General features: G+C 42.5%; 2 protein-coding genes across 4 annotated transcripts; one reads left to right on the top strand and one right to left on the bottom strand.

The window, feature by feature from the left end:
- Positions 1 to 38,801: 38,801 nt before the first annotated feature.
- Positions 38,802 to 46,395, bottom strand: Alg1 (ALG1, chitobiosyldiphosphodolichol beta-mannosyltransferase). Of its 3 annotated transcripts, none has more exons than XM_071678597.1 (3): positions 46,242 to 46,395; positions 43,784 to 43,911; positions 38,802 to 40,389 (listed from the first exon to the last, which is right to left on the bottom strand). In XM_071678597.1, exon 3 carries the CDS (start codon positions 40,376 to 40,378, stop codon positions 39,038 to 39,040), a length of 1,341 nt encoding a protein of 446 aa, XP_071534698.1. In that variant the 5' UTR covers positions 40,379 to 40,389; positions 43,784 to 43,911; positions 46,242 to 46,395; the 3' UTR covers positions 38,802 to 39,037. The 3 variants fall into 3 exon arrangements, with proteins under 3 accessions (XP_071534698.1, XP_071534699.1, XP_071534701.1); XM_071678598.1 differs by lacking the exon at positions 46,242 to 46,395 and adding an exon at positions 44,565 to 44,673; XM_071678600.1 differs by lacking the exons at positions 43,784 to 43,911; positions 46,242 to 46,395 and adding an exon at positions 42,922 to 43,014.
- A 4,075-nt stretch (positions 46,396 to 50,470) lies between these two features.
- Positions 50,471 to 61,305, top strand: MAPk-Ak2 (MAP kinase-activated protein kinase 2). The gene is made up of 7 exons (XM_071678596.1): positions 50,471 to 50,823; positions 52,090 to 52,229; positions 53,237 to 53,409; positions 54,485 to 54,583; positions 55,579 to 55,654; positions 55,796 to 56,006; positions 59,397 to 61,305. The coding sequence occupies exons 1-7, from the start codon at positions 50,632 to 50,634 to the stop codon at positions 59,598 to 59,600; spliced, it is 1,095 nt and encodes a 364-aa protein (XP_071534697.1). The 5' UTR covers positions 50,471 to 50,631; the 3' UTR covers positions 59,601 to 61,305.
- Positions 61,306 to 72,089: the final 10,784 nt, after the last annotated feature.

Raw genomic sequence — 72,089 nt, 5'->3', positions numbered from 1 at the left:
TGGGGGTAGACACACACACACACACACACACACACACACACACAGGGTGGTGGGGAGAGCAGCACGGCCGGGGTGATCATGTCGTCAGCGGGGGGCAATCAGCATCGCCCTCACATTAATGTTGTGGCCCATTAATTTCGGATTGTGGTTACAATTACGGAAGACAGTTCATCGATTCCCACACCCAAGTGACGTGTATGCTTGTGTGTGTGTGTGTGTGTGGGTGTGTAGCGACGGCTTTTGATACGCGACATTTAGATATTGACATTAGACATTACCGGACATTTCCATTTTCCAAGTACTTTTCGCAAAGATGATCCTCAAGTTTTCTGCTTCGTCTTGTCAAGTTGTCAGGTTTATAGGGTTCGTGGAGAGTGTGGTGGTGAGGTGCGTCTGGATGACGAAGACGTGTTGGGTGGGTGAGGGTGGTATGTTTCGCCTCGTCCTCTTGGTGATGTGTTTTATCCAGTGGGTGGACGGTAGCATCAGTGGGTAGATGGGGTCGTGGCAGTATCAGTGGGTGGATAAGTGAGAGTATGAGTGGGTGGGTGGGATTGTGGCAGTATCAGTGAGTGGATAAGTGAGAGTATGTGTGGATGGGATCGTTCGTGGCAGTATCAGTGAGTGGATAAGTCAGAGTATGTGTGGGTGGGTGGGATCGTTCATGGCAGTATCAGTGAGTGGATAAGTGAGAGTATGTGTGGATGGGATCGTTCGTGGCAGTATCAGTGACTGGATAAGTGAGAGTATGAGTGGGTAGGTGGGATTGTGGCAGTATCAGTGAGTGGGATAAGTGAGAGTATGAGTGGGTAGGGTGTCACATGGGACTTGATGGGCCGATACAGTACGATAGTAGAGGACCTGCCGATGCCAAACACCAGCCAGACTCCTTAATGTCAGAATGAGGAGGTCGGACAGATGGGTCGGTCGGGTCTGTATGTGTCTCTTGTTAGCTTTTCCCTAACAATCTGGCTAGGACAATGGCCTCCACAGCCTCGGTTTTTGACAACTAAGAACAGGGCAGTCGATCTGGTAAGGCCCCCGTGCTAGGCACAGACCCACAGAACCATCTTAGAGCGGCAGTTGTCGGCCGGGGTGGTTGGAGAGGCGAGGGAACCAAACCCTGGTACTGTCTGCTGCTGTTTCTTGGCCGTCGTCTTCTGACACGTATCACAACAGTGGCTCCCCCCGTGACCCTGACCCCTGACCTCTTTATAATGCAAGCAGGATCCTTTGCCGGATGACCTTAGGTGACCCAACGCACAAGATTCACGTGTATTAATGACGTTTCCGAGTCTTGGTTCATGAACCAGCCTCTCTACAAAATATTCGCCGCCTCTCCCTCCCTCCGTGTCTTTGGTATCACAGATGGCCAGAGGTGGGTTGTGACCTGGGTTGACCTCCTCCCACGGCCCCTGAGGTCGCCAGCTGACCCCGCACTGACCTTAAATTATCTCTAGCCAACCAGGAAGTGCTTGGTGACCACTTACTGTTGGCAAGGGCCTCCTGTGGGGGCTTCTAAAAAGGACAGGAACTATCGTCAGAAGAACCATATCATTCACTAGTCATTTTCTTCTAACTACTTCTAGCTTTATCCTCCCCGGTCTTCTCTCCCCGTAGCGTGTCAATTAACTATTAATCATCATCCGCACAAGGCGTACAGAGATCCCTGACGTGGAATAAATATGTTGTGTACAGTATGAGATAATTGGCGCGGGCGACAACCCCGCCCCCTGGCCCCAGCCTCGCCCTGTGATTGGCTGCCGCCCATCCTCTTCCTCCGCAATCCGTTGCAAATCATATTTTTCCTCCGCTGGTTAAATCTATGTTTTCTACGGTAAGATTGCTAATCTATATTGCATTCGCCTTTGCCTTATTTGTTAAGGCAAAGGTTTAAAGCAGGTTGTAAGCTTGAACTGCATAAGAGAAAGCTTCAGCCGACACATGGGACAGCTTAATGAGTGCGTTTGTAGATTAGTCTGGTGTTGTCTTGAATCCAGGCTTCATAGTTACTGAGAATAATGAATTTGGTATTATTTTTATCGAAATCATAACATATAATGTTATAGTAAGTTGTAAAGACAGTGTTGTTGTGGATTTAACTATTGTTCCCGTGAGAATTATGTGTTGAAATACCTGTCTGGTCCTGGCTCGCTCCGAGCTTCACTGATGTAAGTTGATCTGTTTTTTAAGCATATATTGTTGAGTCTCCTCCCCAGGCCGTACTGAACCGCTTGAGGACGACTCTCCAACCGAGGAGACCAGTGCTACGACCCTGGAGCACGACCCAACGACCTTAGAAGACGACGTTACGACCCTGGAGCACGACGGAACGACCTTTGAGCACGACGTTACGACCCTGGAGCACGACGCAACGACCTTGGAAGACGACGTTACGACCCTGGAGCACGACGGAACGACCTTTGAGCACGACGTTACGACCCAACGACCTTGGAAGACGACGTTACTACCCTGGAGCACGACGGAACGAACGCGAAGCACGACGCAAACCCTCGAGAACGACGCTACGACCCTTAGGTCGCATCTTTGTGCTCAAGGGTCGTACCTTCGCGCTCAAGGGGTCGAACCAACAGTCAGTAATGCTGAGCACATTGTCAAAGTGGAAATTTCATCTGCAGGTGGATGTTTACGTGGTGGAATACTGATATCTTTAGAAAAGGTTGAACTGCAAGTGAGATTAAAACATGTAAACTGCCGCTGCTTCTTGGATTGTAAAATGCCACGCAACATACAGTGCTTATGATACTGTCTTCCTGAGGGTCTTGTACAGCTGATCAGTACTGAGGAGAAGGAAGTAAGAATAATGACCACGAGTGATAGATGGCGACTAAAAGGGGCGGGAGGTGAGGGGATGGGTCTGGAAATCTTGCCCCCCCCCCCCCCCCTCCCCCGTATTATCACTTACCAAAATACGGAGTCAAGCAAGGATTTGTTTGTTTTTTTTTCCATAGAGGCTCATTCGTCTCTTCCTGGCGCTAATATCTGAGTTCTGACCTCTCGTTAATCTCTTCAGCGTCCACAGTAGTTCTGAGAAGTGAACTGGAAACGGGAGAGAAGAATATTTACCAACCGTCCAGTTTTGTCAATAGTTTTAGATGGACAGTAAAGACGCAGTAGCCAGCGGAGCTGGACTCTTGGAAGTGCACACCACCGTGTTATTAACTAGAGTCATTCATGTTCGTCATAGCCTCTTAACCTCAACCCTTTGATGATGCAGGATAGTCCTGGGTTCTGCTGACACTAACCCACTGTTATATCTGAGGTTCTTGTTATCAGTACCAGTGTGTAGTGTTAGTGTAGCTGGGGTGAGATTACGTATATGATCTCATGGTTTGTTTTTTTTTTTTACCCGAGAGACCTACGTATGACACCAGTCTGTTGGCCACTCATTCGGCCCGACCAGTCAAGATAGACAGTCGGCCAAGCATGCCAGTTCGGCTGATCAGCTGGGCCAACCGACCTCCAGCCGGCCAAGGCGTCCGGCCTCATACTCCCTACCACACCACTGGTTGACCCGTCCATCCATGTCGCACCCATACCTGGCGCCCCCAGGTCACATATATCCTACACCAGCTCGCAAACAAGTGTCTGTGCCCTGCGTACACCTGACTGTGAGGGATACCTCCTCCGAAACAAGGCCACAGAGGGAACCGGCGCTGCTCATTTCTCTACCGGGCGACAAAAAAAGAAGAAAAAAAAAAGACGGCTGACCACAGCAGAGGGTGGCGTCGTGCAAGGTAATGTAAACACTGTTAATGAGGGTGATCATCGACGCCATCCGGGACCTGGTGATAATCCGAACCTGCTGCTCCACCACTTGGGAGTGGCATACCTAGGTTTACGTACGGTCGTTATGTATACTACATAAACCGTTAGTAAGTAGAATGTAAATACATCAGGCGTTTGGTGCCGGCTCGTTCGAGAACAGGGGTACCACGTGAGGCAAGCGTGGGGAGGAGGGGGTTGAGGGAGGGAGGGGGGTGAGGTCTAATCTGTCTTGCACAGGGGCTCCGACTGTTGACATGGATGACGTCATAGCCTCATGTTGACGACAGCTGGTGTTGATATCCGACGCCATCTACTGGTGTATGGACACCCGCCTGTTGTGCTGTGTGGCACTGTTCTGTGGTGTTGTGCGACACCCCTATTGGTAGTGTGCAACCCTATCTATTTTTTTTTATAGGTTAGTTGAGGAGAAGAAGAAGAGGTAGGATAGGGGAAGGGATAGTTTGAAATGGAAGAGAAGACTGAAGTGTGTTCAGGTGGAGGTGTAAGAATGTATATGCATGTGGGGGATTATCTGGAAGTTTGTTTTTGGTGCCACACACACACATATATATATATATATATATATATATATATATATATATATATATATATATATATATTATATACATATAAGGCGTACACCAGACACTTGTGTACAGGTGTACGCCAGACGCTCGTGTACAGGATTACGGCAGACGCTTGTGTACAGGTGTACGCAAGACGCTTGTGTACAGGTGTGCGCTCGACGCTCGTGTACAAGCGTACGCCAGACGCTTATACATTCGTGCACCAGACAACTACAGAAGATGTAGGTCTCCGGGAGCCGACGTCCGTAAGGCGCAGGTGGGTGGGTGTCGACCCAGCGACACCATCCTTGCTTGTCTTTCGTTATCTCCACAAGAGTCGTCAAGTCCAGTCACCTCGCGGAGGGGAATCTTATCTCTGTATAAAATGCATCTCAGAACGGAGCCTTTTGGGGTCAACGCATCCCACCTGCCGCCGTATTATATCTATTTGCGGACGCTGCCTCAGCGCTCTCTCGCCCCTCGGGTGGAGGTGGAGGGGGACTGGTTCATGGGACAGATTGCACTCGTCCATGTTGTGTCGTCTCACAACACCAGGCGACCGTTTGTATACATCCGGATCATATCTGCCCCACTGATGTAGGTTTCCCCTGCTCTATTTACCTTTCCTGAGGTGCGCTACGACGAGCACGGCCAGGACTTCCTGGAACCCCTGCGAGTGACTGTGGGTCGCCGCTGCTGCTGCCGGGAGATCTTTTGAAACCGCGATGGGATTACGGGTTTCTCTGCATCTTCGCCTCTGTTATTCTTCCGTCTCGTGACGGCTTTTGAACAAGCTCTCTATGACCCCTAGGATACTCTCTCTCTCTCTCTCTCTCTCTCTCTCTCTCTCTCTCTCTCTCTCTCTCTCTCTCTCTCTCTCTCTCTCCCCTCACTCACTTTATCTATTGTCCCTCCTCCCCACCCTCCTCACCAGCTTCCCTTCACGCACTAACGATTCAATTCTCTCTCCTCCTCCTCCTCCTCCGCGGGTTCGATTTTGTTATCGTTTCTACAGTTTGTAGCGCCCGGGGTCGCCCGCCCGCCCCTCCCTCGGCGTTGTTAAAAATCCTAAGCTGTTCCCTCGCTCCTTCGCTCACCCCTTGTTAGCAGCGTCCAGGCATCACCCCTCCCTCTCTACCCGCGCCAACCCGAATGTGTAACACGACTAAAAACTTTATCATTCGAGGTGAATGAAAGGGCTTTTCAGAGAGGGGTGGGGGAATGTATGTCTTCTGTATATTTAGCGTCAGGTGATGGGAGAGGCTGCCACTCGCGTGGGTGGTTGGGGTGGGGGGTGATGTTTGCGTGGACGTTAGCGAACGGGAAATGATGGAAAGATGTGGGATGAGGGGTTGGCTCGCCCGGCGTTTGGCCAGTAATGAGGGATTTTATGTCGGGCCCCTGATTGAATTGGTCAAGAAATGGCCCGGCCCGGCCGGCCAGTTCACTCATTCTCATTACACATTTGGCCGGTAATATTCCTTAAGGTTGTGTTCAGGGCTGGCCCCCCCCCTCCCCCCGTCTCTTGTCCAGCCGGCTTAGGGGATTATGGTAGTGGTGGAGGGTATTGGTGGCGATGGTGGAGGGTATTGGTGGCGATGGTGGAGGGTATTGGTGGCGATGGTGGAGGGTACTGGTGGCGATGGTGGAGGGTACTGGTGGCGATGGTAAATTGGTGGCGATGGTAAATTGGTGGCGATGGTGGAGGGTATTGGTGGCGATGGTAAATTGGTGGCGATGGTGGAGGGTATTGGTGGCGATGATGGAGGGTATTGGTGGCGATGATGGAGGGTATTGGTGGCGATGGTGGAGGGTGTTGGTGGCGATGGTATGGGATATTGGTGCGCATGATGGAGATGGTGCTGGAAATGGTGGTACCTGTGGTAGCGGATGTGGTTGTAATGATGGTTGTTGAGGCAGTAAGTGTGGTAGTGATAGTAATAGTAATTTTAGTAATACTTGTAGTAGTAGTAGTAGTAGTAATGGTAAATCCATGTGGGTAACTTATCACACACACACACACACACACACACACACACACACCTTGGCTTCCGTGTATAGTGGTTAGCGTTGCTGACCATGATTCACGCCCGGGTTCGAATCCTGGGTGCGGCAGTCAGCCGCATCTATGTCTACGTAACTCTCTCTCTCTCTCTCTCTCTCTCTCTCTCTCTCTCTCTCTCTCTCTCTCTCTCTCTCTCTCTCTCTCCCCACACACACACACACACACACACACACACTCATCTCCCCATGTCCAGCGGCAGGAGCCGGACTGGGGCAGTTCCTGTCCTAATAACATTAAGAAATTTATAGCTTATCGGCTCCCGGTTCCATATGGGTAATGAACTGGCCGCTGTATGATCCCTCGCCCCGCCCCGAACCCGCCCCGTCTACCCCGGCAATGCCACCCCTCCTCGCCCCGACTCTACCACTACAACCCGTCCCATTCCGTCCCGTCCCGTCACACCCGATGCTGCCTCCCTCGCCTCGTCTTCCGAGCTGTCTATATATATATATATATATATATATATATATATATATATATATATATATATATATATATATATGTGTGTGTGTGTGTGTGTGTGTATGTAGAGAGAGAGAGAGAGAGAGAGAGAGACTTTTGGCCAGGCTACATCACCTTCAGTTGAGGGGAGGGAGAGGAGTGAGTATAGTCTCGTCTAAAGAACTTCATCCTTCGAAACAGTCCACCCTTTCCTTTCTGCTAAGTGTAGCGCACGCTTGAAGCAGCAGGAGTCCCCCCCCCCCCGAATAAAGAGGCATATATATATATATATATATATATATATATATATATATATATATATATATATATATAAAGTTTTAAAACTGTGTGAGGATGTGAAATCTTTTCCCCGTGTCCACGGCAGGGGACTCCCCTCCTCCCTCCCCGTCACACACACCACCTCGCTCTTGAAATTGTGAAACGTGTTTAGCAGAGCGATATCGGAAACTGGTAATGCGTGTACCTCCAGCAGCGCGGGGCCGGGCGTGCACGGCAAGCGTGGGGCCGGGCGTGCACGAGAGGTGTTGAGTTGGACGTGCACGGCAGGCGTGGGGCCGGGCATGCGCGAGAGGTGTTGAGTTGGACGTGCACGGCAGGCGTGGGGCCGGGCGTGCGCGAGAGGTGTTGAGTTGGGCGTGCAAGGAAGGCTTAGGGCCGGGCGTGGGGCTGGGCGTGCACGGCAAGCGTGGGGCTGGGCATGCAGGGCAGGCGTGGGGCTGGGCGTGCACGAGAGGTGTTGAGTTGGACGTGCACGGCAGGCGTGGGGCCGGGCATGCGCGAGAGGTGTTGAGTTGGACGTGCACGGCAGGCGTGGGGCCGGGCGTGCGCGAGAGGTGTTGAGTTGGGCGTGCAAGGAAGGCTTAGGGCCGGGCGTGCACAGCAGGCGTGGGGCTGGGCGTGCACGGCAAGCGTGGGGCTGGGCATGCAGGGCAGGCGTGGGGCTGGGCGTGCACGGGAGGCTTAAATCCGTGCATGCACGGCGGGCGTGCACAGTATGTCCCCATCATCTCAGGATGTTGATAAAAAGAGAATTGAATATCTGCTGACAATCTGGGAACCATGTAGTGTGGTATTGTTGACGCGGAGTGGGTGAGTGACGTGCTCCTGACTTGACCAGAGGGTTGGCTGGTGGGAGCGCTGGACCAGGCCGAACCTGACCACCTCCTCCCCACCCTCACACTCCCACCCTACCGTACATGCACACCTCGACAGACTGCTCCCGCTGACACACTTCCTCCTCAGAAACATGCTGGGCCTCGCACACACACACACACACACACACACACACACACACACACCTCCGCCCTGCCTTATTTTGCCGGTGCCAGGCATAATAACCTGTGTGCCGAATCACTGTATATTTGCCTCCAGAAGTGACTGCACCCCCCAGACACAGCGTCCACAACACCACCACCTATTTCAACCATACGCTATCACCACACAACCACCTTCCTACTCTACCACTAACTAACCTTGCTACCACACCCTAACCGCCAAGTGCTACCACACACATCACCACCACAAGATCTCTACCACCTTTTATCACTACCACACATAAGAACGTTACCATCATACATCTCTTAATACACTCTGACACCACCACCACCACCACCACACATCTCTGCCACACACCACTGTACCGCACACCGCCACACTACACCCCTGCAGTATAAGATCATATACTGACTTGTAAGATTCCCGCCAGATATTTGCGGAATTTTACGGCGCTGTTCAATCGGCCATAAATAAGACAAGACCCACCCGCTGGCCAATTGTGTTGGGCTGGGGGTCGGGGTGTGGGGCGGAGCGGGGCGGGGAGGGCCACGGATGGGGCAGGGTGTTAGGCGAATGGTGGGGCAGGGTGTGGGGAGAGTGTAGCGAGGATAGTAGGGTGTGGGGACGGTAAGAGCCAGGATTCGGGCTGTGGGGGAAGATGGTGTGGGTGGGGTTCGGAGCTGGATGGGGTGTAGGAGAGGCGAAGTGTGTGAGGTGGGGTGTGGGGACGGTGACAGGACGGAGGGTGGTAGGGCGGGGTGTGGGGGAGTGTGTGGTGTACGGAACCTTCGCCTGCAGGTGCCTCCTGCAGGAAGGAAAGGTCGTGCGTAAATCTCGGAAGATTATGAAGAGCTTTGGGGATGTTGGCGTCGCTCGTCCTCCAGAAATGAGAACCTCGAGACACAGAGGATATATATATATATATATATATATATATATATATATATATATATATATATATATATATATATATATATATATATATATATATATATATATGCGGTTTGTAGCGTTAGCGAGAAAGCGGCAAGTACAGAGGAGGAAATGGGTTCATTCGCTCACATGCATTCTCCAGCCATCGTGTATAACGCACCGAAAACTCGTCCCATTATTTGACAGAACCGTAACATCCATGAGAGATTTCTCTGGATCTTTTTGCCACGGCTCCAGGCCCCAGCCACAGCCACAGCCCCAGCCCCAGCCTCAGCCCCAGCCCTAGCCATAGCCCCAGCCCCAGCCTCAGATCCCACTTTCGGCCCCAGGCTGCAACCCCAGCCCGGGCTCGAGCCCCGTCCTAGTCACCGTCCCCAGCCCGGGCCTGGTGGGGATCGGGGGTCTGGGGTCGGTGTACCGGCCACTATCTCAGACATCATCAGGAACAACGTTTATCTGGAACCTCATCTTTGCTCGACCAGGGGACAGAAACATTCCAGGGGTGGGGGCGGAGGCCATTCCAGGGGTTACGGTGGACCGTTCCCGGCGGGGTGTTGCGACTGTTCCAAGGATAAGAACGTTCCAGGGATGGGGGGGGGGGGGGAGCATGTGGCGACAGGTCCATGGATAAGGCCGTTCCAGGACTGGCGAACCAGTTCTGGAATGACGGTAAACATCGCTGTCATACCAGGGGCGGGAGCACACCGTTCCAGGAGTGAGGGCGATGTATTCCAGGTTATGTTGGGTGCATTCCAGAAATAGGGACAAAACTTTCCAGGGTTGTGAGGACCATGTTGGGGGTGGTGGTGGGTACCCTTCCAGGAGTGACAGTCCTTCAGGATCCAGAGGATCGCTCCAGCGGATAGAGAAATCCCTCTGCATGGAAATGGACCAATCCCAGAGGTGCTGGACCATCACTGGGGAGTAAGGTGGACAACTCCGCCTGTTTGGTGCTTCCATAGACCATTCTAGAATGAATCAGACCATTCCAAGAGTGGAACAGATCATTCTCAGGGTAGGAAGACAGTTCCAAGGGTGAAGACCATGCCAGAAGTTGGGGGGAGGAGACCATTCTTAAGATGAATCAGACAATTCCAGGGGGGGTGGCAGGGACCCATTCTAAGGGGTGAGGGGCCCGCGCGGGACCAGCGGTCTGAGAGGGGGATGGCTGGGATGGGGATGGGGGGGAGCATGAGGACACCATTATAATGGAGTTTCAATAGATCGACTCCATTACACCGCGGCTTCCCATGTTTGAACTCCCCATCAATTATCTAAACTGACTCGTGTGTGAGAGAGTTATGGGAAGGGGGTTGCGGAGGCGGAGCGGAGACGGGAGTAGCAGCAGGGAGGAAGGGGGGGGGGGGGGGGGGGGCAGGAGCTGTAGCGGTGCGAACAGAACGAGACGTGGACTTTCCATAAGGGCATTGTAGGGGTACTGGTACTGCTACTGTGGTGTGGCTTGTGTGGTAGAACAGTGGCACTGTGGTGGTCATGTGGTTAATAAAGTACGTGGGAAGGGCAGATAACAGGTGAGACCTGGTGGCTCATGCCGAGGTTATGTGTTGGAGGACAGTGGTATTCGTGTATAGAGTTCATAATCATCTTTGTGGTTGACACAGGATAGAAGAGTAGAAGGCACGTCCATCCTCACCCACCACTCCTTCCGGCTCAACAGATGGCAGGAGGGGAAAAATGATGAGAAGGAACGCTGTGTACTATGGCGAGACTCTACTGCCTTGGAAAGTCTTTAGGAAAGGTTTAACAGGTCGCTACTCAGACAGGAGAGAGAGAGAGAGGCTTAATGCTGACACAAAAAGATGACTTAGAATTTTCAAATGGTAAACTTAATTATATTTTTTCTCAGTGTGTTTTCTGTTGACAGATAATCCTCTGTGTTATTTCAATTCATTAAAAAAAAAAGGAGGTTTTATGATTCGTCTATGATTTGAATGAGTTGGCAGCACTTTCAGTTATTTTGTTTTTCAATAGTTTGCATTAATTTCACGTTTATGTAATTCATGATTTTCTTATATTTTATCAAATGCTTTATTGCAGTTCATATTGGATCATCTGGTATCTTTAAGTTTCTTCTGTCAAGCTAAAGTTCACATGAAAGTAATAAGAAATGATATCCAGAGTTCAGTTTACTTCTTGGATGAGAAAACATCCAGTAGTGTGGTCTCGTGGGTCGACGGGAATGATTTGTGTCAGTAAAGACGTGAGCGCTGGGCGATATACATCAACAATTGACTACCGCTAAATTTGATCTGGGAAAGCTACCTCAACACAAGTATAAGTCAGTGAAGTGAGTAAAATGTAATGGTCAAACATAGAGAGGCACAGAATACACGCAAGCCCTTCAGAACTGAATGAAACTTGATAGATATAGAGTGGTATAGAATACACGCAAGCTCTTCAGAATTTAAGAAAACTTAATGGTTAAACATGGAGAGGTATAGAATACACGCAAGCTCTTCAGAACTGAATAAAACTTAATGGTCAAACATGGAGAGGTATAGAAAACACGCAAGCTCTTCAGCAACCAACAAAATTAACAAGGATATATACCATGCAGTACTTGCGTCTCAGGGCCGAGACTACGTTATTTCGCGCTGCCAGAAGCAAAATAATCAATAATGGTTTCCGCTCATCTTTCAGATTCCCACGAACCCCATTGAAGACGGTTCTGCCCCCCTCCACCCTCCCAATCACCTCCATTATTTTAAGCCTTGTAGATATAATGGGACAGACGTGAATCTGTTTTACATGATGGAAATCGTTTATATTGGTCTATGAAAATAAAAAGGATTATTCATTCCGATCGTTAATTATTAGAATAAGTATTGGCAAACATGAGAATAAGATTTTCATTGATATTGTTTTAATATTTTTTTTTTCCCTTAGGAAATCTAATAAAGAATAAGATATCGCTCATCAGTACCAGGAATCTTCCACGTCATAAAATTGGCAGCGCACAATACGGCAATATCGCACCCGTCATTTGGATACTGTATTGGCAGCATCGGATTTATGATGCAAAGAGGATTCCATCTTGTTCGCTTGGCTACACGGAGGGATGCGATCCTTCGCCGTCTTTCAAGTCCTTTTCTTATTATGTTAAAGGGGGGGTCGGATGTCTCTTTCATTTGTGGGATCATTTTAAGGCGCGGCTTGGAAAGTTTAGGGCGGTTAACTCTCGTAGATCTTGTATTTTGTTAAACATTATATGATCCATATTGGTTTAGGGTTGGGCTGAATGGAAGAAAGATTGCTTTTTTTTTTTTAAGGAATTTGATGTTTTTGTGAGAGAATCGGTCTGTCTTTCATGGTGGCTGAAATATTAAGTTAAAAAAAAAAATTGAAAGAGAAAGGACAGGAATTGAGAGACAGACTGACTAGATAGACGGACAAATATAAACTTCTTACGAACACTTACGATATGACTTCGGTGACGACAGGGCTGGCGCGTGGCGCTCACCACAGGAAGATCTAGGGTTACGAAGAACGAGTCGCTTGAGTTAAGAAGAAAGACAAAGAGTACCAGAAAAAAAGGAGAGTTAAAAGAAGGCGAATGAATCTAGGAGTAGTAAAGAAAAGATATGTAGGTCGATAGCATGGGGAAAAAGAAAGAGAGAATAACAGAAAAATTGGAACAAGAACAGAAGGAGTATTCCTCAGTGGATGATAAGAGATTAGATTCTGAGGAGGAGACGAGATTAAAGCAGTTTAGAGAGTAGATAACTCAGTGTGTGTGTGTGTGTGTAGCACTGGTATATAAGACCTTATACTATAACCCTGGAGAATATGATTTTGTTTTTGATAGTCATAATTACAGGCACACTGAGGACTTGCCATCTCACTGTGTAAAGAGGACCGAGAGCTGCTCTGTATAGAATTAATTTGATTGGTAATACTTTATATGTCGTTTTTGTTTGGTAATACTTCACTTTTTTTTTTTTGCATGTTTCTTTGCTTGATTGATGTTTCTTTGTTTTACTGGTGTTTTCCTGTGACATCATCATCATCATCTATATCAGTAGTTTCGTTGTGGTCCGTTCCGTTCCGAGTTCCCACGTTAAGGTCCGCTCCGTTCCGAGTTCCCAGGTTAATGTGCTTAGGGTTTTGAGCTGGTGTTGAACGTGAGTAAATTGTTGCGGTGTGGTGGGGGTGTGGCGTTGTCCCTTATATGTTGATGGTGGGGTTGTGGTGGTACTCTTCCTCATATGTTGATGGTGGGGTTGTGGTGGTACTCTTCATCATATGTTGATGGTGGGGTTGTGGTGGTACTCTTCCTCATATGTTGATGGTGGGGTTGTGGTGGTACTCTTCCTCATATGTTGATGGTGGGGTTGTGGTGGAATTCTTCCTCATATGTTGATGGTGGGGTTTTGGTGGTACTCTCCCTCATAAGTTGATGGTGGGGTTGTGGTGGTACTCTTCCTCATATGTTGATGGTGGGGTTGTGGTGGTACTCTTCCTCATATGTTGATGGTGGGGTTGTGGTGGTACTCTTCCTCATATGTTGATGGTAGGGGTGTAATACTCTCCCTCCTCTTTTGATGGTGGGGATGTGTTTGTTCTCTCCCTCATATGTCGTGGGTGGGAAGAATGTGTTAAGGGTAAGTGAGTGTTACTCTCCCTCATATGTTGATGGTGAGGGTGTGTGACGGGGGGGGGATGTATGTGGCACCCTCAGCGTTCCGGGAGAGGCAGGAGGGAGGGAGAGGGAGGTGCAGGAGAGAGGGAGACACATTATAGATTACCAATACCTTACCCGGGAATAATAGAGTGAAATGTGACGGATGATTTTAAGGAAAAGTGACTCCTTTTTCCATCCGTTAAGGGCTCTCGGCGCGGCGTCTGTTGCGAATATTTTATATTTATTGAATGTCGGGGGATCGTCACATCTCGCTGCCATATTCTGAAGTTTTGTATATATGATTTGGTTGGTATAGAATCCAGGTCTTCACTTGGTAGGTATCCACGCTTGTATGTCTGTATTTCAGTCTATCTGTCTCATCGCTAATTATGTATTCATGTATCCAGATTTGTGTCTTTTTTTTGTCTGTTCGTCTTTCTGTGCGTCTGTCTATGTCTGTGCTCGGTCCCTCCGTGTCTGCCCGGAGGTTGGAGGGACTTTAGTGTTGGTGGAGGGTGCAGGTTGGAGGGGAGACGACAGTGATGGTGTTGGAGGTTAGTCATCCACCCCCCCCCACCCCCAGCGTCCACCACCGCCAGCCCCCATCGCCCCTGCTGACCCTGAGGTCAAAGGCGACGCGGCCGAGGTCACCTTGACGGTTTGACACTTGGGAGGGGAGGGAGAAGGGGAGGTGATGCATGCATAGTGATGGAGACGCATGACGGATGTGTGAGTATGATGCTGGTATACTGTGGTAGGTGAGGGACACATGGTAGAGGAGGAGCATACAGAGGAGTGTCTGGTGCTCAGGAGCCATGATGGGAGGGAGAGGATGCACGGAGAGGCATGGTAGTATGGCAGCATGTTAGGGAGGAGGAGGAGGAGGGGGTTTAGAGATACATGGTAGGGGGAGGAATATGTTGAGTGGGCAGATCCTGTAGGAAGGGGTCGTGGTAGAGTAGAACGTAGGGTGTACCCGGGACGCGATGGGCAAGGTGGGGGACATACATGGTAGGAGGGTCGGTGCATGGGAGAGCCAGAATACGAGAGAGTCAGTACATGGGAGGTGGTCCGCTCATGAGGAGTCACATGATTGCATAGTGCTCGTCATGCCGTCAAGTGACAGACGGCTGGGCTCTTGTCATCTTATCGAGTGATACACATAATAAGAATGGAATTCAAATGGAAATTATACTATCTTGAAAAGTACGTATTGTGTATCTCAATTCTTTTTTTTTAATGCTAGAGTCTGGCTAAGGCCAAATGCAGACGATACGACCCAGCTCCAGACACATCTACATGAGCGTGAGTCAGGCACACAGGAAGGAAGTTCGCAGCGCGAATTCGAGTGAGAAACTGTAGAAGCTGGTGGCTGAGTTTGGAAGAATGTGAGAGAGGAGGATTCAAACACACATTCAGCATATCCTACGACCGTTCATTGTCCCATGAGGCAACTGTCACAATAAAGACACCGAACATTTAATGCCTAGTTACCTCGTACTCAGAAACAACGCACAGATTCACTCCCCTTCATGACCCATGATCCCACCAGTTCTCTTACTCGAGAAGTTCAGTGCTGCAGTCGTGGGGTTAAGCTGCTGAGCTGCAAGTTACGTTGAGCAGCATAGACTTGGTTCCTGCTCCGGAGGTGGGGTTAAGTTGCTGAACTGCAAGTTACGTTGAGCAGCATAGACTTGGCTCCTGCTCAGGAGGTGCGCTAGTAATTCCATCCTTCCTCTCAACATTAACTAGAATCCCTAGTTGTCTGAGCTGCCTGGGTGATGATGCAACAGACTGCGGGGAACCAGTCAGCCTGCTATGATCTATCCTCGGATATGCTAGATAGATACCATTAGTGATGATACATAGACAGGCAGATTAGATGGTTAGATCTATGTGGGGGTAGAGTATAGATGCTGCTTCATATGTCTTTGACCAGAACCTGAGGATGACGCTGGTGACGTGACGTCTCGCTGGGAAAGTGAGAGTGTATTGCAGACTTGCTATCTGCTTGGTACCGCTCAAGATAACATTCATATTTACCTCTTCTCTGATATCTTTACCTTGGAGTCGCCGTCCATTAGCCAGTAGAGTGTACCTGGAGGACTTCCTATCCTAGCAGGGTTAGGGGCTCTCCCTCGCTAGCCACCCAGCTCCCTCCCTCCCTCCGTCCTTCCCTCCAGTACACACTTGCTCCCTTCCTCCTTTTCTAGTCCTTTCCTTCACCTCCCTACACCCAGTCCTCATGTCATCCCTCCCACATCTGGTCTCTCCAGACAGCTACTCTATCTCACCGCACCTACACCATATATATATATATATATATATATATATATATATATATGGAGAAAAACTGGAGGAAGTGAAGTGTTTTAGATATCTGGGAGTGGATCTGTCAGCGGATGGAACCATGGAAGCGGAAGTGGATCATAGGGTGGGGGAGGGGGCGAAAATTTTGGGAGCCTTGAAAAATGTGTGGAAGTCGAGAACATTATCTCGGAAAGCAAAAATGGGTATGTTTGAAGGAATAGTGGTTCCAACAATGTTGTATGGTTGCGAGGCGTGGGCTATAGATAGAGTTGTGCGCAGGAGGATGGAGGTGCTGGAAATGAGATGTTTGAGGACAATGTGTGGTGTGAGGTGGTTTGATCGAGTAAGTAACGTAAGGGTAAGAGAGATGTGTGGAAATAAAAAGAGCGTGGTTGAGAGAGCAGAAGAGGGTGTTTTGAAATGGTTTGGGCACATGGAGAGAATGAGTGAGGAAAGATTGACCAAGAGGATATATGTGTCGGAGGTGGAGGGAACGAGGAGAAGAGGGAGACCAAATTGGAGGTGGAAAGATGGAGTGAAAAGGATTTTGTGTGATCGGGGCCTGAACATGCAGGAGGGTGAAAGGAGGGCAAGGAATAGAGTGAATTGGAGCGATGTGGTATACAGGGGTTGACGTGCTGTCAGTGGATTGAATCAAGGCATGTGAAGCGTCCGGGGTAAACCATGGAAAGCTGTGTAGGTATGTATATTTGCGTGTGTGGACGTGTGTATGTACATGTGTATGGGGGGGTTGGGCCATTTCTTTCGTCTGTTTCCTTGCGCTACCTCGCAACCGCGGGAGACAGCGACGAGGTATAAAAAAAAAAAAAAAAAAATATATATATATATATATATATATATATATATATATATATATATATATATATATATATATATATATATATATATATATATGAAAAATGTTAAATGCAAATATTTTGGACCGACTCCTCCACGAGAAATAAAATTCGTAAACAGATGCGAATACTTTTGGCGCGAGGAGACGGAATGACGACCTCTATTCTCCTCTAAGTTTCCTCTTGGATTGTCCCGCTCTTGGGGTGCAAGGGGGAAGGTGGGGGGAGAGCCCGGACGCGCCCCCTTCTGCCCCGTTCTTAGGGGGAGGGGGTTGTAAGGGGCCCCCCGGACGCGCCCCTTCTGCCCCGCTGACCCGCCCTCTCGCCATGAATTTTTAATTTCCTGAGAAAACAAGTCTCGCTGGAGCGACACGCTTGAAGACGTCTCACACACTCTTGCTGCTTTAGCTTCCAGAAGAAGGAGGCACGGGAGGAGGGGGAGGTCTTGTGTGGGGGTAGTGGATAGGGCTGATGTGTGGGGGGAAGGGCTGTTGTGTGGGGAACAGGGGTAAGGAGGGCTGTTGTGTGAGGGATAGGGGTAAGCAGGGCTTTCATGTCAAGGATAGCACTTTTTTATGAGACATAAGGACGAAAATGGCTTTTGTGGTAAAGAGTAGGGATGAGAGGGTGAGGGTAATTAGGACTTTTTGTGAATACGAAGGATAGGGAAGTCTTTTGTGTAGGGGCTAGACAGTGGAGGCTTTTATAGAAAAAGTGAGGGATAATGAACTTTTTTATGTGGGCGGTTAAGACGGAAAAGCTTTTGTGTGAGTGATGAGGAGAGGTTTTTATGTAAGGGATGAATTTCAGGGAGGATTTTCGTCTTTTTTTTATGGATATGGAGGCTTTTGTGTCAGGGAGTCGTTCCTGAGGAGGAGGGAGACGGATGTGGCCCTGCAACATGGCTTTATGAGCGTCTGAAACAAGGTTAGTTCACGTGGTCAGCTGAGGCTAAAGGAGGCGCTGGAATTCGTCTCATGCCTGGCGTCAAAAGAAAGTATCAGAAAAGGTAGAAATCCAGGAGTTCAACATGTAAGGCGGAGTGAGCTGTTGTGTCAGGGGTAAGGATGAGGATAATTTTTTTTGTGTGTGTGGTTAGGGTGGGGTGACTCTTGTGATGATGGGATAGAAGGGAGATACGTACGTCAGGGATGGTAAGGGTGCTTACGTCAGGGATAGTGAAGGGGAGGAAATATCTCAAGGCCTAGAGTGATGTATGGAAGTGGAGGGGTTCTTTTAAGGAAGGGTTATGATGAGAGAGGTCTGTGTGTGTGTGTGTGTGTGTGTGTGTGTGTGTGTGTGTGTGTGTGTGTGTGTGTGTGTGTGTAGGATGAAGTGGTTTGTGCTTTAAAGTCGATTCTTTTGTGGTAAGGGATAAGGAGGAATGAGTGTGGTGAAAGATGAGGTGGCTTTTGTGTGAGGTTTGGTGAAGCTTTTGTGGGAGGGGTGAAGGATTTTTTGCGCTGGGGTGAGGGGCGCTTATCTTTTTATTTTTAAGATTAAGGAGACTATTATGTAAATGATTTTTTTTTTGTGGGGAAAAGGATTATTTTTTTCTGTAAGAATGAGGAATCTCGCATGAAAGATGGAGGCATATGTATGAGGAATGAGGTCAATCCTATGTTAGAGATGAGGAGATTCATGAGTAAAGAATGAGGATGGTTTATGCTGGGGATATGTGTTATGGATGATGAACCTTTTTGTGAGAGATGAGGAGGATTTTTCGAGGAATGAGGAGGCCTTTTTGAGGAATTAGGAAACTTTGTAAGGTTGAGGTATTAGTGTTAGAGATGAAGTAGGTTTTGTGTGAGGCACGAGGAAGATTCAGTGAGGAGTAAAGTGACTTTTATATCAGATATGAGAAGGCTGCTGTATGAGGAATCGGGAGACCTGTGAGTGAGGAATGAGTTGGATTTTTACGTTCAAGGTAAGGCTTTGGTGTAAGGAATGAGACAAGAGTCTGTGTCAAGTATGTGGAAGCTTTTGTGTGTGAAATGAGGAAAAAATTTATGATGAATGAGAAGAAAGACTCGTGTGAGGAATGATGAAACTCGCTCATGTGAAGCCAAATGTTCACATCAGGGGGGGGGGGGGGGGGTGTCATCGCCAAGTGAAATCATACCTTCAATGTCCATAGAGTTGTGTATGCCACTAGGAGAAGCAGGGAGGACCATCCGTTGCGCCCGCTCGCTCCCCACCCCACAGCCAAGGTTCCCATTGTCTCCTCTTTGTTATTTTTCAATTCTTCGTCGGTTGCCCACGAGAAATGTATCTAAACTGTATAGAAAACAGTTTAAGAGAAATCCTTGGGACTAGGGTAACTTTCGCATGAGAATATCTATGCTTTTTAAACCGTCACCTGTCATGCACAGTCGTATGTCCTCAGGGCATTGATCAACTGTCGCATGGGGAAAAATAGTTACGCTGTTTAAACTGTCACACACAACGAGCACAGTCGTAGACCTTCGCTCTTACTACACATAACGATTTACGACCCTGACGGCTCTCTTAACCCTGTGTGCACGGCGGAACGACCCTTAAACCTACCAACATGAACTATTTGTGTGTCATGAATCCTTCTATGAACTGTTACCAGTACCTCATGTTATGTGAAGTTCCCAGTAGCAGAACTGACGGTATTTCTTGTCTTCGAGGTTCCAGCTGCCGACGGAAGTCCTCACCCAGGCCAGGTCTTGATGTGTATACAAAAACGGAAGCAGTGGAAATAGGAAGTAATGGTAAAAAGAATTATAACTCGATAGTTTTTAAAATGGACACATTGTTATTGTAGGAAGAGTCAGGTCACCGAAGGTGTTAGGAATGGCCTGAGAAAGATGAGGGGTTGACCTGTACCGCCACAGGGTCACCCCAGGTCATTCCTTCCCAGAAACTGAGGTTTTGAGTCATCTTGTTGATACAAATGACTGGTTTCCTGGCTTGCCCATGAGGCTGGGGGGGGGGGGGGGTCACGGGGGCGACGTGCCCACCCCGCGTCGTACAGAAGTCAAGGTTACGCCGATTGAGTATACCAGACGGGAAAAATTGGAGTCAGACGATACAGTGGGAGATTAATTTTGTCTAGACCGCCACCTGGATGTCTGGTGAGGCTTATCATCGGTGTGCCTCTGCCTATCGTGATCTGTCTTACGGCTCTCCCATCCTGACTTCTTATCTTCCTCACTCCCCCCCCTTTCCTTCCTTCCTCCCTCAGACTTTACCTATCACCCTGACTCCAATTCCTTCCTGCATAACACTTTACCCATCACCCTAATCTCCCTATCTCCCTGCTTGCCTATCTTATTAATCTCACTCTCTGCCTAACAACTTATTCTATCATTCACACATTTTGTCGTAAATACATGTCGTAATTACGTATTCCTCCCTCCCTCACCCTACCTCATGACCCTAACCTCATACCCTGTTTACCCACCCTCTAACCTTCCCCACTGACCTCATTCCCTCATTAATGTCGTAGCCCTAGTTACCCTCAACTCCGCACCCAGGGTGTGCACCAGTCCCCCCCCCCCGCACGCACACACACACACACACACACACACACACACACACACACACACACACACACACACACCGCGGTCTTCTCTGGGAGGTCGCATGAGGCTATTGCCTGGTGTCCTTCAACCGTAAGACGTCTGGCTGTCTGCTGCTCATGACGTATCTCCCGCCCGGCCAGCCAGCTAGCCAGACATGCGCACCCACTGTACACACTCACGGCCGTGAAAAACTCCTGATATCGGCTGGGGATGGTACCGTGCGTCGGACGGTGCATGGGGGACACGCTGTCCTCGCACTCGCAGGGAGGAGACGCCCCTCACTGCAGGCAGTTTTGCACCCTTATTGTGTGTGTGTGTGTGTGTGTGTGTGTGTGTGTGTGTGTGGTGTGTTCGTTCTCCGTGAGGCAAAGCGGTCCTCTACGCAGAAGAGGTGCGATACCCTCTCTTCATCATAGGTCTGGCTGGTCTTTGGCTAAGGGCATCGCTAACAACTTCTGTCGCTCCACCTTTCCTTCGCTTCTCCGTACTGACGGTACCGTTTCTCCTCTCAAACTCCGCCTTGGATGACTCTAACCTTCACTGTATTCCATTCTATCATTAATGTGATTTTAGGGAAATATTTCTTTACGTCCTTTTCTTCTCTGGTCTTTCTGCCGCTGCGTCTTTCGCAAGTGTTACCTGGTGTTACCGGACACCTGCAGGTGGCTACGTCGAGTCTCGTAGTGTTCACACTGGTCAGTCAGCCAGAGTCATCTGCATATCTGTTATAACAGAGGGGAAATAGTAATTAACGTTAAGATTGATTCCAGAGGTTTTGAAAGTCCAGCAGGAATGGTTGGGGTGTGACGAGCAGGTGCCGTGACATGTAACGGTTGGGTGTGACGAGCAGGTGCCGTGACATGTAACGGTTGGGTGTGACATGAGCAGATGACGTGGGGTGAGAGAGAGAGTCATGGCAGCAGGGGCAGCCCGCGGCTGGACCTGCTTTTACGAGCGTGGAACTGCTGGGCCAGCGCTACCTCAGTGCAAGCCTCGCACCCCCTCGCTACCCTCCAAGGTTTCCTTCATTAGCTCATCTCACGAGCATTGTCTCACCGTAACTCATATTAAGTCACTTAAATACACTGTTTTTCTAACTTTTGCCGTTTTGGGATACCTAGAGGCCACAGGTAAGATGATGTATTTACCGTATTGTGTCGCTTAAGATTGAGAATCACTGGTTTGGCGCCTCATACGCCATAATAAATCCGACATGGCCACCTCCACGCACTGAAAGCATTATCCAGCAGTTTCACGTCTCCGAGGCAGAAAACAAAGCCATCAAACAGGGTAGGAGCGGACCGGAGGTGCTGACCAATGCTAGCTACTTCCACCCGAGAAAAAACAATTCTAGAGGACTCTCTTTTTGGTAATTATTGACGGGGAAGATGGAGCGACCGATGAATGGTGGCAGTTCTCCCGACCGGCTGGGGATTGGGTTAAGGGATGGGAAGGGGGGCGTTACATTTCTTTAATAGAATCCTTATACTTCAAATATTCTTGGTGACAGTGACTTATAAAGCCAACTGAACATTCAGACAACAACTTGAAGGCAAGAGAAGGCTGAGAATTCAGTAGATTATACTGCGAGGAGATTTCAAACATTTCAAGAGGCTGATCTCAGGGGTTATTGACAGTAAGCCAGTGTAGGTAGTGTCCACGGAGTCGGATCGCAAACTTACTCAGATAATGATACGACCAAGATAAGCCCTAAGCACTTGAGTATTGCTTTCATTAATACGAAAGATATTCCTTCACGATTCTTAGATGTACGTCAGGTTCAAATTTTTTTTCTTCTTCTTCTTCTTTTGCTGTAGTTGTCGTACTGCAGTAGAGATATCATCATACGTGGAGCACTTCCGTATCCTTTGGCATATCCGTGAGGATGACCAGAAGGCTTGTCATAGCGAGTCCTGTCTCAGGCCGGCGGCACGGAGCGCGACAGTCTTGTGGTCAACAGGGAATGAATGAGAAGGATGTTGGTCCAGCAGCCTACTCCGTCAGCACACACACACACACATCACATCACATTCCGCACCAACACGGGAAATATATAGACTATAGTGCATGGTGTGTGTGTGTGTGTGTGTGTGTGTGTGTGTGTGTGTGTGTGTGTGTGTGTGTGTGTGTGTGTGTGTGTGTGTGTGAGACGTTTCCTGTGCGATTGTTTGTGGATATGTTTTGCACATGGGTGTGAGTTTCTACGTGTGTAGTTAACGTTCTTTCGTAACTGCCTATTGGTCCAGTTCGGGGAAGGGAGTTACCTTCTTGAGTTAATCTCAAGTTTTGCTCAGTGGGCAGTTAGAATCCCATGTGCACATAGGAATGCATAAACCCTTCAAAAATCTAACCTTCGTGGGTGTGTGTGTGTGTGTGTGTGTGTGTGTGTGTGTGTGTGTGTGTGTGTGTGTGTGTGTGTGTGTGTGTGTCTGTGTGTGTGTGTATGGCAAAGGATAAGTCACGGACAGAAGTCGCCATCAAGGCTCAAGCCTTGGACGAGAGAAGGGACAAAAGACATATAAAAATGTATACTCTGAAAGACCTTATATTAATGGAAATCTTGCCTGTGTCAGAGGGACAGGTAGTAATACTTGGGTTAGCCATGAGACCGTCCATACCACAACTTGCCTTCCAAACAGAGGTTTCTCAGTGCTCATTTGATAATAAAACAGCCCATAACTCTCCATTCAACCAGCGTTTACCAGTCGTCAGCTGTATCCCTCACTGTTATTACTTCGAGTATGCAGAAATATGATGGTGCAATGGTACCACACCTGCTGACGGTAGCTGTTTACACACACACACACACACACACACACACACACACACACACACACACACACACACGTGTGGAGTTCCCTCCCCTGTATCGCACAAATAGGTATTCACACACCATCCAACACGACACATACCTCCTTTGCCTGTCTGCTTCTTACCTTGATCTCCCTTGTTCGTAGATGGCTGATCTTATATTGTCCTTTGGTGTGGGAGTCATTACATATTGATCGGTGCCGTGATGATATCATATCTCTGCTCAGCTCTGGGGTCACTGAGTTCTGTGATAGTAGGTCTTGGAGGGAAGGACAGAGGTCTGGGAACCTTAGATTATAACTGGTAGTTGTAGATGCTGTTTAAGGTTTTGGCCTTAGTTGGTCTTTCCTATCCTTGTTGTTGATTAATCTGCAAGTGTTAGTTTGAAATTGGTAGTTCCAGAGGTCTTAGATGTTGGGGTACCGGGGAAAGGCAGATAACAGAAGACCCGATGGTCTATGACGGGGTTATAATGCTGGAGGAGAGGAGAGGTATTTCAAAATGTCTAATCAATATAGATGGAGACATGATGGTCAAGCAGAAGGCTCCTTCCCACCTACTACTATAGATGGAAATGATCTTAGGGCGTAATTGTGGGCTGTGGTCTTACCTTCTTATCATAGGATCAAGTGTGAGGGCAGCCGTGGGTCATGACCATCACCACAAGTCTTGGTACTCTCAGATGGTCATTCATCACTGCGTTCTACATACAGTGACTCCTCACTTCGTAGTGGAGGTTGATCTAAGGCTCTTGATTTCCGAAGACCTCATCGTCACCCGTGCACTTGAGAACTAGTCGGTCTTGAGAATTTTCCTTCTATTCTTGTCACAGACTATGTTCCATAGTCTCTCTCTCTCTCTCTCTCTCTCTCTCTCTCTCTCTCTCTCTCTCTCTCTCTCTCTCTCTCTCTCTCTCTCTCTCTCAGCCGTCTTGGTTCACAAAGTGCTCCATTCATTGGCTCACTCGCATCACCCACTTTAACAAAATGCTTCATCCACTGCCTCATTCGAAGCACTCAGCGTAACTTCATTTCGAAGCGTCCCACTTACGATTTTTTTTTCTTTCTTTCATTCAGTGCTTAATTCGAGGCGCTTCACTGAATGAAGGGAAAAAAATTCATTCACTGCCTCATTCGAAACGCACTACTTTCTTCCTCGAGAATTCCCCCCTCCCCTCTTCCCCCTTTCCCCTCTACCAAGTGGATGTCCCCTCCCCTCCCCCTCTTCCAAGTGGAAGTCCCCCCCCCCTGCCCTTTCCCCTGTCCCAGGGTGAACGAAGTGCATAGCAAAATGAGAACCTCGACCTCCTCCAGCCTACAAATCAAGTTGAAAAAGCGCCGATTCAGCTCACTATGGCCAGAACTGAGGGGCTTGTCAACTATCATCGCCTGTTTCTTTATGTATCGACCGCGCAGCAGGACGGTCCAGGGAGAGGAGGGTCATTTCTTGGGGTGGTGTTCAGGTAGGTGGATACAGCGTGTGGTGTGGTGGAGGTGGAGGTAGGTGGAGCTTGGTAGGTGGTGGAGGGGCCAGAGGTGGAGAGGCCATGGCGGTGGACTGCCTTTGTTTTGAAGTAAACTGCGTGGAGAAGGAGAGAGAGAGAGAGAGAGAGAGAGAGAGAGAGAGAGAGAGAGAGAGAGAGAGAGAGAGAGAGAGAGAGATTCCTCTCCCATCAAAACAAGAGAAGAAGAAAAAAAACTGTAATTTGGAATAATGATATAACTTCCTGCCCTGGACCGCGAGGGATTTGGGTTCGCAACCCATACGTGAAGGAACTTCAGGCTGGGGGGAGGGGAGAGTGAGTCCCCCTCACACCCCCCTCAACACACACACAGATCAGCTGCCTCCGTCGTCACCACAGCAGCAGCAGCAGCAGTAGTACCAATCTCACTCATCACCATGAACGATAAGACACATGTCTCTTGCAATGCTGTTATTTTGATTTTTTTTTTTTTTATGAAATGTTGTCTTCCCTAAGCTTGTCCTGCCAGCAACCTGGAAAGCTTAGGGAAACGTGTCATAAGATAATCTTTCTGATAAACACCCAATCTTACACACACACACACACACACACACACACACACACACACACACACACACACACGCCGCGCGCGGGCGGGCGTCAGTCGGCCCATGACCATCCCAGGTGTTCATCCTCTCCTCGAGACTGGTCGATACATGGATACATGGCTTATGCTAGTGTGTGTGTGTGTGTGTGTGTGTGTCTGTCTGTCTGTCTGTCTGTGTGCATAGGAGTAAAAGCATGTTACACATACACAAGCTTAAGAGACGTGGCAACACGAATGTATATAATTCTCTCCCCGTAAGAACACAAGGTAATCACACGTGATCCAATGTAAACATAAGATGAAAGATGACCCTAAACAAACAAGGTACTCAATGGTTAGTACATTGTATCATCATCAGGAAAAAAAAATTCGATACATATTAACACCGCGAAATGACACTCGCCATATTGGTCGAGATCGCCAAATTATAAGAGACTATAGGGAAGATACTTTGTGAAGTGTGGAGCACTGGCGGGCAACAGAGAGGATCAGAATCCGTCTCAGTAGAGCATCTAGGCCGGTATGGTTCCAGCCAGGCGACTCCCGATCCCCCAAGTCTGATCTCCTAATCCCAAATTTGGATGGTGTAATCCCCTCCTTGTGAATCTTTGATGCTCTTATGCAATTAGGGACGCGAGGGATACCGCTATGGGTGTCGTGATTGTCCGGGATCCCATTATTGGGGGGGTTTGGGAGCGTTGGGAGAGGAGGGAAGAGATGGTGGCGGTGGTCCCAGACGGGAGAGGGAGTGTCTCTATGGAGGGAATTATCGTCAACTGAAGGCAGTGTTCCACGGGAGGAGTGGCCCAGTGGGGGAGCTGAGCTGCAGCCTCACCCGTGGGCGGGTGAACAAAAGCCGAGTTTATGCGATTAAAAGAAATATTTCTTTTCTTATGGCAAGACTGGAGGAGGAGGAAGACACTTGTGACCTCTCCATGAAGATCGCGAGGCGACCACCGCACGAGTTAAGAACTGTTTCTTTATCTTTTTTTCGTCGAAGACATAAATTCACGATGACGGCACGAAGCAAAGAGACGGACATTAACGGATGCGCTGCAAAGGGATGTGATTCTGAGACGAGAACACACACACAAAGAGTCACAGCTGGCTGGCGTGTGGTCAGAGGTTCTTCTCCACCAGCAGGGGCACGTCACACAAGACTGGGGGCTGTTTCCCTGAGGGCTCAGCTATGTCCCAAGTCCATCTGTAGGGTTCCCTGAAACTCGGGTCGGTGGCTGGTAGGGTTGAGGGCATCAGACAGATCACTTCGGTGGAGGGTTGAAGACTGACGGACCAAGTTGGGATGAGGGTGGAAGATGGACATATTGGGCCGAGGACGGTGGGAGCTTCTGCAATGATGTAACAGAAGGGCTGGTACCCTGGGAGTGGTGTGTGTGTGTGTGTCTTCGGGCTGGGTGGAATGCCCATCACAGTGAGTGGCATGAGGACGAAGGAGCTGTATACACCAGTGGAAGGGAATGTCGTCAACATGTTGGGGAATGGTGAAGACAGGGAGAAGATTACTGTGGACGAGGGAGGAATGTTGTGGATATCTGGAGGTTGTAATGTTGTGGACATCTAGAGGTTGTACTGTTGTGGACATCTGGAGGTTGTAATGTTGTGGACATCTGGAGGTTGTAATGTTGTGGATATCTGGAGGTTGTAATGTTGTGGACATCTGGAGGTTGTAATGTTGTGGACATCTGGAGGTTGTAATGTTGTGGACATCTGGAGGTTGTAATGTTGTGGACATCTGGAGGTTGTAATGTTGTGGACATCTGGAGGTTGTAATGTTGTGGACATCTGGAGGTTGTAATGTTGTGGATATCTGCAGGTTGTAATGTTGACGACGCCTGGGGGGATGGTTTGTGTGGGTATTTGGCAGGAGGGAAGGTGAAGATACCCCCAGCAGGAATGTTGTGGACACACGGGAGGTTGCCGCTGAACTAAAGAAAGCGAGATTTATGGTTTTGAAATTCTCTCTCTCTCTCTCTCTCTCTCTCTCTCTCTCTCTCTCTCTCTCTCTCTCTCTCTCTCTCTCTCTCTCTCTCTCTCTCTCACTGACAAAGAATTTATGTGAGCTGAGCGGGGAAAGGGAGGTGTACCATGTGGAATTTTCTGCTTTGAAGTATAGGAAATCATATGGTGAGCATCGGTGCTCCGACTGTGAGCTTTTTCGAGCGTGTACCTGGGAATTCTAGAACTGTGAAAGCTTAGTTTTGTAATCTAAGCTTCGTCTCTCCGGCTGATTTATAGATAAACTGACCTTCGGAAGCTCTTACACGTGTGAACTTCAAACGTTTGACCATGGGCGTTGATATCTGAACTTTGAACATTTCTTTATCAGGAGACTGATAGCGCTTATCTCGGACTCGAGATATTTTTGCTAGTTTCGTATTTTTTCCTTATGGTGATTTACTTTGCCACTGTTATTTAGCATTATTGCCCCACTATCATGAACCATTACTGCACCAGTATTGCATGCCGTGATTGTACCACTATACCATTATTGCACCAATATTGTGTAACATGATTGTACCACTATCCCATTATCACACCACGATTGCATCACTATTATATAACATTATTGCATCACTGTTTCATACCATTATTGATAGTCTGGTTGATGGGGTAAGACAATACCCCTTACAGAATCTATTGAATGAACTACTCCTCTCTCGAGGCTTACTGGGTTTATACACCATATAATCGTATGGTTTAGATTAGCTCGTGGGATAATCGGCTGGTTGAACTAGCGCCAGGTATAATAAACTTAAGTCAGGAAGTGCGAGGATCCGTGCATGTGACACAATCTAGATATGATGCTCATGTTAACATGAAACAAAACATATGGTAGATCTGAATGAAAGCTTTGATCCTTCCCCTTCATCACGAAACTTAAAAAAATATGGTAAAAAATGATTATTTACTAATATTAATAAACTGTGGTCAAAATATTAATCATATGTTCCCAATGATATATCAACCTCTCACTGATCAGTCTGGAGTATCATACTGGCTGTGAGGCTACTGGCTCACATTGGCTGTGAGGGCTACTGGCTCACATTGGCTGTGAGGGTAATGGCTCACATTGGCTGTGAGGCTACTGGCTCACATTGGCTGTGAGGTTACTGGCTCACATTGGCTGTGAGGGTAATGGCTCAAATTGGTTGTGAGGCTACTGGCTCACATTGGCTGTGAGGTTACTGGCTCACATTGGTTGTGAGGCTACTGGCTCATATTGGCTGTGAGGCTACTGGCTCACATTGGCTGTGAGGCTACTGGCTCACATTGGCTGTGAGGCTACTGGCTCACATTGGCTGTGAAGCCGCTGGCAGAAGTTGTGTATTAAAAAAAAAAAACCATTCAAGTTTGAAGATCTTGTGTTTTTGTCAGCGTTCGAAAATGGTTCCTTCGTGTCTTGACTGATCGAGAGAAATTATCGTTAACATTCCCACCTGTTTTGCTAGATTTATTTGTTATACTTGATCGCCGCTTCCCGCGTCAGCCAGGTACCGCCAGGAAACAGACGAAGAATGGCCCATCCACACACACACACACACACACACACACACACACACACACACACACACACACACACACACACACACACACACACACATAAACGCTAGATATTTCTGTATATTACTAGACCTTAGTATTGTTCACTGTACGTGAGGGTCTAATAGAAACAGCAGGCGACACCTCAAGCAGCAGCCGGGGTTAGGAGACGATGTTATGGATGTGCAAGAGTGTCGAGTGTCGAGTGTCGAGTGTGCAGCGTGTAGGCTCGCCGCCGCTATCGCCGCTCCGTCTCCCATCTTGCCACTGTCTGCAGGAATCATCGCGACGAAAAAAGCGTAAAGAAAATGGGAGTGTCGTCTGTAATTATGAGATTATCTTCCTCTTTCTTTCTGGAAACAAAAGTCCACAAATTGGTTCAAATATACATCGCAAATGACTCCATCCGTCAACGAATCAAATCTCTCTTCTTTGAGATTCCCTTGATTTGAGTCGTTCTCCCTGACGGCTGTTTCCCGCGTTACCGGGGTAGCGGCAGTTTTCCTTGATTTGAGTCGTTCTCCCTGACGGCTGTTTCCCGCGGTACCGGGGTAGCGCCAGGAACAGACGGAAGAAAACGCATCATGTGCTCAAATTCATTCATGTTTAATACTGTTGGTACGTCATGTGTAATTATTATTATTATTATTATCATTATTATTATTATTATTATTATTATTATTATTATCATTATTATTATCATTATTATTATTATTATTATTATTATTATTATTATTATTATTATTGTTATTATTATTATCATTGTTGTTGTTGTTTTGTATTTAATAAACCAGTTATGATTATTATAATCAAGTGTGTTGATAAAGTCATTGTTCTTCTCTTCCTGATGAACCAAAAGGTGGAAAAGCATCTACTTATAATTTCATCATAAGTCGTTAGGGCCAGTACCTCTGATATCATTACTATTGTTAAAGCTACTGTTATTTGATCTGATTATCAAAAACCAAGATAATCAGGCCGGGGGGGAATACTGCGTTGGTTTCTGAGGTCATATGTGGTTAAGTTCTTTCTCACACAGGCGATCTGTTGTCCATTGGCCGCTCTCCTTAGCTAAACGGCGCAAAGAACAACTCTCATCATTATTTATGTCCGCTTCCTGTGTACGTCTTTCTCCCTCTTGTTATATTTTCCCTTCTTGCTCTCACGGCGGGCATTTTTATGAACAAAATGAGAGAGAGAGAGAGAGAGAGAGAGAGAGAGAGAGAGAGAGAGAGAGAGAGAGAGAGAGAGAGATATAGGTCCGTCCCCCTCGCCATGCATCATTGAGTCTTGCCAATGGACGATCACGTTGTTTTTTTTTCCTCGCAGATATCCACAGTAAAGCGGGCCCAGCTGATTTACGCACCGCCTCCGATTCCCTGTGCGATTAACTTCCAGAGACTTAAACGACATGTTTTCTTATCTTCGTCGCGCTGGGCCTTGAAATCCATCAACAGAACGCTTGATTATGTATTCGGTTGTTGTTGTAAGTGGTTATAGCCTCCTGAATGTATTGGTAACCGTAAACAATGTTTGTGAGGGAGGGCCAACAAGCAGGGTTCGGGAGGCAGTGTGGTGGTGTGTGACGGGGTCAGTTACTCTTAATATACGACCAGTTTCCTGAAATTAGGAAACTTTGAAATGGTGAACCAACCGCCATTTTTTTTTTATTCACTTCATTCTTAAATATAAATAATGGGATACATAACTATCGGGAATTTATTTCTGTATTTTATCGCGAATTTATCGAAGCGTTTTGTGGTTAGGAAAAAAATTTATCTTTTTTTTTCCTGGGGGATTGGGGGGTTCTGTATGGAAAGCCTCAGAGGGGGAGGAGGGGGTGATGGAAGGCTGTCTGTTACGTAGCGTATGTGCAAGTCTGTATCCTGTCTGTTAAGCAGCTGAGGGTCATTTCTGTACATACACAGAAAAATGAGAAGAATGTGACATATTGGACTGTGGTGTAGTATATGGCGTGGTGAGGCGCGGGATAATGGTGACATATTAGTGACTGGATACAGAAGGTGGCGGGAGAACCTGATGACGTGACTGGTGAAGACCTGGTGTAACTGCCTGGTGACCTGATCGTTGATGTGAGTGGGTGGCCCTCCTGTCATCCCTCACGGCCCATGAGGCTGGGCTGTCGCGGTAATGAGTGTGGTGAGGGTGAGATGGTAAGGGGGAGGGGGGGAAATGATGATGAGGTGGTGGCCTGGGTCCCCCCCCCTCACCCCCAAAGCACTAGGCCGGCAAGGGGGGGGGGGGTCTGCACCCCTCCCCCCAAGGCCAAGCCAAGAGGGGAGGGATGGGATGAGTGGTATCATGCGGACCCAGTAACTTGTACGGGAACGATGTGATGTCTTATTGTGTACAGATCACTGATTCTGAAGGGGATTCCTGTCCGTGTGTTTGCGTCGGCCTATGTCATCCTCTTATCTCTCTCTCTCTCTCTCTCTCTCTCTCTCTCTCTCTCTCTCTCTCTCTCTCTCTCTCTCCGGCGCTACCTCGAGAAACGGTGATCAAGTATATTTATGTATATAGATAGATGGATGGACACATGGTGTCGCTGTATGGGTAGGGCGCCCTCACAAGAAGCCATTTGGGATATAAGCATCACGTATTAAGGATCGTTCTCACCACTCCCTTTGCAGAAGCTCTCGACAGATCCTACTCAAATCTTTTTTTTTTTTTAACCAGGTTTCGGATGAGTTCTCATCAAGGCATCTAACACGTCTTCGGTAGATGCTGAGCAGGGTGGATACTCCCCAGTTACTGCCCAGCGAGTCTACAGTGGCAGGTTTTAGTTACATACTGAGCATTCATGTCAGCAGATACTCACGAAGTCCTTCTCAGCAGGTCTTCGGGTGGTGAAGTGTTCGGCGACCTTCGAGATGGGTGTTCAGTGTCTCATATTAGTTTTCGAAACCTCAATGCAGTGTTCGTCGCCTCATCGGTGTGGTTTGACGTCCCAATGTTGTGTTCAACGCCTTGGTGTGATGTTCAACGTCCCAGTGTAGTGTTCGTCGCCTCATTGTAGAGTTCGGCGTCCCAGTGTAGTGTTCAACGTCTTGGTGTGATGTTCGACGTCCCAGTGTAGTGTTCAACGTCTTGGTGTGATGTTCGACGTCCCAGTGTAGTGTTCAACGACTTGGTGTGATGTTTGACGTCCCAGTGTAGTGTTCAACGACTTGGTGTGATGTTCGACGTCCCAGTGTAGTGTTCAACGACCTGTGATGTTTGACGTCCCAGTCTAGTGTTCAGCTTCACTTAGTCTCTTCCTTCCCCTGGTCTCTCGCCCGGTTTTCTTGTCCTTCTTCCTCCTCTGTCCTTCTTGATTTTCTCCATCTTTTCTTGTTTTCCAAAATAACCTCATTTCCTTGGTTTAGGCGTCACATTTTGTTTTCCCAATTATCTTCTTATACTCGTGTATCACATTGTTTTCTTGATTTCCTTATTCGCCTTAATATTTTTTGTCGTGCACATCTTTATTTTCTTACTATTCATTATTTTCTTGTTTCGTTGCCTACGTCAACAAACTATTTTTCCTGCTTGCCCTAGTAGTCCCTCCACTCTGTCACCATCTTCGTGTCATCATCATCCTCATTCATCACCTTCCTGTGTCATCATCATCTTCCTCATTCATCACCTTCCTGTGTCATCATCATCTTCCTGTATCCATGTTTCTCGGGTTTCTTCTCTTCTGTCATCGCCATGCTCGTTTAAGTGGGTGTTCCACGTTCCTCACCCTGTCACTTCTGGTGTGTCCATTTACCCTGGTAGTTTCGTTCCTTCGTGTTCCCTGTTCCTTAACCTGCCGCTCTTGGTGTGTCCTTGTAGCTGTCTGCTCCCCTCGAGTTTAAGGGCCTTCACCCTGCTGCTAATGGTGTGTGTTTCTCCTTGAGCTCCAGGTTCTTCTGCTGCCTGTCCCTGGCTCCTGTATCCTCCTGGTTCATCCTTCTGTCTTCGCGTGTTATGATAGCAGTTCCCTGAAAGTGTTTCGTTCCTCACGTCTCCACCCAACTCCATGACATCTCGATTCTTTACTCTCGCAGTTTCTTCTCTGGTCCTTTCTGGGTCTCCTTGTTTCGCTGCATCTTCTCCACGTCCTCCTCTTTTGATCTCCACACCACCTTTTCATCTCGCTCCTCTCGTCTTCTGTCGTCAGCGTCGCCGGCGGGCGAAGGTTCGCCCTCCGCTCACGACGCAGCGGAAATTTCTCAAAGCGTCAAGCTGCGAAATTAATATAAAATTCCGAGTGCGTAACGGCAGCAGAAATGAAGATTAATATGATTAGGAGGATGTCTGAGATGCGGCCTATTGTTGTCAATGATATCGGAAAATTGAGAGGCGCTCCACGGACCCGGCGAGAGAAAGAGAGAAGCTCCCGCCTGACTAGAACTTTGCTGTGGTGGCGGCCGCTTTCCTCTTACCCGGCCGGGGCGCCCCCCACAGCACCACAGTCTGGCCTGACGTGACCCACGCTTCACTAGCCTTACCTCTTCTGCAGTAATGCTCACACTCTCATGATATTAACCTGATGGTTATTTGCCGAGTAGAAGGTGAAGCTAGCTCCTCCTAGCCGATACTAACTCCCTACAACCTCCTAACCGCAACTGACTCACTTAAAGTAATTTACGTAGACACAATTCCTTCTAGTTATTTCCTTGAAGAGAGGGAATGAAGCAGCTGTGGATTTAAACACGTCTTTGAGTCCGTTCTACCAGCAAGTCCTCATTAGTCCACACATTAACTAACGCTGATACTTAGAACATAGTCTTATTTATGTTCCAGAATTCTACCCTCGCAAACGTTTTAATATATCTTTGTAGTTTCTTCTCATAGCCAGCCTTTGGCGAAGAAAAATTTCAATGTTTAGTTATTATTATTATAGTTACTATTGTCATTATTTCTGTCTTTCTCTGTAGACCTTAAACCTACTTGCAAAGATCAGATCATTTTGGGCACTTTAGTGGCTGGACATTGTCCACACAATCACCTCCTTCATTAATCAACCCCCTACCTCCTGCGCGGTCCTCTCCTCCCTAGACCCTTACCCTTTGCACGGCCCTCCTCTCCCCTAGCCCTTACCCCTGCACGGCGCTCCAATCCCAAGACGCCACCCCCACCACGAGCCTTCCCTCCTCAAACCCCCATCCCTTGCATGACCCTCTCATGCCATGACAACCACCTCCTGCATGACCTTTCCCTCCTAGACCCCCTATCCATACCCAAACCTCTGACTCCAGACCTCCCAGCCTCGGCAGGGCCCTCCTCACCCCAGACCCCAAACCCCCGACATGGACCTCCCATCCCAAAACTCCCACCCAGCTTCATGAGTGCTGCCGGAGCCTCATCTGAATAGAAGGGACTCCTGGGGAAGGTCCGTGGGTCGTAATTATGGATTGGTGGGGTTCTAGTTTCGGTGCATTGTATGTGACTAGATTCTAGATGTGTGCAAAAGAGGCCATTTCTTTGCCTGCTTCTGGCGCTACCTCACTAACGAGGAAAATGGTGAGCAAGTATGAAAAAAATTATGAAAACTACAAGAGCCTCGTAAGGATTGAAGGTACTCATCCACTCCACACACACACACACACACACACACACACACACATTTATATATTTATTTTATTTTGCTTTGTCGCTGTCTCCCGCGTTAGCGAGGTAGCGCAAGGAAACAGACGAAAGAAAATGGCCCAACCCACCCACATACACATGTATGCGCATAAACGTCCACACACGCAAATATACATACCTATACATCTCAACGTATACATATATATATACCCACACAGACATATACATATATACACATGTACATAATTCATACTGTCTGCCTTTATTCATTCCCATCGCTACCTCACCACACATGAAATAACAACCCCTTCCCCCCTCATGTGCGCGAGGTAGCGCTAGGAAAAGACAACAAAGGCCACATTCGTTCACACTCAGTCTCTAGCTGTCATGTAATAATGCACCGAAACCACAGCTCCCTTTACACATCCAGGCCCCACAGAACTTTCCATGGTTTACCCCAGACGCTTTGCATGCCCTGGTTCAATCCATTGACAGCACGTCGGCCCCGGTATACCACATCGTTCCAGTTCGCTCTATTCCTTGCACTCCTTTCACCCTCCTGCAAGTTCAGGCCCCAATCACTCAAAATCTTTTTCACTACATCTTTCCACCTCCAATTTGGTTTCCCACTTCTCGTTTCCTCCACCTCTGACACATATATCCTCTTGGTCATTCTTTCTTCACTCATTCTCTCCAAGTGACCACACCATTTCAAAACACCCTCTTCTGCTATATATATATATATATATATATATATATATATATATATATATATATATATATATTTTTCATACTATTCGCCATTTCCCGTGTTAGCGAGGTAGCGTTAAGAACAGAGGACTGGGCCTTAGAGGGAATATCCTCACCTGACCCCCTTCTCTGTTCCTTCTTTGGGAAAATTAAAAAAAAACGAGAGGGGAGGATTTCCAGCCACCTGCTCCCTCCCCTTTTAGTCGCCTTCTACGACACGCAGGGAATACATGGGAAGTATTCTTTCTCCCCTATCCCCAGGGATAATATATATATATATAGAGATGCTCTGTGGAAGGTATTAAGAATATATGGTGTGGGAGGCAAGTTGTTAGAAGCAGTGAAAAGTTTTTATCGAGGATGTAAGGCATGTGTACGTGTAGGAAGAGAGGAAAGTGATTGGTTCTCAGTGAATGTAGGTTTGCGGCAGGGGTGTGTGATGTCTCCATGGTTGTTTAATTTGTTTATGGATGGGGTTGTAAGGGAGGTAAATGCAAGAGTCCTGGAAAGAGGGGCAAGTATGAAGTCTGTTGGGGATGAGAGAGCTTGGGAAGTGAGTCAGTTGTTGTTCGCTGATGATACAGCGCTGGTGGCTGATTCATGTGAGAAACTGCAGAAGCTGGTGACTGAGTTTGGTAAAGTGTGTGGAAGAAGAAAGTTGAGAGTAAATGTGAATAAGAGCAAGGTTATTAGGTACAGTAGGGGTGAGGGTCAAGTCAATTGGGAGGTGAGTTTGAATGGAGAAAAACTGGAGGAAGTGAAGTGTTTTAGATATCTGGGAGTGGATCTGGCAGCGGATGGAACCATGGAAGCGGAAGTGGATCATAGGGTGGGGGAGGGGGCGAAAATTTTGGGAGCCTTGAAAAATGTGTGGAAGTCGAGAACATTATCTCGGAAAGCAAAAATGGGTATGTTTGAGGGAATAGTGGTTCCAACAATGTTGTATGGTTGCGAGGCGTGGGCTATGGATAGAGATGTGCGCAGGAGGATGGATGTGCTGGAAATGAGATGTTTGAGGACAATGTGTGGTGTGAGGTGGTTTGATCGAGTAAGTAACGTAAGGGTAAGAGAGATGTGTGGAAATAAAAAGAGCGTGGTTGAGAGAGCAGAAGAGGGTGTTTTGAAATGGTTTGGGCACATGGAGAGAATGAGTGAGGAGAGATTGACCAAGAGGATATATGTGTCGGAGGTGGAGGGAACGAGGAGAAGAGGGAGACCAAATTGGAGGTGGAAAGATGGAGTGAAAAAGATTTTGTGTGATCGGGGCCTGAACATGCAGGAGGGTGAAAGGAGGGCAAGAAATAGAGTGAATTGGAGTCATGTGGTATACAGGGGTTGACGTGCTGTCAGTGGATTGAAGCAAGGCATGTGAAGCGTCTGGGGTAAACCATGGAAAGCTGTGTAGGTATGTATATTTGCGTGTGTGGACGTGTGTATGTACATGTGTATGGGGGGGGGGGTTGGGCCATTTCTTTCGTCTGTTTCCTTGCGCTACCTCGCAAACGCGGGAGACAGCGACAAAGTATAAAAAAAAAAAAAAAAAAAAAAATATATATATATATATATATATATATATATATATATGTGCTGGAAATGAGATGTTTGAGGACAATGTGTGGTGTGAGGTGGTTTGATCGAGTAAGTAATGTAAGGGTAAGAGAGATGTGTGGAAATAAAAAGAGCGTGGTTGAGAGAGCAGAAGAGGGTGTTTTGAAATGGTTTGGGCACATGGAGAGAATGAGGGGGGAAAGATTGACCTAGAGGATATATGTGTCGGAGGTGGAGGGAACGAGGAGAAGTAGGAGACCAAATTGGAGGTGGAAAGATGGAGTGAAAAAGATTTTGAGTGATCGGGGCCTGAACATGCAGGAGGGTGAAAGACGGGCAAGGAATGGAGTGAACTGGATCGATGTGGTATACCGGGGTTGACGTGCTGTCACTGGATTGAATCAGGGCATGTGAAGCGTCTGGGGTAAACCATGGAAAGTTGTGTGGGGCCTGGATGTGGAAAGGGAGCTGTGGTTTCGGGCATTATTGCATGACAGCTAGAGACCGAGTGTGAACGAATGGGGCCTTTGTTGTCTTTTCCTAGCGCTACCTCGCACACATGACGGGGGAGGGTGATGGTACTCCATGTGTGGCGAGGTGGCGATGGAAATGAATAAAGGCAGACACTGTGAATTGTGTGCATGGGTATATATGTATGTGTCTGTGTGTGTATATATATGTGTACATTGAGATGTATAGGTATGTATATTTGCGTATGTGGACGTGTATGTATATACATGTGTATGGGGGTGGGTTGGGCCATCTCTTTCGTCTGTTTCCTTGCGCTACCTCGCAAACGCGGGAGACAGCGACAAAGCAAAATAAATGAAATAAATAATATATATATATATATATATATATATATTTTTTTTTTTTTTTTTTTTTTTTTTATACTTTGTCGCTGTCTCCCGCGTTTGCGAGGTAGCGCAAGGAAACAGACGAAAGAAATGGCCCAACCCCCCCCCCCATACACATGTACATACACACGTCCACACACGCAAATATACATACCTACACAGCTTTCCATGGTTTACCCCAGACGCTTCACATGCCCTGATTCAATCCACTGACAGCACGTCAAACCCTGTATACCACATCGCTCCAATTCACTCTATTCCTTGCCCTCCTTTCACCCTCCTGCATGTTCAGGCCCCGATCACACAAAATCTTTTTCACTCCATCTTTCCACCTCCAATTTGGTCTCCCTCTTCTCCTCGTTCCCTCCACCTCCGACACATATATCCTCTTGGTCAATCTTTCCTCACTCATTCTCTCCATGTGCCCAATATATATATATATATATATATATATATATATATATATATATATATATATATATATATATATTCTTTCTTTCTTTTAAACTATTCGCCATTTCCCGCGTTAGCGAGGTAGCGCTAAGAACAGAGGACTGGGCCTTTTTTCGGAATATCCTCAACTGGCCCCCTCTGTTCCTTCTTTTGGAAAATTTAAAAAAAAAAAAAAAAAAAAAAAAAAAAAAAAACGAGAGGGGAGGATTTCCAGCCCCCCGCTCCCTCCCCTTTTAGTCACCTTCTACGACACGCAGGGAATACGTGGGAAGTATTCTTAATCCCCTATCCCCAGGGATATATATATATATTATCCCTGGGGATCAGAGAGAAAGAATACTTCCCTTGTATTCCCTGTGTGGTGTAGGTGACTAAAAGGGGTGAAAGAATGGGGCCAGAAAATGTATGGGGGGGATAAATATATATTTAAATATAAACAATGTTTACCATTGTTTACCATCTTTTCATGACATTCGTGTAACTGCTTCAGGCCTTTCAGCTGTAGGTGACAGTCACATGAGTGGTGTATACAGTATCTGTTCATGATTTATTGCTGTACTTGCATCTGTACAGACCTCTACCAAACAAATACTGTTAAATCATTGCCTTAGAAACACATAGTAAATACAAGTTTCCTTAGAGTAAAGCCCATTATGCTCTCAACACTTATTTCTTAGGAAGCCAAAATTGTCAGATCATTACGTGGTAACAAGTGAAATACCACCCAAAATAAGATATTTATTCTTCCAATGACAGTGGAAAAGAATATGGTTTTACAAAGATGCTATTAATACACAAAACCTCTTAAAATATTCATAGAGAAATATATAAACATTTTATCAATAATTAATCCTTCTTATGACCATACCAACATTTTCACCTTGAGCTCAAACCAACATCTCAAAATGTCATGATGTTACAAATATAAAATTACTTTGAATGAGTACCTCATTTCACACAATTATTGATTTTTCTCTAGTATTTCATCTCTGAAAAGTGGAAGAGAATTACATATCCAGCAAGGGTGCCACTTCAGTTTTCGAAACTCATCAATATTCTTATAGAAGTCGTAATATGTTTCCTTGACTGCAGTTTCACGAGGAAATCCACGAAACCAGTCTTGCAAAAGGTTGGCAAGTTCCTCTTTGTTATTGAATACTAGTCCATTTTCATTGTGATGCACCAATTCAGGAAGAGCTAAGTAATTTATCGCTGCAACTGGAAGGCAACTCCCAAACATGTCCACTACCTTCATGGGTAAATCCAAGCCTGAGGAGGAATAATGCAAACATACTCCAAGATCAGCAGATGCAAGTAATTTAGGATAATCTTCAGCAGACAACCACGGGGTAATGACTCCTACATGCATCCACTGCTGTTCTGATATAACTGACATATAGTGAGATTTCATGGGACCTTTACCTGTCACCACAACTATAAGAGGAGGGTAGTGATCTGGAAATTCTTGACGTACATGTTCATAATCTTGTAAGGCATGGAAAAGAATGGAAAAATCTTCATCCTCTGTCCAGCTGGTTGATGATACTAAAAGTGCTGGTCGGTCTTCACATTCTGATACTCTTCCATCTGCATATCTTTCTGTAAAGACTGTTTTGTCTGGTGAGGAACTAGAGAAACATGAGTATGTAGAGGAGAGCTTCAAAAGAACGTTATGTTTCTCTTCAACTGATATTGGATGAAACCTTGCTGCAGGACGATCATATAACACAGTTATTTTCCTAATGCCCCAGTTTTGCTCTAAATCAATCTTCATGGCCTTGCTGACACATAATCCACCATGGGCAAGTTTACCAAAGATTTTTTCTATCATTTGATAAATGTATACAAGAGGATGGTTCTTCCTAAGTGATAGGGCAAGGATGGTGTAACCATAATTATGCCAGTCCACAATAAATTTGCTTCTGGTAAGAAAACAATACAACCAACACACAGGCATTGCAGGAACTCCTGGAGGATTTTGCAAAAGAAGTTTTTTGCTTCTTGGTCCAGTAACTAACGTAAAAAACAAAATAATGGCTTGCCAAAGAACCTTGAAGATGAAAGTTATTAGTTTAGGCAATCTGCTGAAAACATCAGGGGAAGGTCTCATATATGTAAGAGTGATATGTTCATCATTTAATACTTCATCTTGTGGCTCTGAACCAGCAAATCCCACAAGATTGACTTCATAGCCTTCTTCAGAGAGTGAGAGTGCATGATAATTCATACGTGGAGAGTGGCCAAGGTCCCCTAACACCACCACAGCCACTTGCTCCCGCTCAGTTTCATATTCTCCACTCATTTTCACTAAGTCTGAAAAAAAAGGAAAATTAAAGGAGGGCAGTAACTAACATCATGAATGCATTTGGCCATCTACTGAAGAAAAAAGTGTTAATAAAATGGATGAAGGGTATAGAAAACAGGATAAAACCCCAAGGGGCACCACTGCTGCTAGAGAAAGAGAGAAATGTCAGTCCATCAGCAATTACTGATATGCTAGCAAGGAAGCAAGATATGACAGAACAAAGTAAGGGGGAAGATGCAAAAGAGGAGAGCCAGAAGATGATATTTTGATGCCATACCCTGTCAAAAGTGTCTTCCCAAAGTCTCTCAGAGATGATGACCAAACATGATTAAGACAGGAAATGATGTCATCCATGGAATTTGCTTTTCAAAAAGCCATGCTAATGATAAGAGAGAGGACTGTGAGATTTGAGAAGTTTATGGAGATGGAAGCTTTGGAGGGATTCAAAGATGTGATACAGTAGAAGTTTGATCAACAGAACTATAGTTGGAAGGGTTAGAACAATATCCTCTCATATGAGGATTAGAATTCAAAACTAAAGTTACAGCCAACTGCCATTGGGATGGGTAATAATAGAGTAAAAAATGTATGACCACTATGATCACAGGTTTCACTTTTACATGTGTACTGCACTTGCCTGCAATGTATTCATAGTGATTAAAAATTAAAAACCACAATTTGAGGGGATAGCTAGGTGAGGATATTCCCTCAAAGGCCCAGCTCTCTGTTCTTGGCGCTACCTCGCTAACGCGGGAAATGGCGAATAGTATGAAAGAAAAAGAAAGAACAATACTGTATGTACATATGAGGATGCGAAAGTCATTCACAGCAAGCAACGACTCATCTCTGAGGTGGCAAACTATTGTATCAAATACTAGTGACCTTACACCTTTCTGTAGAATCCCACATTGCCCTAGCACATGCAGTAATGTCTCAGATCCATGCATAAAAACCTCAGCTTTCAATGTATTAATAAAAGCAAAACATCAGTTTTGCAAAAACATTACAATATATATCCAGTAAGCCCAGCCAGACTTCTAAGATCAGATATACCTCTCAAGATTTGAGAAAAGCTCCAGCCCTTTGTCAACATGCCCCAATTTCTTTCCTTTTTCTGTAACCACAATTCATCCCTAACATAAACACAATCACAACTCAATCTACAAAAATATAAAATAACGGTAAATTTAAAAGCTAACTCATGGAGAGCTTTCAATAACTTACTCCTTATACCTTTCACTAATACAACTGAAAGTTGATCGTTAATTGTATAAATCAACCTATACCACAGCAGCCAAAATATTTTTCCCGTTAGAATAACACTTAAGAGCATTCCCCTCATCTCAAAAGTGTCTGCCATCTCTAAGCAACTTCAGTCACACAAATGTAAACAAAAGTAACTTGAGGAGAAGTACTTCATCAATGTCACGTACACTAGCTATGCTTACATCATCATAATTTCACCATAATTTAGGAAATTATGAACACCATGACATCATGATATGCAGTATAAGATATCTATTCTCTATCATACTGCCCTGGTTTCACATGATAACTAGTGAGTGGATGTGTGCAACTGAGGTCACAGTTCATATGTTCCTGGAAAAACCTTAAGGCAAGAGAAGCTATTATGTATAAAAGAAATTACAATAACTAAAGAGGGACTTATAAGGGTATTGTTCTGGTACTCTCTGGCAGATTATTGGCCGAATCACCATTTGATAATGTGGCAGTTTCTTTCCACTTTGCCTTAATGAAACACTGGTGGAGACTCACAAGGGTTCAAATTCTGGACAGAGCAGTCGACTCACACCCAACTCAACTGTTCATCCTCTTCTAAAGGCTAGTAAATAAATAGGTACCCTAGCATTGGATGGGCTATATATTCATACATAAGGAATTGAAGATGGCCATGACTGAGGCATACAATTAAATGTACCATTTTGGTTACCATATTTGAAATTTCAGTTATTCTCAATTTCATTAATTTTACCCAAATTGGACCATAGGGCCCTCTCCCAAAATACCCAGATAGATCCCGACTGAACTGAGGAATTTTGCTCTATTTCTGCAGTAGTTGGTCTGTACCCTTTTAGATTTGTTTTGGTTCATCCCTTTTATTTTGCCACCTCCTTGAGGTGGAAACTGAACAATGCTTTTTCTACAAATCTTAAATATTTTCTTGAAAATCTATATTTCCATTGTTTAATATAGTTTCCAATAAATATCAATGCTTGATATGTAAATGTCATGCTCATTTCAGGGTGCAGTTACAAATTTAGGGAAATATCCCCAAAATCTAATGGTGCAATGAAAAGGTTAACACCAAGAAAATCACCTTAATCATCTGTCCATTCTGGGATTTCTTTTTCATGTTTCTCAAATTTGCATAATTATTCAAAGTAATAGAATTACATTCAAGCAGAAAATTATAGTTTTACATGTACTGCCATTCCAGTATAGTTCATAAAACATTTCAAAAGTCTTTACAACTTGATACACAAAGATTTACCAACATATTTCCTTTTAATCCAACTTACTGGCAATGAAGCTGACGTGACTTATCAGTGTTCTGTAGTATATACAACTAAACAAAGGAGATGTGACCTAAAAAGTACTCTATCTTATCTTTTGAGCTTTATCTTCACATAAATACAGTCTCTTATCATGACAGCCCTATGTTCCTGTGCATACTGCTGAGAGTAATGCCTCAAAGCATTTAGAAAATATAAAAATTCATTAAAATTCATATTAATTCAAAAAATATAGAATATTATACATAAAAAGTCAATTTCCTATGTCTTTAATATGTGCTTTACACTAAATTCAAGAAAAACTAAGTGTGTAAGACTGCTTATTTATTCGTGCAGGGATAGAGGTTTACGCCCATAGTGCCCTCTTTTCTGTAATATATTACAATTCAAACTTTCAGTGCACTTATTGCTCTCACTTCGATTGTTCCAATCATTCACTAACTTCTGCTTTATTTCCAGTTGTTTTCTTTAGTACCTCATTTCTTCCCATTTTCAAGGAAGTACTCAACACTAACACCATCCAATTCATCAAGGAACTTTAAACCTTTCTTCTGTGATTACTATTTTCTTGCCCGGCATAACAACAGTAAACTGAATTCTCTGAAAACAACAGGAGTGAAGTTTGATTGTAAAGCGTTACAACGTAACTGGAAGTGTTTATCTTCCTAACTTCAAGGGTCAACTGCAAGTTTTAGAGACAGAAGTCTAACATCAAACCAATTCTATCACATCCTTCACTTTGCATGAATTAGAACCACTATCCTTATAATGTCATTGAAACACTTTACATAAAGTAGTCAGATTTTTCATTTACCATGTAATGTGAGGTATACAATGAAATGTGTTCATCCCGAAAATAGGTACTTACTTGGCACACATATAAGAGATTCATGTACATCAGTTGGTCCTGGATGATGATGTATATGATGGTTCCACTCCTTCCTGCTTCTCCATACAATATTTTGTTATCTGCCAGTGATGCTTTGGCAATTCATTCTGGAATGACATTAGAGAGCTCACATACTGAGAAAATTCAAATCAAACTTTAAAATATAAAGATGACTCTTGTAAATTAAGAATATTTATGATTATAAGTATTTAGCTGTATTCCGTAAAATAAATAATGTTTGTTTCTTAAATGATCAGTTATGAGTTTCACCAGCAATGCTGAATTTACTATAAGAAAAATAAAACTCAAGTCACACTCATGGATATATATATGTGTATGTGTATGATAGACATACTGCATATATACACTATGCCTCACCTGCTGGTTCATTCATCTTCTCAAAAGAAAACCTAAAACTTCAACATATAAAACAAAGAACTCAGAACAATCATCAGCTACTTAGCAACCACAAATGATTAACATTTACACAATGAAACCAAATTATAAAAAAAGGAAATGCAAACTTTCAGTTTCAGGATACAATGAAATTAACTTTGGAATATCACTGATAGTGTAAAGTATGGAGAATACAGTAAGACTAGCAAAGTGTGATTTGGATTAATCTTTTTTACTCTACAGTTTGATAAATATGTTGATAGAGGGAAACAACAATCTTGTATGAAAAAAAGAAGGAAGGGTAATGAAGATCAGGGGAACTGTAGAATATTTCAAGAAATCTACATTACTAATGAATCCTCACCTAATTCAACCAAAGCCCATGATTTTCAGTGTATCCCATCCTATGGTGAAGAACGTGCATAAGTACCAGTTCTTACACTATTTCTCAAATGCTGAAAATACAGCAAGCATTAGAAGCTCAAGTAAATTAGGTTTCATACATTTTTTTCGTTTCTAGAGTTGTTTTGCCTACCGTTACATTAATGAACAATATAGTTTTCTCCAATCTTCGCTACCCTGTTACTATTCATCAATGTACAATAAAAAAAATACTGACTATCATGCTCTGCAACTCTTTGTTCTGTTCTCCACACGTATATTACCATAACAAATCAAAATCACTCATATTCCATCTACAGTGAATCCCATCCCATGGAGAAGAATGTGTTTAGGTATCTGTTCGTATGTTATTTTTCAAATAACATTAAAAATACAGTATGTGTCACTTGCTGGAGAAATAAAGTTATGTTTTCATCCATTCTTTCGATTTCTGGAGGCGTTTTCCATGTAAAACAAAAAGGAGCAATCGAATCATGCGGCTACTTTGCTCTTTTCTCCATGCAGTCCACTACTATTACAAATCAAAATCACTTATATTTCAAAGCTATTTTTGTGATGCACCAGGGGTGGAACTTTACAAAGAAAAAAATAAAGCAAATGATTCTCCCCTACAATATTCTTATTTCTGGAATCAATTCAATTTTCCTGTGAACTTATTACTAACAAGAAAATCAATAAGGAGGCATAAAGTATATGAATAATTACCAATTGCTATCACTGAAAATGTACTTTCCTCCCCTAAGATCCCCTTCTAAAGGGCTACCAGAGGCACAGGAAGCCAGTCAAGTCCACAAAGTAGGACCATAGATCGAGCGTGCTGCTGCTGTGTGCATGTCGGTGTGAAGTGAATGCAGCTGAGATTTGTTATCAAGAAAAACTGGCTGCCCTTTGTGGGGATCATAAATCAATCAGAGCATCATATACTCATGATTGATTTAAACAATAATATTCAGAATTTTCTGGGATAAGAGAGTGTCAAGGAGACATGGGGGGGGGTCTCTAAATAATGTTAGGCTTACCATCTTTAGGTCTTTTATTTTCTTTCATCCCACACTTTGTGAGCTCTTACCCTTCTTTCGTTAAATCAATTTCATAGTCTCTCTAGTTTCACCCTCCACACAGTAATATCCAAAAATAAAAGTAGTATGGAGCTAAACTGGATTTACAAAACAAAAGATTTCAATATCCAAAAATAGAAGGGTTAGAGCTAAATTGGACTTATCCTTAACTTTTCCTTAATTCCTAAATACACCTCTATACTGCAATTTTACAGGTGCAATTATTTCAGTACTACCCAGCACTTGAGTCATGCTTCTCACTTATGTGACGCACCAAATGCCAGTAAAGCCATCGGCATAATAACCACTTAGACTCTTTCATTCCTAGTAAGGGACCACACCAAATAAATACCCATGAAAACAATCGCTAACCTAACTAGTCAAAAATTAGTTTATTAGATAAGTGAGATACATATATGAACCTACAGATTAAGCATCTTGCTCCACGTCATTTCAGTAGCAAATTCGGGCCCTCGGGCAAAAGTTGGCATTCACGACAGTATCTCCCCTAACCCCCGTTTGGAAATACAAACAAGGGTTATGATTTCCCAATGCTTTTCATGAAAACTTGTGACACATACCTGGTGGAGTAACAGGTGGGTGAAATATATTAAACGCTCTCACGGGTACATGTTTGTTATGACTCCAGCTGATTGAGTGACGTAGGGGCCGCGTGACTGCGTCTCAGAAACGCTTTATTTTCCTTCTATGGTTCGGGGAACTTTGTTTGGTGTTGACGTGTGCAACCGGCATGCTTTTAAGTTTATTATTCAAGACGAGGCTTAAAATTGTAGGATTTCTTTGAAAGATACTGACGGAAATGATAGGTATTTGGAGTAATATACAAAGAACTTTATTAACTTTGATGAAGGATTTAATAAAAGTATTGTGGAATTTTTTCAAAGGGTTATTAAAAGATTTCTATACTTTTTATATGATTTTTTTTTGTGATAGTTTAATTTTTTTTCCATTTCTTGTAAAAAGTCTCAGGAATTCGAAAGTATTCTACCTGGTTTCCTGTCTAAAGGATTAAGTTAGCTAAACGCTTGAAATGTTAGATAATTTCGTAAATTTGTGTTGTAAACTATACGAATGTAATTATATTGCTCGCCTGACAGGTGTTATATGTAAAGATCGTATATGGTCTTACAATTATCGTGAATGCATGATGTCAAATATTTTCCTGATGGTGCTCATGACCTGATGTTGGTGGCGTTAATGATCACACAGATGATGAGATAGTATGTGGTGATGAAATCATCTTTATAACCTGAAGATTTTCCGATTGGAAATAGCTTTACGTTAATGCTTAGGTAACTAACCAACGAACCCACCTCGATTTATTTGTTACAGCGGCCACCTTGGCTTGTGATCATGGTCAATACATACAGTTTTGAGAAGGGGTCATCCCTGCCAGGTTTGGATGAAGTTAGCCGGGTAGTCACAGCTGGTTGGACTTGCTTCACACTCTTGTATTTCATTTTTTTTTTTTTTTCGTTTTGTATTCCTTCCCAATTTCTTACCTGTGATTTCAGTCCAGCTTTGACAGTACTTTGGCTTTAGACATCACATTCCGCTCCACACACTATCAGGACTAGGGGTCTATACAGTACCATCCCTCCTGCAGTAGCAGCACAAGACCCCGGCAATACCCTTTCCTTCCTGCAGCAGCACCACAGAACTCCGACAATGCTTTTTTTCCCTCAAGTAACAGCACCACGGGACTACTGTTTTGCATTTTGTCTTGCTTCTGCACTAGCAAAAGCAACTCATCTAGTGCCCACACAACATTTGTGTAGTCATCGTTGCTACTGTGTTTAAACGTACTTCTAAAACCTTCATCACCGATGTAAAGGTGAAGCAAAAGGGGACCTAAAATGTTACCCTGAAAACTCCTGTGTCTGTTTTAGAGTTTTTTCTCTTCCATTATTTGGGATTACACAATGTTATGATAAGATGTAAGTGTGAGATTGATTCTTAATACGAGTTATACAGCTTAAGTCATAAGGACTTTCATATTTATCAAAGGCTCTTGAGCAAAACCATAGTAATAACAATCGATTCTTCGTTATCAGAGATTAGGTACATTAAGTTTGATGTTATGAGCGCTGTTCTGTTGTTATGCATAACCAAGTTTGGATTTAGAATCATGTTTGGGCTTTAGTTGGTGTCCCTAGGATCCCTTCATTTGTTTAATGGAATTATTTTTGTCAGTTTCATCATATGTGGAAGTAGTACAGCCTGGTATGCGTACTGATGTCAGTAGTTTTCTGTGCTACGGTATGGTGAAACAGGAAGCAGATGCTCTATCTTGGGGTTTCCCCGCGTTACTGCCACCAATGAGTAAACCGCGTTTCCGTCTTCACAACACCCAACCAACTCGTAGCATCTTTTAATTACTTTTATGATACATATTCACTCTCGAGGAACCTTGAGACTTTCATTCAGAGTATTAATGTATGTTCCATTGGCACAGGATTATATGCATGATAATATTAATGATAGAAATAATAATACTAATAATAATGATAATAATCTCGTATATTTGTATTAAGTGTTGACCAATAATACCGAAGCCCTAAATAATTCACAAACCATGGTCATACCTCTGCAGTATATCACCGTTATAACTTATGTCCATACGTTTATGAAAATAACATTTGACAAATGAATAGAATCAAAGTAAAGCCTTTAAATTAGATGTATATCATACAAATGTAATGTTGCGAGAAAGGAATGCACGCCTTTTGCCAAATAGATTTCCTTCCTCAGTGTCTTTTATAGTCTGTTGAAGCAAGGACTAATTGTATGCTGTTCCTTGTTCAGATGGAGATATATTTTGCTGATGGTGATGTTAGACAAAAATGTAAAATGATCTCTCAGTCTTAAGAATTATCATCTGGTTGTAACTTTTTCCTTTCTTATTTCGGACTTGTACTACATCGGTACGTAGATTCAAGTGTCACTGTGAAGACCACTTCTGACACCACACTTCTCCCCAATCTGATGGTCTGTACATGCCGTTACCCTTTCGATCAGTACCCTCCCATACAATTTTCCATTAATACCCAACTAACTTATGCCTCTATCAAGGAGTATGTTTCATTTGTATTTCATGCATTTCATGGGAACTAGACACTGTTACCGGGACGATAAATGTTCTCTTTATAGTGAACAATACCGAGTATTTTTTAGCTGTGGGTCTTCTGCACTGGTGTTTGGGGGAGCAGAAAACACAGAGAAGGCCTCATCTTTTAGACTTGATGTCTACCATATTGTACGTATTAGGAAGCGATAGAGAAGGAAATGACCCCAGTCAGTCCTACAATGCGTCTCTGAAAGTCTCCTCACCTTTTTCACCCAATTTTTCATCCACGAAACAGTTGTTTTTCAAGATACTGATAGTTTCCACGGCACCTTTTAAAAACCCACTGCTTCCGGGCGTTCCGTACGACATTGGTAAACGAAACATGAGAGCGATGATGCTTGGTTTAAGCAGGTTATGACAGTGGTGTAGAAACCATCGTTTAATTCCGTCCTCCACGACTGAGTGTAGCCAACTGGGGAGCTGTAGCAAATACATCGACCACCCTCACCGCCTGGAATTCCAAAATAACAAGGTTCGAAATTTGGTTTGCTTAGTTAAAGACCCCTCTTACCCTTTCCCTACTGATTGAAGTGCAGCCATCGAGCCGCAAGAGTCCTTGGAGAGGCAGTTCCAGGGTCACATGCAGTCAAACCGAACTCCGTCTACAAGTGGTTAAAAAAGAGAGGAGTTAGGGTTTGACCTGACACAACCTTTAAGTTTTTAGAACAGTTTGATGATGTAGACAGTGAACACTTCTTCGAGAGTTGTAGCGATGGAACAACCAGAGGACCCAACATGAAATCAAGCAAGAGATATTTGAATAAATACTTTCAAGTAGTGAAATAGCGGTAGATTAATGGAATATTCTGGATGGAGATGTGATAAATGCATGCAACGTGCAGATTTTATTTTTAAGTTGTATTATCGTAGAATTGCTTCCTGAGATGGGGAACAACAAGTCTATAACTTCTTCCCCGCAGAGTACAAATTAAAAAGTAAACTACAATTAAGACCCATATATATATATATATATATATATATATATATATATATATATATATATATATATATATATATATATATATATATATATATGCAAGGGTTATGACGGAGCTGTCAGATATAATTCCTTTTGCAGATGACTATTAAGTTTAGGTGTATTAAGATCGAATGACTATGGATTATAACAGACAAAAACAAACACCAAAGTTATGTTATTCTATTACACTAATGAACTGTTTTGCTTTCTCTGAAAGCTGTATGCCAAATAAAATGTTTGAATGGCTTAAAAAGATCCTGGTAATGTCTCACTTTTTCAGAATTACATATAAGGTATTCTGGGGTGATGAACAATGAAGGTGAATGTGAATTTGGTATTAAGCGTCATCCTGTTGCATTTGCAGGAAAAAGTAAATAATCATTATTCAAGTGTTTGCATCCTTTATCTTAATTTGAATATAACTATCTGATTTTTCTGGGCCATAATATAAATATTGGAGATAGACTTATGTGGTATTCAATGAGGAGTGTAAATTTAATGACATCCTTACCAGGAGGTAGTATTATCATTTTCTTGGAAAGATAAGAATTATGTTGCACAATTTTATTAGAATTGATTTACCTGTATATGGAGATTATGTGTAATTACACTTTAAACTTTTCTGTAACGTTTATAATCGAGTTACTGCAGTCAAGGGCATTATGATAGTAATCCTGAAATTTGGAATGGTGAGGCTAAGACCTGCTTCCGGCAGGTTGATGTGAAGTGGAGTCTGTTTATTTACGTGCATAGCGACGCCTACCATGACACAGTAACGCCTCTGTAACATGTTATATGACAGGTGAAGCAGTAAAGGATTGTATATGGTTGTCGTCCGGTTATAATGGAGGAGCCCATGATGGTAGACCAGGTGGACGACGGTAGCAGGAGCCGCGCGGGGGTGTGCGTGCTCAATACCAAAGCCAAGTCTATACTAGAGGAATATGTAATTTCCAACAATGTGCTCGGCCTGGGCATCAACGGCAAAGTGGTCGAGTGCTTCAGTAAAAAGGATCAGAAAAAATATGCCTTAAAGGTAAGACGTCGGCATTAATTAACTGGTGACTGCCCAACACTTGGGTTGTGTGTGAGTCCTTGTGTGCCTCGTCCTCACCAGGACATTCTGAAGGCATGTCATTATCTTGCATGGTTGGGGATATAGGATGGAGGAAATTTGTTTTTATGGTGATTTATGTATTTGATTATGATCTGTGATGTAGTATTTAAAACTTGTTGCCATATAGAAAAGTTATTGCCATATTATATAGTGATTAATAAGAGTGGGATTTTTCTATTTCAGTCTTGAGTAAGGTCTTTCAATTTTGAATAACTGGTTAGTGGCAGGGTTATGTGGGAGGGAGAAAGTGGGGGTTAAATGATAAATAGGCAGTGTTAACAACAAATAGATATACAGACAAAGATAACTAGCTATGTTAACATTATAGATGTCATGTGGGTTCAGTTATTGGTGATATTTCATTGTCAAAACATACGCCTCTAAACTACGTGATGAATATTTGGTTCGTAAGGTAAACTGCGAGTTCAGATGTCTGTACACTTGTTGGAATCTGACCCTGTGTGGGATTGATCTTATAAGCATTAATTCGGAACTCCCAGTCTTTATACTCTGGTACTCAGCCATCGTATTTGCAAAACTTGGATTCACTTGTATTCAGATGTAATGATGCATGGCAGTATCCAGTGGAATGCATTGTTATTAAGGGAAGCTAGGTATTTACAAACCCTAAGGGCAAGTTTTCTTGGATTATAGCTTGATTCAGGTTGTATGCTGACTAACAAATTTAATAAAGCTGTATAGAATCCGAGCAGTTGCTAGGTGATTGTATTTTGTCAGAAGTCTGCAGGACAGTCATTCTAACGTCTTCACATTAGGAAATGACATTGTGATGTCATTGTTGTCCCTCTTATTCATTTAATAGTCCCCAGAATTTAATGAAATTGTACTAATGCACTCATTGCCCCATAATTTTCCTTGATATCAAATCATTTTTTAATAAACCTCTATCCCTGGGTCCCACGTAAATATGATTGACTTTTTCATATAAGGATTAAGTTAGACTCACTGTATTGAATGTATTTAGCATTTATGGTATTGCATCACATTTAGAAAAGCTTTCCACAGTTTGCCATTTGTAAACAACTTTTCCAATGCAGAATGACATGCATTGTTGCTATAACCTAGAATAACATTGCCTCATATTGTCTCGTATATGGAACTTTGAAATTTACATTGATAAAAACTTTTCCTCAGAAATTTACATTGACATAAACTTTTCTTCAGGTTTTGCGTGACAGTCCAAAGTCTCGAAGAGAGGTGGACTTGCACTGTAGGGGATCAACTTGCCCACATGTTGTAGCAATAATTGATGTCTTCGAGAATGTTTACAATAACCAGAAATGCCTGTTGGTTGTCATGGAATGGTAGGTGTTCTTCTTGACAATACACATGTATAATTGTTACTAATGCCTGTTGCAAAGATTATTTCAGTATCCCCAGTGTTGTGCACTGTACTTTAAAATTGCTTGTCTATTCAAATGTTGCAGTATTTCACCTGTCTGATTAGGATTTGTTACCATACTTACCATTAAATGATGAACATAAAAGTGTGTTTAAAGATTATTACCAATCGTTTGATACAGTCAAAGTTTCCTCTCTGTTACTCTTCATTTCAGAAAGATTATTGTGATTAAGGACCGTTAGCTGCAGCGTTATATTGCAGAATTTATTATATTTTAATGAGTATAATGTGTATAGTGTCTTTTGGAGTTATTCAGTAAATTCAGGCCTTGATAATCAACTGATTGGATAGATTTATCTTCCTGGTATTAAGCAGATGGCAGCAATACTAGTAATGGAGTTTTCTTTCTTTCTTTGATGATGGTTTAGTTTTAAGCAGTCTTGCATGCATTCTTAGAATTCAAGGTACTTTTCATTGAATTATGAATAAATTTTATAAATCCTTAGATGTTATGATTTTGTTTAGTACCATTGTTGAGATAACCCTCATTCTTTACTTTTTTTAGTGAAAACTAATTATGTAGTGAAAATTTGACATGCTTTGTCCGCTGTCAGGTATTTCAGATGTTGTAGTTTGCTATTTTGCTGCTTAACATATGTAATTGGTAAACAAAATGTTCTGGGAATGTTGTACTTGTAACACCTTGCTTGATGTGAGGAAGAATTACTTGAATTTGTCTCTCTTCTAAGATTTAACTATTTTTGTTTTAGTAGTGTGGAATACATTTGTGTAGTTAACTTTACACTTCAATAAAACATTTTTTGTATGAAAATAAGTATGATGATACCTGAATTGTTTCGAGGCGGTTGAATTAGATGGATAAGAGATGGTTATGCAGTTAGAAGGAAAGAGAAAAACTCCTTATTCTGTTTAAATGATGAAATATATATATATATATATTTTTTTTAGCATGGAGGGTGGAGAGTTGTTCCAGCGAATTCAAGATCGAGCAGATGGTGCATTTACAGAGCGTGAAGCAGCCTGCATCATGAGAGAAATTTGTGTGGCTGTACAGCATCTTCATCTGCTTAATATAGCCCACAGAGATCTTAAGCCAGAAAATCTACTGTACACACACATGAGTAGGTACATTATATTTAGTCTCTTTAGAGTTGACTCTTTCCTTGATCATGTGTCATCCAGTAGGTTGCCTCTTCCTCTATCCTGTAAGCATGATGTAGACAGAGTTTGTAATGCATTTTGGTTTATTTATGGTATTGTCAAGTTATTGTTTCATTTTAATCAAGAAATATTTAAAAATTTTCTGTTTCCTTTGTAGTTTATTGCACTTACAGCTCTTGTAAGAAAATTTTCCTGTAGGGAAGAAGTATTTGAGCTAAATGTTTTGAAAATCATATATCAAAGCATTCAGGCTGTCATTGTTGCCATCCTCCTGATCAGAAAGATTATCATTTTTGATCATGACAGTGAATTCTGGAGATTTGGAGATTGCAGTTACACGAAAGAGGCTATTTTCATTTTTAGTATTGAATTTAACTGATATGAATATCTTATTCTTCCATGCATTTGCTGGCCAGTTGCTTATTAACCATTTCTTAGGCTGTAGTTCATCAACTGAAGGCACCAGACCACCAAATCCTCGGTATAACTTGCTTATTGAGATTTAAAGCATTGTAGGAATGAGTGACAAAGGTTGGAGGACAGCATCACTGTGCCAGTGGTGTTATAGGTTGGGTTGAATTAGTGCATGGTTGATGGGTCTTTGTAAGTGAGCATTAGCTAGCTTCATAGATGTGATTATTGAAGTTGATAAACTTCTGGAGGGTAAATCCTCTGTGGAGGGTTTATTGGGGTTTTATACTTCCCCCACACTCCACGAACAAGAACTCTTCAGTGTTTCAAGGGCCTTGCTGCTCTCCAGTAGAGAAATTGTTCTACATTCTTCAATACCAATATCTCTTATCCAAGGTGTATTGATTAGCTTTAATTATTGAGACTGGATGAAGGCTTGAATAAGTAACTTAACCAGATTCTACTTGAGTTTTTATGCAAGATAGAGTATTTTGCAATAACTTTGATAAACTCAAAAAAAAAAAAAAATCATGACATAAATCTTCCATAAGTAGATATGTTTTGTTCTCTGTACTGAAAACAAAGTTGTTAAATGTAGCTTATACAAAGGCCTTTCTCCTTCAGGTGATGATGCTGCACTTAAATTGACTGATTTTGGGTTTGCTAAGGAAACATTTTCTAAGGAATCCTTGCAGACCCCATGCTACACACCATACTATGTTGGTAAGTAATAGGCCACAAGGATGAGCAGCCTATTCATATAAGATGGAGGAGTAAATCTATGGTAATATACTGTTCAACCTTTTTATTCGGACTGATATATATATATTACTATATTTTTTCATACTTGATTGCCTTTTCCTGCATTTGCAAGGTAGAGTGAGGAACAAAAAAATGGCCTTGTTCACTCTTAACCACTCTCTCTAACAGTCATGTATGTTGCACCGAAACCATAGACACCTGCCCACTACCAGGCCCTACAGACTTCTCCGTGGTTTCCCCTAACTACTTCATATCCCATTGTTCAGTCCACTAATAGCATATCTTTCCTTATATATTACATCACTTTCATTCACTTCATTCCTTGCACACCTTACTCCCTCCTACATGTTTATTCCCTGAGCACTCAAAACCTTCACCTCTTCATCTTTCCATGTCCAATTTGGTCTCTTTCAAGTCCTCTCCACTTTTGACATATATACTGTCATTGTGAACCTCTCATCATTTGTCATCTCCATATGTGCAAATCATTTCAATACACCCTCTTCAGCTATCACAACCATACTCCTATTATTGCTGCACATTTCTCCCACCCTATACTTGATCAGCCCTCTCGACACCACATTTTGTCCTCATTTTACCTTCTTCTGTACTTTCTTGTCTAGAGCCCATGCAACACTGTCAGGACTATATATATATATATATATATATATATATGCTTATGTATGCATGCTTACCTCTTTTGTTTCTTTGCGACTGCACGTTGATAACCAACAGTCCAAGTGTCGAGTACGTTTATTATTGTTGGAAGTTTGGAGGGCAAATGAAGTTTTCATTTGTTTTCATATGCTTCTCTGAAGCTTCATAACTTTAAGAGAATGAGTGATTTTCTGAGTAATGTCTAATATTAATTATCTTTTATAATTGGTAATGTTTCACATTAGAGTTATGTGCATTCCTTTTTGATTACTGTTTCTGATTAAACATTATTGCTTCAGCTCCTGAGGTGTTAGGACCAGAGAAGTACGACAAGAGCTGTGACATCTGGTCTTTAGGTGTAATTATGTACATTTTGTAAGTATATTTACCTTTTCATTTGCAATAAGATTTTTGTTTACTCTAGCTATGAAAAGTAAGACTGTGCCAGGAAAGGTTATTTGATTTGATGCAGGTATTATAACAAACTTTTTACATTACTTTCCTCTATATTTTTAGGCTTTGTGGATTCCCACCATTCTACAGTAACCATGGACATGCAATATCTCCGGGTATGAAAAAGCGGATTCGCACGGGACAGTACACTTTCCCTAATCCAGAGTGGGCAAATGTAAGCCAGGATGCCAAAGACCTGATTAAAGGAATGCTTCGTACTGACCCGGAAGAACGTCTTACAATCTTTGATGTAATGAAGAATAAATGGATTGTGGTAAGTAGACAAATTGCTTCTCATTATTTTGTCTTTCATTACGTGTAGAGTGATTCAGAACATTAGACAGATGTTTGTATGAGAGATGACTGGAAATAGGAAATGGATATACATGTAAAGCATGTATTTTAAAGATTTATAAGAATTATCCAAAGAACAGCTTAAGCAGAGTCCTTGTTATTTTGCTCCATCTCTTTCTATGTAACACATCCTTACTAGGAAGGGTGACTATGTTTAGAGCAGCAAGATTAGAGTGGAAACTTACTTATGAAAATGTAGAATTTGTCTAAACAAACATTGACAGAGAAATGTCCTTATATAGTTTGCTTGTCATCTATCTGTGTGGTTCAGTACTTGTACATTATTCTGATGCTAACCACAGCAAATGCAAGATTGAGCAAAAAATGTTTTATTTATGCTTTTTCATTGCCATTAGATTAACTAGCATATATGAACATGCAGGATAGTGAAGGCATGCATGGGATTGAGTGAATTGGAACGGTGTAGTATACTGGAGTAGACATGCCTGTCAGTGGACTGATCTAGAGCATGAAGCAACTGGGATAAACCATGGTAAGGTCTGTGGGGCCTGGTTATGGATAAAGAGCTGTGGTTTCAGTACATTACACATGACAGCTAGAGAATGGATATGAGTGGATGTGGCCTTTCTGTATCTGTTGCTGGCACTACCTTGCCAATGCAGGAAATGCCGATCATGTGTGAAAATTATATGAGGTATGCTTGTGCTAAAGTGATTCATTTGGAACGTAGTTTTCATGATTTTATTTGTTTATACAGAGTTCTGTGTTTACTGATGGAACAGTATCTTAGCAATCTTAGCTTTTACCAACAAACTGGATTTTAGGGCTGTTTTTCTTGATTGCTGCATATGAGCAGTATTAGCTGGCAATTCCTAGCTTTACAAGTGATTTTTTTATATCAGCATTTTCTTTATTGTTTTTCTTGAAACTTGATGTGCTAGTGATTATAACCAAAGTTTGGTGAGGGGTGGCAGTGTAGTAATATGAATTTATGGGTGGGCTGATAGTACATAGACATATAACGCTATGCTCACGAGCATGCTAAAGCGATGTTTAGTACAGGACAGGGCTCATGTGATACCCATATAACATTATGCTCATGAGCATCCTAAAGCTATCTTTAGTACAGGACAGGACTGCTTGTGAAGATTTAGAGTGCTATGGAGGAGGAGGATGGTAAAGTATGGGGCTGAGCCTTTTGACTGGATTCATAATGACACATCTCTTATCTATGAAGATACATATAAAATTAGAGGATATTACAAAAACGTGAGCTAACATAACTTATATAGCCATGGTATATTGCTGAAGTTAGCTTACGAATCACCTGTCATTTGTAGGGTGGCAGAGAAGGGGAGAAGGTGAAGGGGATGACAACTTTGTTCAACTTTGCTAAATGACAGTCATCAGTATTTATGATAAATAAATGAATAAGTTTAATCTTGTTTGCAGGTTGTTCTAAGTGTACCAACTGTGTGCAGAACTCTGGTATTTTTGTAAACTTCATATAGATCTCAGATATAGTGTTATCACAATTCAGGTGATGATTATTCTGTTAACAAACCAGGTTACCATGTCATTATTACTGGTTGTATTATCTTTGCTTATCCCTGGGGATAGGGGAGAAAGAATACTTCCCACGTATTCCCTGCGTGTTGTAGAAGGCGACTAAAAGGGAAGGGAGCGGGGGGCTGGAAATCCTCCTCTCTCGTTTTTTTTTTTTTTTTTTTTTAATTTTCCAGAAGAAGGAACAGAGAAGGGGGCCAGGTGAGGATATTCTATTAAAGGTCCAGTCCTCTGTTCTTAACGCTACCTCGCTAATGCGGGAAATGGTGAATAGTATGAAAAAAAATCATCTTTGCTAATTGATGGTAATTTTCCTCAGACTATATCAGTATTACTAGTTGAAGCTTTTTTTTTTCTCAAAATTTGCAGTATAATTTATAGTTTCTTCCGAAAAAAAAGACTCGTGGTTTTCGTGGGCTTTCATTATTTCAGTCGTTTATTCTGGCAAAGGTATATTTTTCAAGATTTAATGATCATATTTATGGATATTTTCATGGGTGTGAAATTACTTAAGGAAATTTTCATGCACAGGGAATCCTTGATTAACTATTGTGATGCAGTTCTGGAAAATATTACTTTAATCAAAATAATGTTAATCAAACCAGATATTGCCAAAGACAGTCTTATGTATCGTAATAAATTGAGGCTATATACTTGGACAACACAGAAATATATTTAGTAGACAAATGAGGTCAAATTTTTTCAGATTATTTGAAAAACAATTATAGCTTACAGCAGTAATAGAGTGTAAATGAAAGGCTTAACAGGCATATTTTCTCCAGATTCTTTCTTCACATCCTCAGATGAAATCGCTACTTTCCCTGTAATTGAATAACTAAATGTATGCATACACTCCCAGGCATCTAATGTTAATGCCTTTTCTACAAGGAAGAAGCCTTAAATAAAGGAAGTAGAGGTACATACACGATCCAGCCCATTAGATTAGGAACGGAGGAGGATTAATAGGTAGATGGACAAGTAGCTTCATATTGTTCATTTTTACGTCTGAAATGGTGATTTAACCCTGCTTTGAAAAGGTGCTGTCTCTAATGCTCATAAGGGATTGCCTCAGATAGAGAACTGATAATTCTGATTCTAAAATGAAAATTTTTTGAGAAATTATTCATTTTCTCTGAGCAGTTCTGCTTACCTTTAATGCTGTATTCCTGAACCAGGAGTAAAGTGCTCTTTATCATGAATATAGGTACTCTCCCTTAATTTGAGTGATGTGAGTTGGAGACTGGAGAATAGCTCTTACCTAACTGCAACATTGATGTCGTAGGTCATGATGGATTGTCATACAGTTATTGGGTTTCTGTGAACATCAGCTGGTCCAGTATATAGTATGGTTGTCAAAGAGGGTGAAACAGTGTAATTTTGATTTAACCCAGCTCTGATCATGTGCTCTGCATTTCTCTAGTGGTCTGTCTTTGATAGAGAATGGATTTTTCTACTTCAAAACTGGCATTTTTAGAAAGAAGTGATAGACTCCTACTCGATCTGTTATACTTGCTCAGAAGTTCTCTATTCCTTAACTTGGAGTACTCTTTTTACTGAAAGTTTTAACCAGATCTAACATAAGTGGTTAGAGAACCAGCTTATGTCATTTGCATCACCCATATCCCTAGAATTCTTTTGCTGCATCTTGTGATATATTCTTCTGAACAAGGTAAGGCTAAATAATGCTAGTTTGTAATCAAAAGATGCTTATTCGTATATCTTATATGCATTTCTATCTGTAAAGGATGTTGTATACAGTAATTTTTGTATCTGTATTTTTCAGCAATATTCAGAAGTGCCCCAGACACCACTTCATACATCAAGGGTACTGCGAGAGGAGGGAGACTTATGGCAGGAGGTTCAGGATGAGATGACACGCTCCCTTGCTACGATGCGTGTTGACTATGACACACTACAGATAAAAACATTAGACCATGCAAACAATTCTCTCCTTAGTAAGCGTCGTAAGAGAGCCACTGATAATTAAATTGTTGATGAAATCACTGCTGATTACAGTTATTGCTTCGGTTAAGTGTGGTTGAGATTCTTTTAAGATATGAATAAAGTAATAGGTTTTAGTGACTGACATAGAATATGGATAAAAAAAATCCAGGAGAGATGAATATATCTAAAACATAGTTCTCATTGTTGTAATAAAACTCAACCCATCTCATGTAAATGGGAAGATGTTAAAAGTAATGTACAGAAATTTGGAGAAATGCATACTGCTAGCAGATCTTATATATGGCCATGCCATTTTGAAAAGTTTGCATGTGGACATAATTTTGGTAGCTTTAAAGTATATAGTACTGGTTGTAGGACTAAGAAGGTATATGATTGAAGATGCGAAGCCAGTTTAAAGTTTGGTAATTTTATTCAGTATATATATTTTTTTTTTTTTACCAAAAGAAGGAACAGAGAAGGGGGCCAGGTGAGGATATTCCCTAAGAGGCCCAGTCCTCTGTTCTTAACGCTACCTTGCTAACGCGGGAAATGGCGAATAGTTTGAAAGAAAAGAAAGATATATATTACTTTTTTATGGCTGCACATTTTATTTTAAAGTATACTCAAAAGAGTTCAGGCAAATGATAATTACTGTAGTTTTATTCTATGATTGGCAGGATTTCCTATTTTGGACAGGTTTATTTTGTTATTTAATGAGTAACCTTTTCTCATCTAAAGTCAAAGTGAACATTTCCAGGTATTTTGAGAGAACATTTTTGAAAATCCCAAGTTACTGCACTAAGTAAATAACGAGAATTTCTTGTAGATTAGATGGTTAAAAATTGTAACATTGTGGTTAACAAGTCATGAGAAGTGCTTTGAAGAGCTAGGACTTTGGATATAGTTAACTGATATAATAACTAAGAAAATTGGTTGAAGGATGAGAAAGCAGGACTTTCTTATCAAACAAAGCTGATGATATGTAGATGCAAAAGAAACCAATGCGAATGTGAAGTCTTTTGGGAAAAGCTGCTCACAAGCTTGATATCATGAGATTTCACAGTTGGGACCATGACATTTTGATTGCATTAAGATGCAGTAATCAGCATTGTATCATAACGGTATAAATCAGCAATTTATCTTTTAGAGTATTCATGTGTGATCTTTAGTAGAGGTTACTCTACACTCATGCCAATTTTATTCATTCTCTATAAATACTATAGTTACATCTACCGATATACGTTTTTAGGTACAAATATGATTATAAATTTAATGCAAATTAATTGAAGTCCTTTACAGATAAGACTAATTGCAAAGAAAAGAATACAACTGAAACAGCTATGTAGCTTTACATGTGGGAAATGGATTAATTGATATAGATAAATTGCCCATGAATCTGCTTATAACATTTGGTTGCAATTGAATGTTTAAATGTTAGCGTGTAAGTTTATTGTTGCCTTCTTATGAATGGAAAAAGCAAAATGCATGTTGAGTAGCAGGAAAATCGAAATGGAAGGATGAGATGTGCTCTTAAGGAACAAAAATAGAGTTGGAACTATTTCTTCAAAGTAATACTAGTTGATATATTGTAATGCTAGGAATTTAAAGTTTTAATTATAATACAGAGTAAGTTAAAGAAGTACTATTTATGTTTTAAGTGATGACTAAATATTTTACTGTAAATGCATAATGCAAGTCTTGTGACCTTATGCAAAATATCAATTTTTAATTACTTACCAATAACTTCACATTTTCTTTTTTTTACTCTAAACCTTGACTTACACTTTTTCACGTGTATATAGAGAGTATTGACTGCTTTCATTGGATACCTATAACCTAATGGATATTATTAAAACATTGAATGAAATATGGAAGCAAGATTATTTTTAGGTGAGCTCTAAATATATATATATATTCCTATGAGTCCACAGGGAAAATGAAACACAATAAGTTCCCAAGTGCACTTTTGTGTAATAATGACATCATCAGGGGAGACAAAAGAGAGAAATATAAGTCAGTTGATATACATCAAAGAGATGATGTGATTATTACATAAAAGTGCACCTGGGAACTTATTGTGTTTCAATTTCCCCGTGGACTCATAGGAATATCTTGATCATGTGCAAAATTGGGATCCTTTCCAATATATATATATATATATATATATATATATATATAAATATATTTTTTTTTTTTTTTTTTTTATACTTTGTCGCTGTCTCCTGCGTTTGCGAGGTAGTGCAAGGAAACAGACGAAAGAAATGGCCCAACCCACCTCCATACACATGTATATACATACACGTCCACACACGCAAATATACATACCTACACAGCTTTCCATGGTTTACCCCAGACGCTTCACATGCCATGATTCAATCCACTGACAGCACGTCAACCCCGGTATACCACATCGATCCAATTCACTCTATTCCATGCCCTCCTTTCACCCACCTGCATGTTCAGGCCCTGATCACACAAAATCTTTTTCACTCCATCTTTCCACCTCCAATTTGGTCTCCCACTTCTCCTCGTTCCCTGCACCTCCGACACATATATCCTCTTGGTCAATCTTTCCTCACTCATTCTCTCCATGTGCCCAAACCATTTCAAAATACCCTCTTCTGCTCTCTCAACCACGCTCTTTTTATTTATACACATCTCTCTTACCCTTACGTTACTTACTCGATCAAACCACCTCACACCACACATTGTCCTCAAACATCTCATTTCCAGCACATCCATCCTCCTGCGCACAACTCTATCCATAGTCCACGCCTCGCAACCATACAACATTGTTGGAACCACTATTCCTTCAAACATACCCATTTTTGCTTTCCGAGATAATGTTCTCGACTTCCACACAGTCTTCAAGGCTCCCAGGATTTTCGCCCCCTCCCCCACCCTATGATCCACTTCCGCTTCCATGGTTCCATCCGCTGCCAGATCCACTCCCAGATATCTAAAACACTTTACTTCCTCCAGATACATATATATATGTATCTTTCTATCTTTCAAACTATTCGCCATTTCCCACATTAGCAAGGTAGCATTAAGAACAGAGGACTGGGCCTCTGAGGGAATATCCTCACCTGGTCCCCTTCTTTGTTCCTTCTTTTGGAAAATAAAAAAAAAAAACAAGATATATATATATATATATATATATATATATATATAATATATATATATATATATATATATATATATATATATATATATATATATATATATATATATATATATTGACGTGCTGTCAGTGGATTGAATCAGGGCATGTGAAGCGTCTGGGGTAAACCATGGAAAGCTGTGTAGGTATGTATATTTGCGTGTGTGGACGTATGTATATACATGTGTATTGGGGTGGGTTGGGCTATTTCTTTCGTCTGTTTCCTTGCGCTACCTCGCAAACGCGGGAGACAGTGACAAAGCAAAATATATATATATATATATATATATATATATATATATATATATATATATATATATATATATATATATATATATATATATTTCTTTCTTTCAAACTATTCGCCATTTCCCGCATTAGCGAGGTAGCGTTAAGAACAGAGGACTGGGCCTTTGAGGGAATACCCTCACCTGGCCCAATTCTCTGTTCCTTCTTTTGGGAAAAAAAAAAAAAAAACGAGAGGGGAGGATTTCCAGCCCCCCGCTCCCTCCCCTTTTAGTCGCCTTCTACGACACGCAGGGAATACGTGGGAAATACTCTTAATCCCCTATCCCCAGGGATAATATATATATATATATATATATATATATATATATATATATATATATATATATATATATTATATATATATTCTTTCTTTCATACCTGTCATCTCTTCCCACATAAGGGAGAGCATTAGGAATAGTTTACTGAATCTTAGAAGGGAAAATTTTTTTTGGCTCCTTTATATGTTCCTTTCGAAAAGTGATACAGAAGAGGAGGATTTCCCACCCCTCTGAGTTACCTGTAGCAAGCAAGGGATACAAGGGCAGTATTGTATCTCCATTATTCCTAGAGATAGTATATTATTATACAGTCCCAGGACCCCTTATCTAGGGTCCTGCAGCTCCCAGGATGGACTCTTTTAAAGTGAAAACTTCTGTCACAAGCCCATACTCTCTTTTGTCAGCTGATCATGATACATCCACTTTGAAGATGACTTTATACTCGCAGGCAGAGTCTAGTTGAGGATATTTGTATCATGTGTTTGCTTTGAAGAATGTGTGCAAACAATACTTTGAGAAACAGGGCTTTTATGTGGCATTTACGGATCTGGAAGAAAAGCAAATGATTGGGTTGATAGATATGCTTTGTAGAACGTTTAGTGAATATTTGGTATGAGAGGGAAGCTGCGAGAAGCAGTGAAGAGTTTTTATCAAAAGTGAGGGTGTGCGTGATTAGAAAAAGAGAAGGGTGAGTAATTCCAGGTGAAAGTGGGTATGCAATGAAGATGTGTGATGTCACCATGACTGTTTAACTTGTTTACTGATAGGATGGATGACTGTTTAACTTGTTTACTGATAGGATGGTAAGTGAGATGAATGCAAAGGTCTTGGAGATAGGAACAGTTGTACAGTCCCTGGCAGTAGGGGGTCCTGTGAGGTGAGTCAGTTGTTCACTTTTGACAGGGAGCTGATGGCAGATTTGAGATGCAAGGCAGTTGAAGCTGGTGTCTGCATTTGAAAGAGTTTGTTAAAAGAGAAAGTGAGAGTAAGTTTAGATTAAAGCAAGGATATTAGGTTTAGCAGGGGAAAGAGACAGTTTGAGCATCTGGGATAAACTACAGAATGGTTTGTGGGGCCTGTTGGAGGATAGGGAGATGTGGTTTCAGTGCATTATACATGACAGAGAATGGATGTGAGTAGATGTGGCCTTTATTTTTTCTTTCTCTCATACTTGACCGCTGTTTCCTGCATTTGCAAGGTAGCGCCAAGAATAGATGAAGAAAGACCACATCTGCTCCCATCCATTCTCTACCTGTCATGTGTAATGCACTGAAACCACAGCTCCCTATCCACAACCAGGCCCCACAGAACTTTCCATGGTTTACCCTGGATGCTTCACATGTCCTGGTTCGGTCCATTAAGAGCACATCTACCCCAGTATGCCACATCATTCCAGTTCACTCTGTCCCATGCATGCCTCTCACCTTCCTGCATGTTCAGGCCCCTGTCTCAAAATCTTTTTCATTCCATCCATTCATCTCCAATTTGGTCTCCTTGTTCCCTCCACTTCTGACACATATATATCCTCTTTGTCAACCTTTCCTCACACTTTCTCTCCATTTGTCCCAATTATTTCAGCACACCATCTTCTGCTCTGTCAACCATACTTTTTATTACCACACATCTGTCTTTCCTTTACATTACCTCCATGATCACACCAACCTTACACACATATTGTCCTCATACATTTCATCTCCAACACAACCAACATCCTCTGCACAACCTTATCTTTAGCCCATACTGCACTTCCTTATGATATTGTTAGGACTACTATTCCTTCAAATGTACCTATTTTTGCCCTCCCAGATAACATTCTCTCTTTCCACACATTCTTCAGTGCTCCAAGAATAGATATAGATATATGTGTGTTCATAATTGTTTTCATACAATTTCACCAACTCCCATGCTAGTGAGGCAGTGCTAAGAACAGTTAAAGAAATGGCCTCATTCACTGATCCATTAGATCTGCCATGTATATCTTGTTTTTCCTAGGATAGAAGAGAAAGAATCCTTCCCCTTCATCTCCTGCAAGAAAGTGAGGCAGGGGTGGGGATGCTAGAAATCCTCCCCTCTTGTATTACTTTACTATGGAAGTAACAGAGAAAGGAGGCAAGCTAGGATTTTTTCTCAAATGCTCATTTGCCAGTTCCTGAAGCTCTCTAGCTCACATGGGAAATAGCGAGCATGTATGAAAGAACAGAAATATATATATATATATATATATATATATATATATTTCATTTTATCCCTGGGGATGGGGAGAAAGGATACTTCCCACGTATTCCCTGTGTGTCGTAGAAGGCGACTAAAAGGGGGAGGGAGCAGGGGGCTGGAAATCCTCCCCTCTTGTTTTTTTTTAATTTTCCAAAAGAAGGAACAGAGAAGGGGGCCAGGTGAGGATATTCCCTCAAAGGTTCAGTTCTCTGTTCTTAAAGCTACCTCGCTAACGCGGGAAATGGCAAATAGTATAAAAAAAAAAATATATTTCATTTGTGTAAAACCCCATGACCAATCTTTTATGGAGTTTCTGTACCTTTGAGGCTGCATTCTGTGCAGGAGCAGTTGAATTAAGGACTTCTGTTGAACAAGAAGGTCCTTGATTAGACCATATGCCATTCCATTTAGTGATGTAGATGCTAAAGGTGACTTTGCTCAAAATTTAACCACTTGTAGGCAGAGTTTGGTTCTGCCATATATATATATATATATATATATATATATATATATATATATATATATATATGTACGCATGGTAAAAAAGGTATCTTGCCAATTTTTTGTGTGAAGCAATATGACACTGTAGATGAAGGATTTTGAGAAATGCCCATTGGTCTGGCCTCACATTGGGAGCCCTGCTTTCATGTTACTGTATATATATATTGATTGCGAGTGATATATCCTATCATTTGCCACAATAAAATGTTATCTTGATCTCATATTTTGATGAATATAACTATAAAGTGGGGCTACCATAGTTATTTGAAAATTTGTCTCATTCTCTCTTACTAGTCCTACTGCGACAACACGAGTTGCATTGATCAACTTGAAATTTAGCACACCCATCCCATCTGGAAAGATGCTTTTTATCATGTGTACTCTCTCTCTGTCTCTCTCTGTCTCTCTCTTGTCTCTCTCTCTCTCTCTCTCTCTCTCTCTCTCTCTCTCTCTCTCTCTCTCTCTCTCTCTCTCTCTCTCTCTCTCATATCAGGGACAGATGAACAATGATCTCATTTTAAAACTTTAACACATACACTCTTTTGCTGTCATTTATAATGCACAAAAATCAGAGCCAAGACCTGTGGACTTCTATGGTTTACCTTGACCACTTCATAGAGTATAGTTCAACCCACTGACAACATGCCCATCTTCCCTATCTCATACATACCTTCAGTAAGACTAGCAATGTCAAAATGATATTAAGAAGTTCAGTCTTTTTAAGGACCTCCTTACTCCAAAGGAACCATCATTTCTATGCTAATGAAAGGAGTGTATCCTTGAAGCTGCAGGAACCCCATAAAAGTGGCTCTGGGGTGTAACTAGACTCCAACTATAAGTGGTTGCGTCCCAAGTGAAAAGTCATCTTTGGTGAGCTTGTATCATTATCAGAAGAGAAAAAGGAGCACAGTCTTGTTGAGAACCTTGTCAGTCCAAGGAAGTTCATCATTTTTCTGCTCTTACATATAGTGCAGTCTTGAAGCTGCAGGGGTCCCATAAAAAGGTTCCTAGGGTTGTATAATAATGATACATAGTATGGATGACTTGTATCTCCAGATTCCGAGTTCTCATTTTACATATGTGTTTGATGTGTACTGAATGTACATGCACACCTCTTCATATGCATTTATTCATGTTTATGGGAAGATTCAAACTTTTTCCTTAAGCAGCTTGTACAAGTAAATCTTCATCACAAGCCCTTCAATTATTCTTGCATTAAATCATCCCTGTCAACTTACATCCCCAGTATTACCTCAACCAACTTTCAGTCTATCTGCATCCCAAGTTTACATGAAGTGTGTATTATGTGATACCAGATTATGCAACTGTTAATATGGAAGTTTGGTTGTCCATCATCCTTTGCTCATAGCACCAGACTGTAGCACAGAAAAAGAATATGCTCAGGGTTCAATAACATCAGAAGTGATAGTATATCTGAAGGTACCAGATAATAGTTGTACTGTATTTTACATTCTCATATACACAATCATGTGTTTATTTAATCAAGATGCATAAGGTAATTGCACCTAAGTATAATGATAATAGGAGATTTTACATATTTTATTTTTAGATAGATTTATAAGTTTGGTATTATGTGAACGCAGTAAGGCAAACTTTTCTTTTTTTTCGCTTATGGTTGGGTTGATTATGTTTTCTGATGAAGCTTCAGGGAAATATCTCTGTATAAACTTATTTTTGTTGTTAATGCATTAAAATGTTATAGAAGGTTGATGTTAGAATTCATAATAGTGTATTATCATTATTATGAGAAGCAGTTTAGGCTTCATGGTAAAGTGCAGTATGTTTAATATCATAGCTTCCATAGTCTGCATAGCAATAAGGTTACTCAAAAGTTAACCATGTCTTACCTTTAAGATTGGTTTTAGTATTACTGTTTATTCGAAATTCAAGTCCAAACACACTTATAGAATGGAAGATATTCGTAGTTGATTCCATGTTATTGGTCTTATGTACACAATGTGGAGCTTATAACAAGCAAGCTTTCTGGGGCACCAAAGATTAATGACGAAAAGATTTTAAAAAACTTGATGATTGAATTTGTTGAATACTCAGTAGTATTTCAGAACCTTTTAAAATAATTAGAAGACTTGGGAAATATTTTGGAGAGATATTGAATACCAGTTGGTATGGGCAAGGCAAAAATACAGACATTGCCTATGGATTCAACCAGAGAATTTTAGAAAATAACTGAAATCTAGAATTTATTACAGGAAGTTGGATTTGGAAAGGGTCTGTGAGTGGCTATACTAATGGGGGATAGTGAAGATAGGCATGAGGGTTTTTTAGGTGCTTTCATCCTGTATTTGTGTGGGTAGAATGCCCCCAGTACATTATCTATCTCTAGATATAGACAAGAAAAAGAATCTCAACATCCTATTGAAATAATTCATCTTCACTTTAAACTGTGCTGTCTTCCACCCTCATAGAACAAGTCTTAACAAAGCTGCACACTACTCAAAGTAGTGCACTCAGAACAGTCACTGGCTACCCAGCAATTACAAATGTTGAACACCTTAACAACAAAACAGAGATCCTCCCAGTACATTTCCACTTCAACATTGTCAACAGCTCTAGACCCCTTCCACTCAAACCACACTAAAACTAACCCCCAACCTCCAAGTAGAAATAAAAAGCTTACCCTAGCTCACACTTCAGAAACCTCAACTCACAGATACCCCCAAGAAATAGAACATTGACAGATCACATACGTACTGAAACAACCTGACAAGCACTAAACATCAGATCTCTGACATCAGTCTTAACTCCAACCCAACTGATGTATGTATATCCATCGGAAACCATCCCTCAGACAAACACAAGTCATGCTAACCCACTTATGTTCAGGGTGTCACCATCACTCAAACAGTAAACATCAGATCGGCATATGCCAAGACCCTTCATGCCCATGATGCAGCTGCCATAAAGAAAGCACTGACCATTTACTACTGAATTGCCCTGCACTCTCTGCACATAGATGCACACACAACATCATAACACTTTATGGCCTATGGTCCAAAACGAATGTGGACATGGCCAGCTTCCTGAATGCTGCAGACATCATTAGGATAGAAGGAACTCTTGGGGCAGGAAGTAAGTAGTAAGTATGTGAAAGATACTGTAATTTCCTTCATGATGAAAAGGATACTATTATGGTACTAATGTATAGCACAGATTATCTGAAGTCTAGAAAATCACAAAGTGTTATGTAAATGTAGGTAAATTCTTCATTTTGTTAAAGGAAATCCAGCCATCTGAATTTTTCGGCTGAACTTGGTTGAGCCAAAGGTGAATGCTATATGATTTTGTAGTTCATTTGCAGTAAGTAGGGCATTACCTGCAGGGAAGGAGTGCAAGTGATTGGAAAATGTACAGGAAGTACAGGCAGTAGGCTCAAAAGGAAGGTGCTGGGGCTGAAAAAGAGGGAAAATGAGAGTTGGGCTGTGAGAGTACAGACAAAATCAGGAAGAATAAGAGAATGTTATGGAAGTGAATAATGTGAGGAGGACAAGAGAACAAATGGGGGCATCTGTGAAGAAAGCAGGTGACAAAGAAGTAGAAGAGAAGCAGTAATTGTGAAGGACTTTTGAATGTGTTAGGTGACTTGAGGACAGATGTGGCATGCTAGGGACATGGAAGGATGTGAAAGAGTCATGGCAAAGATTTGGTGAAAAGAAGAAAGGATGCAAAAGTTGTGCATAAGATGAAGTGTGGCAAAGTGCGTAGAGTGGATTGGATTGCAGTTGAATTTCTCAGGAAAGGGGTCATAAACTTCAGAGTAGGTTGACTGGTTGGTTGGAGTGTGAGACCGAATGGAGAGAACATAGAGGAAGTGGGGCATTTTTTTATACCTCTTACGTAGATTTGACGGCAGTTGGAGCCGTGGAAGCTGAAGCAAGCCATTGAGTAGGCAAGGAGGAAAAGGTCCCAGGTATATTGAATATGGTGTATTATATATTATTGTATATCCTTATATGTGCAATGTAGCACATAACACACTCATAACAATGAATAAGCGGTAAAGGAGAAAAAACTAAAGCATTGGATTTAAACGAATACTGAACAGCACTATGTCACCAGCTCATGTGCACTCAGTAAAAACATTTTATTATATTTTTATTTGAATTACACATAACTTAAACTTACACACCATATCTTAATATAAAAACTTGCTTAACTTTCCGAAATTGCAGCAAAAATAAGATTGAACAATGAATGAATTGCATTGGGGAGGGGTGGTAAATGAGTCATTGTTGTGGTCGGGACCTTTAAGTTGTTATGGGTAAATGGCAGCACCAGCTGGGTGCTAATGGTTTCCATGTGACATTCATATTTTTCCTAAATTATGGTTGCAACAGAGGTAAAAAAAGATAATTCAGTATGATGGTAATGGACAAAAGTGAATTGGTCATTGTTGGCTTGGAGATTTAAACACATGCATGGTCAGAATGTATGACTAGTTTTGGTTCCCAAAGCTATTTTCTGATCAAGGAAATGTCGGTCAACTATGCTGGCACTTTAAATTGTTTTTTATGTCATTGACTTTTGTTGCTTTTTGTGGCAAGCTGGAATGATCTGTATATTGTGCAACTTGAATAGTCATTGCAACCAAAGGGTAGAATCTTCTTCAAGGGAATTTTGGAAATGGCATAAAATATTCTACATAGGGAGTGGTGTATGGAATATGTATAGCAATCTTCTGGTGTGTCCAAGGAAGCAACTTGTGGAAAGGGTCCTGGGAATAGTGTGATGTCTGTTAGTGAGCTCATTTTAGAAAATGAATATTAACAATGAGAGTATATATATATATATATATATATATATATATATATATATATATATATATATATATATATTAATTATCAAAAGAAGGAACAGAGAAGGGGGGCAGGTGAGGATATTCCCTCAAAGGCCCAGTCCTCTGTTCTTAACGCTACCTTGCTAACGCGGGAAATGGCGAATAGTTTGAAAGAAAAAGAAAGAAAAATATATGTATATAATATATATATTCACCATTTCCCATTTTAGCAACATCAAGAACAGAGAACCAAGCCTTTGAGGGAAAATCCTCACTTAGCCCCCTTCTCTGTTCCTTTTTTTTTCATGCATATTCGCTATTTCCTGCATCAGTGAGGTAGTGTTGAGAACAGGACTGAGCCTTAGAGGGAGTATACTCACTTGTCCCCCTTCACTGTTCCTTCTTTTGGAAGAATTAAAATGGTAGGGGAGGATTTCCAGCTCCCTTCTCCCTCCCCTTTTAGTTACCTTTTATGGCATGCAGGGAATACGTAGGAAGTATTCTTTCTCCTCTATCCCCGGGATAATATATTTGGATGGCATTGCTGTGGAATTTACTGAAAAAGAGGGTGATTGTGTTGTTGACTGGTTGGTGAGGATATTCAGTGTATGTATGGCTCATGGTGAAGTGCCTGAGAATTGGTAGAATGCATGCATAGTGCCACTGTACAAAGGCAAAGGGGATAAAGGTGAGTGTTCAAATTACAGAGGTATAAGTTTGTTGAGTATTCCTGGGGAATTTTATTGGAGGGTATTGATTGAGAGGGTGAAGGCATGTACAGAGCACCAGATTGGGGAGGAGCAGTGTGGTTTCAGAAGTGGTAGAGGATGTGTGGATCAGGTGTTCGCTCTGAAGAATGTATGTGAGAAATACTTAGAAAAACAAATGGATTTGTATGTAGCATTTATGCATCTGGAGAAGGCATATGATAGAGTTGATAGAAATGCTCTGTGGAAGATAGTAAGAGTATATGGTGTTGGAGGCAAGTTGCTAGAAGCAGGGAAAAGTTTTTATCGAGGATGTAAGACATGTGTACGAGTAGGAAGAGAGGAAAATGATTGGTTCTCATTGAATGTTGGTTTGCGGCAGGGATGCTTGATGTCTCCATGGTTGTTTAATTTGTTTATGGATGGGGTTGTTAGGGAGGTGAATGCAAGAGTTTTGGAGAGAGGGGTAAGTATGCAGTCTGTTGTGGATGGGAGGGCTTGGAAAGTGAGTCAGTTGTTGTTCACTGATGATACAGCGCTGGTGGCTGATTCGTGTGAGAAACTG

This window comes from Panulirus ornatus, chromosome 28, assembly GCF_036320965.1.
Source record: "Panulirus ornatus isolate Po-2019 chromosome 28, ASM3632096v1, whole genome shotgun sequence".
Lineage (NCBI taxonomy): Eukaryota > Metazoa > Arthropoda > Malacostraca > Decapoda > Palinuridae > Panulirus > Panulirus ornatus.
The sequence above is the reverse complement of the archived record's forward strand: the minus strand, read 5'-3'. Positions and strand labels throughout refer to the sequence as shown.

What these genes read in the sequence shown, in the direction of transcription:
- Alg1 (XM_071678597.1), bottom strand. Translation starts at nt 40,378, where the DNA reads ATGAGTGGAGAATATGAAACTGAGCGGGAGCAAGTGGCTGTGGTGGTG.
- MAPk-Ak2 (XM_071678596.1), top strand. Translation starts at nt 50,632, where the DNA reads ATGGAGGAGCCCATGATGGTAGACCAGGTGGACGACGGTAGCAGGAGC. An exon ending in CTGTTGGTTGTCATGGAATG is followed by an intron (nt 52,230 to 53,236) that starts GTAGGTGTTCTT and finishes TATTTTTTTTAG; the next exon opens with CATGGAGGGTGGAGAGTTGT. An exon ending in CTACACACCATACTATGTTG is followed by an intron (nt 54,584 to 55,578) that starts GTAAGTAATAGG and finishes TTATTGCTTCAG; the next exon opens with CTCCTGAGGTGTTAGGACCA.